This window comes from Spinacia oleracea, chromosome 5 (assembly GCF_020520425.1).
Source record: "Spinacia oleracea cultivar Varoflay chromosome 5, BTI_SOV_V1, whole genome shotgun sequence".
NCBI lineage: Eukaryota > Viridiplantae > Streptophyta > Magnoliopsida > Caryophyllales > Amaranthaceae > Spinacia > Spinacia oleracea.
In genome coordinates, this window is record NC_079491.1 from 5,444,778 (window position 1) to 5,516,359 (window position 71,582).

Genomic DNA, 71,582 nt, shown 5'->3' on the forward strand with positions numbered 1-71,582 from the left:
AGCAAACAGATGGATTATTGTAGATATATAAGTAACACTTAATTAGCTATAAATCATATATTACAAACTACAATTAACATTAAATACCAAAATTATTTGCAAATGGGAAAAAAAAAATACTTCTATTAGACAGCCAACAGACATACAGTACTATCATTATTGTTGTTATTATAATGTCAACAAGCACACGCTTGGGTTGAAAGGATTTTCCTAGTGTGGGCCCCCAAAGGCCCCAACCGTCAACGGAGAACATGGTAGGCCCAAATTTAGGCCCAAGGTGTATGAAAGGGGTTTATCACACACACACACCACTTTAGCCTAATTGAAGTAATTAGACTCTTTAACCACACTCATAATTATGCTTAACTATTTAGTAAGCAACACCACATGTCTTTGCATCTTTTGTTTGGACCACTTTTCTTTTATTTGATTCTCTAAATGACTCACCAATAGGTGTCTCCCATGCCTTTTTATTGAAAAAATGAGTGTGTGGCTCGGGCAATGACCCGGTTGCTATATTGAATAGTTACAATTTTAGGTTTTTCTTAAGTTTAATATTTGACCAAAATATATGTATTTCACAAAGTGAAAAACACCCATTAAGTTCCTCAACTACATAGATATACTACGTCATTTAACATGCCAAGTAATTTTTCAATCAGATCATCTTAAAATTTGTATAACTTGTTTTCTAGTGGAACTAAGTGATTCAAATTAATAAACACCAAATTAGATATATATGCAGCTATGTAGTACGTTTCAATAGTTGATGCTTATGAGACTTACGATATCATGTTTCTTCATGGTTGTCCAAATGCGTTAATTATTAATTTTTTATTATCAAAATAGTCCATAGAAAATAAAATGTTACATAAACTTTTTGTTGTTTTACACTTCACTTTAGCATTTATTTATAAATTAATGTAAAGAGATAAACAACAATTAGTGGTTGGTTGAGATGGTAATAAGAGTTATCATCTATGCTTAAGGTCTTCTGTTCGAACCTCATTGTAATGATATTTTATTGTCCATGACATAATATTTGGTGAGTGGATGGTGTGGCGTTAAAGGAAGAGTACTACGTGGAACATAGACATTTTCCAAAACGTTGTTTAATATATTAGTATAGATTTGACGAAATAGAAATTAAGTTAGTCGCTAATAAGTCAGAGCTAACTGATCTTTACGGATAATAGAAGTACCAATTTTTGTGGACCATGTCTAAAGAAGGTCGATAACTTCTTCCTAATAAATTCATAATAATTCTACTCACATTATGATACCAATTTTTGTGGACCATGTCTAAAGAAGGTCGATAACTTCTTCCTAATAAATTCATAATAATTCTACTCACATTATGATACCAATTTTTGTGGACCATGTCTAAAGAAGGTCAATAAATCACATTATGAATTTTTTTTTATTATTAAATTGGTATCATTGATACATATTTTGTTTGAATAATGTGATTTAAGTCACAATTCACTTTAAAGAAACGTAGGGTTACTATGAAAAAATGGTTACTATATCTAAGAATTAAATGTGGTATTTAATTTATTATGGTCACTATATGAACAACAAAAGTCCTTATACACGTAAAATAGATGCTAGAGAAAATGATTGATTTTGGGTCCATAGTAATATCATTGTGGACCAGGTTCACGCAATAATTATCCTAATAGAAGAGAAAAAATTGTTACAAGAAGTAAACGTCTGACATCTCTTAATTTTTATTTTAGGGAAGAAAGAAGGGATACTGAACAAGCATAGGTAGCCCAGCTAAGTAAGTTTTCACTTGAGTTACTCCCAAGCATTTTGGAGCTGATGGGACTCGATCGTGTGACCTCCAAGTCACAAGGTGAGTTCCCCACCAACTCCACCAGAGATATCTTATTTGTTGACAAAATACTTCGTATAATCGTATATATTATACTATTTTTTCGTTCCATATGAATCTTGATATTTATTGTCATGCTATATAATTTTAGGTGATCCATTTTTATATGCCTATTAATTACTTTTACTATAAAATTTACGAGTATATCATCTATGTTATTAAAGCAAAGTGAAGGAGAACGAGAGAGCTGCAAAACCTCAATACGTACTCCTCTCTCAACTACTCTCCTATTTAGAAAACAATGAAAAAGGCAAGGGAACTCTGACAATATTAATGATGATCTGGCATGTAGTGATCTTTCTGTCTGCCTGGTGGTGGTGTGAGATGCAATGCAATTTGTAATGGTATTAACAGTGTGGGTGAGTTGTTGCAAACCAGGTCTTCATATAATGTGAATGAGGAAAATTTGCAATACTACTTTAATTAAGTTAGGTTCTAGTACCACAAATTCATCGGAATTCATCTTCTAATCAAATGTTAAGGCTCCGTTTGGTAGGGTGTAAAACGTTTTCATTGTAAAATGATTTTTCATAGAAAACATTTTCAAGGGAAAACACAATTACAAACTAGTTTTCCTTTGTTTGGTAACTTAGAGGGAAATGGGAGAAGATGGTGAAGATTGAGGGGAAGAAAGGAGAGGAAGGTAATGAGGTAAGAAAGAAAAGTGGTTTCCCTCCCTTTCAAATGGAAAAGGGTTTTCCACCATTGAGGGAGTCATGGAAAATTGTTTTACATCCCTTACCCAACCAAACAACGTAAAATGAATGAAAAGGGGAAAATCATTTTCCATGAAAACGTTTTACGCCCTACCAAACGGAGCGTAAATGTAAATTAAATGTAACTGGATCAAGCGCAAGAGACATCAAATTAACAGGAAAACTAAAAGAAGATAGAGTTCCAAAAGGTGAAATAGGCTGATCGGCTGCTTGCAACTGCTAGTGGGCTCTTTTTTGGGTTGATGTAACCAAGCGTTATTTGCTGTTAATCTTATGCAAAGTAGTGTAGTATAGATTAGATTAATCAATGAGCCAACTTAATTAGTGGTTAGTCAATGTATGCTCCATATAGATATTTTATCAACTTAATTAGTGATACCCATAATTCAATATTCTAATTTCTACAAATGAGAAACTGATAAGAATGTCAAATATCTTCTCATAATAAACCATCAACCAGTGGCTCATTCGCATCGAAAAAAATCAACCACTCATCATCTATGTCTTCTTATAAATACAATTGACTCGGAATCTTCTCACACAATACACGATAACTCTATTATCATAAATTTTCGTAATGTAAGGTTATGTCTTAATTTTGTTTCCTTTTTAACTGAATACTCCTTAATAACAGCCTTGAAATAGAGAAAGTGAAATTGACGTAGATTCACTCATAACCTGCGTTTCATTCTATCGCTTCAAATAAAACATTATTAAATATAGAAAAAAAAATCTGTATAAGTCTTGTAGCATCCATTACATTACATGACTAAACATAAATGCTGACTATTCACATGTAATTTAATTTCTTTTTAGAAATTTGGTTTCATAGATGTTCACTCCCTATATGAAAAAGAAAAGAAGAAAAATAAAACTTTTGGCGGGAGAATTTAAATAATGAAAAAAAAAGAGAAAAAAAAAACAGATCAGGTGTATTTTAAAGGAACTTGAGTAAAAGTTCCCATATACATATTGATCACATATATACATCTAATGATGATTCGGATGCAGCATCATCCAGTGTCGAATTCGACATTGTTTCCGACTGACTTCCATTCTCACTGTCTGAAGAACTGGATGACTTATCTTCTACAGGTTGATTCAAGCACCAATACATTATGCTTGCTGTTAAAGTCAGGATCATCTTTTGGTTCACCTGATAAACATGATGCACGTATTGATTAATCATTAGTTAATCGAGGTTGATTAAGTAGAGTTATTCTAATGATTGTTTGATCCAAGCATATTTCATGAAACTTATTAATCATAATCATCATCCTATACTACATCTTTTGGTTGACCTGATAAACTCATAAACATGATGCACGTATTGATTAATCATAGTTAATTGAGGTTGATTAAGTAGACGTATTCTGATAATGAAATGTTTGATCCAAGAATATTTCAAGAAACTTGTTAATCATAATCATCACCCTATACTAATTAAGAAGCTGTATTCAACAAGACGGATCCACTAACATACAGGCTAGAACATGATGTTAGATTAGCTACCAAGATTCTACACTAATGGTCATTTTTTTTTGTGTTAAAAATACTGAAGCAACAAGGAAGATTGTTTGATCCAAGCATATTTCAAGAAACTTATTAATCATAAGTCATAACCATCATCCTATACTAATTAAGAAGCTGTATTCAACAAGATGGACCACTAACATACAGGATAGAACATGATGTTAGATTAGCTACCAAAATTTTACACTAGTGGTCATTAGTCTTTTGTGTTAAAAATACTGAAGCAACGAGGAAGACATCAATGAATGTCGCGTACCTCAGTGATGTCGTCAGGAAGCAAAAATATCGAACATCCAAGTTTCCTCGCGATACTGATTATATAGGAGGCATTCATCTTTTTCTCCTCGTCTGAAAATAAGTCCAATTTGAAATGTCAATTGGCTAAAAGACTTAAGCTGAACATGCACATACTTTTAGGATTTATTCTGGATGTATGTCATGCAATACAAGACATTTATCCGAATAATTTCTATTGCAAATATAAGATGGTATAAAAACTTAAAACTCTACTTGCAGAAAATGATATCAGGAGAAGTCATGGGAAATTATTTAATTAAGTTATAGAAGATATATACTTGGTAGATTTCAGCTGACTAGCTAATATGAGAAATATTTTCGAATTTTTCAAGTCATTATGACACAGATGCACAATTGCATTTTTTTAACATTGCAGGCTAGCCATTTTCCAATTTCTAGATAGAACTCAGAAGGAATCGTGATCAAGCTTCAAAGCCGCGTATGTCCTCTACAAACTATATGATGTATCTGTAAGACAACTTAAATGTGAAATTTTACAAAAGACAAGAAACCAGTTTGAAAATCGCCTGATTACTTAATACAGAGTAAACCACAGCAGATCCTCCTTAACTGAGTACCATATCCTAAATGTTGCTTTAGCAAGCTTATGATTTTTCTTTGTTGAATCTGTTTTTCTATGGATCTAGACAATTATTAGGTAAAATTCACAGTTCTACATATTCTGTATTTCACTGACAGATTTCTCAGACAGTCAGGAGATGAGTTACTGATATAAATTGGCCTCTATCAGGTAATATACTAATGAGATACTCAGAAAAGAGCTCTTGAATTCCACCTTATTGAACTTCTCTTGTTTTAAGATATAGCAATGCAATTATTCAAGTTAGTATCTTATGCAACCAGAAGAAAACAAGGTCAGACAAGATAGTAACCAATGAGTTTTGAGAATCTTTCACGCAACTAAACACAGTTCGCAACATGATAGGAAAACCAAGCTGTGATAAATTCTGGAAGTGCATACCACTTATTCCCTTCGTAACAAGGCTCCAATTTACTACTCTTGGCTGAACCGCACTGAGAAGCTCAAGGAAAAACATGCCATTTGATAAACTCTTATCCTGTAAAACATTTCATCAAGCTTTAGAAGCTACCAAGCTAACGGTGTGACTTTCATGCATAAAAAGACATTATTAAACTAAACACATAAAACTCATTTCAGCATCGTCTGTGAATTTGGACTAGTGCCTGATTGAAAAATTATACTTTGTGATAAAAGTACACAATAAAGACAAGATCAGCTGAGTGACAAATGGATCAACCTAAACATTATGAAGTTTGACTTGGGACTAGGGCAAGGCCCTCTTTAGCATTGTGGTGATAATGTTGATGGTAAGAGTAATAAGAATGTTCCATCAAAAAAATGAGGAATAAGAATGGATTTCTATACCTTAAAACTTTTCATATGTGACTGCCCTCCGGAGTTTTTCACTTGACTGTTGGCCCATTCTAGTATATCAGCATCAGTGATTTCCTTCCCATGAGAATGGAACCTTAAGTTCCTTACGAGTTGGATCATGTGGCATCGCATTAATTGCCACAAGTAAGCTGAAAAATATGAAATTCAGAATTATATTATAGTCCATTGTGTAAAGTATATTGCATTATTCAACTAATGAAAAATTACCACATACCTAAAATCAACTTTTTATTTCCTTGCACAATATCATTTCCAGCAATATTGACCAAAGAGAACTTCAATTGCTTCCCAAGTTTTATTGCATTATTACAATTCTCAACCTTTTTAAAAGGCATCTTGATGGGTGGCTTATTTGCAATCTTCCAATTGACAATCCTTGGTGAGACCTTGTCCAGTGTCTCTAAGAGTATCCATCTACAAGCAACAGGATTCAGAGTATGATATAAATTACAGATTCACATGTAATGGAGCAACTACATAATATGCATTTCGCTTAAAATAAGAAATTAAACAAGTTTTAGATGTTTTCTCCATCAGTGTTTTTTGTGTTATATATTATCCTATATGGAGTAATTGATTGTTAGATTGTACTCACCCATCCCTTAGATCTTCAAATACATTGTCTATGCATGTTGAATTGCCAAGACTATTTAACCAAAAGCGGAAAGCTCTTTCTTCCCGTGAGACTTGAGCATCATCTGCTGAAGTTTCAAGAAACGATATGTTTTTTGTTTGGGTAGACAGCCCATTCCTGTCACAGAAACAGTCGATAATTCACAAATATGTTCCTCTTGTTTCACCAGAAGGATAAAAAATATGAAAAGTAAACATACACTATTTTAGCAAAATGCAAGCAAATACTTCATATACAATATATCTGTAAATGTCAATATAATGCACATGACCACTGAATTTGAATCTTGTCCTTCTAAGTTTTAACTCTTATTGCAAGGCTCACTCATCACTCATCAGAATACCAACAAGGTAAATAGGTACTTGCATAAAAAAGACATGTAATGATGTATTAAAAAAAAAACATTTAAGAAAAAGGGTCATGATGCATTAGAAATTTAAAACTACAGAATGGTCCAGAATTATTAGTTTGAAAGTATCATTTCTCACCTGTGCTGAAATATGTGTGCAACAAAGGCAAGGTTGAGATTTGGTGAACCTTCCACTATGTCCTTAGCTGTCAAGTATCTTTTGCAGCCCATTTTATCAGCATGTTCAAGTACTAAATTTGCTTTCTGTAGAGGATCCTTTACTGTCAATGTCCTTGGATTACTGTGCTCTGGGGCAAGGACGTTTAAAAGATGAGCATAAGCTTCTCCATCCTACAGTAAGTTTTCACATTTTATCAGCAACTCTATAAACAAGTTACTAAGCCATCTCTTGGGGAAAAAATAAATCAGACACAAAATTGTCTCATCCAGTATATACAATAACAAAGTTCAATTGCAAGAAACACCACACCAAGAGTGTAACAAAAAATCCAAGGGTCTATCCGACTTATATTATATAGAGAAAAAAAAAATCCAACCATTGACCTTTATATCAGAGGAAAAGTTGGGGAAAGAATAAATCAGACACAAAATTGTCTCATCCAGTATATACAATAACAAAGTTCAATTGCAAGAAACACCACACCAAGAGTGTAACAAAAAATCCAAGGGTCTATCCGACTTATATTATATAGAGAAAAAAAATCCAACCATTTACCTTTATATCAGAGGAAAAGTTAGTGACAACTTTCTTGTATTCTGACTTTTTTAGTTGGAAGTTCATCCATCTCAACAAGATTTTCTCTGGTGGAAGACTCAGCAACTCTTCTGCGTCCTAAGAATTTGAGAAACTTAAATTAGATATTGAGACTAGAATTTAACATTCTGATGTAGAATCTGAGTATCAGGTATGGAAGAAACTCACCTCACTGCTGTCCACTAGCTCAACCAACTGAGGCGTTTTCTTTAAGTTGAGGTCTGCCAAAAGTTGTATCTACAAAAAAACAATGTATAATGAGGTCAATGTCTGATTGTAGGTGTAATGCCTGTATACTATGCATTAGCTATCAACTAAGAAGTATACTTCTTAGTTCAAGTGAAAAAGGAGCATTTTTTATCATGGTTATGAATATATATATCTCATGAACACTAGAAGACAACACTCGTATGATAGATTCCTACCTTGATGATTTGAGCAATTAATCCCACCACAAGATGACGCTGTAAACAAACCATTAATGATATCAGTATTTCTTGTCAAAACAATGCAACAATCAGTAAAATTAAGATACAGCCAACAACATAAGATTTATTATACATCATGAAAAAAACAAAAACAAGAAAAAAAGGATTCAGAATATTAGAAGGATTGGTAGACTAAATGTCATTTGTCTGTGTACCCTAAATTCTCAATCCTTTCATAAGCTCAACTTCTCAAGTATTACAAACTACGGTTGTATGCCTAAGTCAAGCAGGTGACAGTGTAGCATGCATCGGTGCATGTGAAACAAAGCAGCACTATTTTCGGATTCATATAGATAAAATTTGGATAGACCACAGTTGAAAACTTGAAATGTCTGTTTTATGAGATTCAGCTTCTTCTAAACTAGTTGCAACTTGCAAATATAGCAAGGGTTTTTCCAATCCATGACCATGATAGTGTCATCTTTTCTGCATTCTTTTCTTCAAATGGATATCAATGGCTATTGACTCATCTTGAATTTAGACCATTTGTAACAAGCAGAAAAACTCTTCTTATTATTGGTAAAATTAGCAAAGGCGAGAAGATGAAATATACAAGTGAAGAATACTCTCAAAGAGTGAATTCATCTTACCCTTCCTTCAATGAAATCTTGTGTACCAATATTAACCACTGTACACCCAATAGCCTTAGCTGAATTAAGGCATAGAGTGTGGTTTTCATTTCTTTCCCACGGATTGAGCAATCTCTTCATGTTAACAGCACGTTCATCAATCGTCCCAGGAACAGCAACATTGATAAGTTTACTGCATTTTTTAACAAAGCTAATTTGAAAAACTTGCCACAATATCAAAGGTAATGAATCCCAAATGAGAATTGTAGTACAAATGTTAAGAGGGTAAGAGTATTAACCATAAAAGAACACCATCCTTAACAATCTCAAACAAATCATTGGTTGAGGGATCAATAGGAAGGTATTGCTTCAAGAACTTGTCTTCTCCAAGATAATTGTTGATATGTGAGACATATGACGATTTCTCTGACTCGCTTATTGTATGAAGCAATGTTGTTGTAGCAGCCTTAAGAAAGGCTGATGAATTCTTAGCTGGACTTCCCATTTTTGAACTTGCATGTGCGTGCAGTTTCAAATACACCTGTATTCACCCACAAAGCTCTTCCTCTTTTAGACCACATTTTAGTTCTCCTTACTTTAGACTAGACATAATTATATCTAAGGGAAAGAAAAAGATTAAGACAACTTCACTGATTATAATACTCCCTCCTTTAATCTCAGCTCAATCAAGCTAACCACCACTCCCTCCTTCCGCAATCAATAACCACGTTGATATTGTAACTTAAGCTAATAATCCGACAACTAAATCCAGACCGAGGGAGTAACTAGCAGTACTGTATCCTAAACATTTCAATTTTCCAGTATCCAATTGATATCCAGATTGTTTTTACATCCTTCAAACTCAGCTCGTTCAAACTAATAAGTAATAACCACTCCCCCTTCCCCGATTAATAATACTTTGATAGCGTAACTTAAACTAATAATTCAACAACTAATTCAGCACCGAGTACTTTATCCTAAACATTTCAATTTACAACACAGAGGATCATCATCATCATTTTTCTAATTTTCTACTCCAAAACAAACATTTAGTTGGATAATCAACCAAATAACCATTTGAATCATGTGTTAAGCTCCTAAATCAGTGATCATAAAAATCAGACCGAATTTAATCTCCAAAATATTGAAACAGAAATTTAAAAAATGAGTGACTTACCCTAAGAAAGAGCTCAAAATCAACCTCATCACTCATCTCCTGATAATTACTCCGTAGAAACGAATCTCTCTCTTCTTCAGTCAAATTCTCTCCAACAACTTTAAGCTTCGACATCTTCGACGACAAATCGGCAAGAGTAAGAGGTCCACTCTCTCTCCTAAACGTATGGTACTGCATTCAACAACGACAAACAATCATAACAAATTAACACTTTATTATTCAATTTAAGATCTGAAAAAACTCAGATTAAGCGAGTTAAACCTGAGATTTCAATGTCCGAAGCTCGACTTGAGTGAACTGATTATGGAGCCATGGATCTGAACACAGAATTCCGATGTATCCACCTGTCATTGATGAATTAGTTGAAGGATTTTGATCGAATTTGTGGAGTTGTGTTCTTCGTTATCAGTGATCAGTGGAGAGGTTTCTCTCTCTTCACTGCAAAGTAAGGGAGGAATGAGAGGGAGAGGGGGGGAAGAAGGGAGTAGGCCGTAGAAGCAGAGCTGTCAGAGTTGTAGAGCAAAAGCAGTTTTTTTTTGTTGTTGAGAATTCAAACTATGACTGATTTGCCCTCCCCTCCCTCGTTTTACCGTTGGTAGGAGGAGGGTTGTGCTCGTTAATTCAAATTGTTTTGGACGTAAAGATTATGTACACTATTAAACAATGTATTTTCTAAACTTACGAGCCTTCTAAATTATTACGAAAATAGAGATGTTGCGAAATTCGTTGAATTATTTTACGTTATAATCTTCATTTTTCGTGGATGTCAACTAGCTTAGTTGGTAAAGTCTTGAGAGGTGGTACTCAAGACATGAAATCGAATCTCGTCTACATCATTTATTGATTTGTCCTTTGTGGCTCTCTCTACACTAAAAAATAATAATCTTCATTTTTCAAACACAACTATCATTTTATGTATTCCGCAGTAGCTTAGTGGTTACTCTATATTATCTTCAAACATAGTCTTTGTATGATTATATCATGTAGGTATCGTACAAAGATATACATAGGTGATTGTATTCCTTATATTCTACTGATAATACTCCGTAAAATTTTAGAAATGACTAATATTGAGATAGAGACTTGGCACTAGGGCACTAGGTCAAACTTTGTCATATGCGGAGTACTCCATATGACCATTAAAACGACGTATACCAATGTAAAGATGTTGAGAACTTTTATACTAATGCACAGCTAACCTTTATTTAATTATGATATGAAATACCCACTACGAGTAGAAAATAGATCCTATTTAGATTTAGGCAATATGAGCATGATGAAAGATGATGATTTCAAGTTTGATCCATTTAAATGATGGGGATTAAAGGTGACCACTCAGTCGACCCGAGTTACGACATCCTTTGACCTAGGACCGAGCCAGGTTGGTTGGCCTTGACCCGCCTTGGGATTGGTTATAGATTTATTGGGTTTGTTGGAAAGATCGGAAGAGGATTTGGGTGTTAATTTATTTTAAAAAATTGTGTAATTGAACAATTATGACCAGCTTCGTTGGTCAAATTTTTAGCTTGCGCATAATTCACGTAAAATTGAGCACATCGTGCTAGTTTAAGCGGGTCGTGGGTAACTCGGCCCAGTGGCCTATAAGGGGGGAGTGTTAAGGGTCATTTCACATACCCTGTTATACTCGTATCACCTTACTGCATTACTATATGATGGCGAAACACGTGAACATAATGAAACTTTATTATGTATGTATAAATGCATTTAAAAATTAAGCAAGCAGGGCATGTGAGAAGAAGCTTACTTTTATTTAGGGGTAGGGAAGGCTTAAGGGGGTAATCTTGTCATTTCAATAACTGAGGGCCCACTTGGAGCTAAAGAAATGTCTCTACTTTTTCAAAAGGTTTGAAAAACATGGATAACCCAACGGCTACTTTGTTTGAAAGGTTCACTATTCACTAGTCACTACTACTAGTCAATAGTAATAGCTATCACCTGCCTCTAAATTATTGAGTTTCAATTGAAGTTACAGATTTTGGACTGCTCGATGTTCCATGTTCGTTTAATAGAAAAACTATGCCACACTCGAAAGGTTGTTTATTCATATGCCAGTTTAAAAAAATATTGTAATAATTTTAAACTATAATGGTACTCCTATTATGTATGAGATCTCTATAAAGATATGTTATATTCACCTTACGTAAATTAAGTTTCGTGTCTCATAAGTTCAAATGAGTTGCAATTAGATCTGATTAGTTCACCTAAATTTCAAGTACTTCATGTAAGTTGACTCTCTCGAGTTTACTTTATTGCAATCAAGTCTGATAACTGATAAAGTCCAATAAATTTCAATTAGATATGACCAGGTCCAATAAGTTTCAATCAGGTCATATCATATCAATCACGTTTAATCACTTTCAATAAATTTAGATAAATTCAGTTCAGATAAGTTAAATAAATTTAATTCAAGTAAATTCAGATAAGTGCAATGCAGATAAGTTTTTTCCCCTAATATTGCAGAAGATTTCAATTGGCAATAAGAAAGCAAGAACAAATAGCTAACGTAACTAGCTGTGAGTCACTAACACTTTAAACAGGCCAGGCACACAAATGGATCAAAAAAGATGGGGAAAAGAGGATACATAAACAGGTAGGCCTTTGGGGAAGTGGGCCCGTCCATAGATAAAGGCAAGCAAACAAATATGGGCCTTATTAGAAGATTTGCAAGTACCACAAATCAAAATCCCAAATTAAGTCGGTAGGGTTAAGTTAATGAAATACTCCTTTAATTATCTATACCTTGGTCCTCATTTAGTTTAAACCATACAAACTCTCAAGTATGTTTGTTAATTATTATAGCCCCACTCTAATTTATATGAATCTTTGGTGTTGGTTGACACTTCATAGAATTGTGGCCCTCTCGTGAGGAGATGATCCTAATGTTTTTCCATTACTTAAGGACCCGTTCGGTATCGTTTTTTGTTTTCAGTTTTCAGTTTTTCAAAAAACTAAAAACCATAAAAGTAGCTTCCATTTTTTGTTGTCATTTTCAAAATCAACATGATTACTATAAGTATGACTATATTTTAGTTCATGGTTCAATCTAAATCTTATGACTTTCAAAACTAAAAAACCAAAAACTGAAAACTGACAGTGATACCGAACGAGCCCTTAAAATAACGAATATTGAATTGTCCTTGGTTTTTTTTTAATTGAATCGAAAAAGTTAAGCAAGATCGAGTAATTTCACACTATATCAACTAATAATAAACAAATTAACAACTACCTAGTTCAATTGTATAAAGAATTAGTTAATACCATAAGCATAAGCGTGCTAATTATAATTATTATACTAATAGTGTGTTCTCTAAAGATATTATGTAGGTATAAGTATTTGCTGTATTTAGCAATTTGCAACTTAAAATCCCAACAATAGAAATCATTAGTGTGGTTGTTAATATTAATAAGAAAATGAGGTGATCTATTCTTCAATTGTGGACCTCACTTAACCACATGCATTTCTGATCCTTGTAATTGAACACTTGAAAGCATCATCATTACTCACTGATTCTGCTTACATTATTCATAAACCTAATCTTTTATTCCTGGTTTATTTGCTTCTCATTCAACTTTGCTCACTTATTGGTAAAGATTGTACACCCTTACTTCTCAAATCTTCTACGGAATCGGGTGCACCATAGATGTACTGGATAGAATATATGGACCACCCGAGAAAATCCACTGTAATAACATCAATACCTAAATATGTATTCCGTATTCAAGATAGATGTGAGGCACATGCACGTGAAAAAGGAAAGAGGGGGTATTTAGTTATTAACACAAACACCAATGTTACCCTATTTTTGAACGATATGTAAGGTGATAACTATTCGTGTTCAGTTTGAGTTTGAGTTTGAGAAAAAACTCAAACACAACCAGTAACATTTACATTGAACTTGCGCCAAGTTTCGAGCTTTTTCTTGCTAGAAATTTTAAAGTGCATCAATTCTAAATTCAACGAGCACGTAATCATTTTGATTTTAAAATGTTTGCTAATAACTTGAACTTCTCAGTTCACAAGTAGTGTTTAAAAATATCATGTGCTGGAAAAGCACGAATCCGAAGTCCAAACTATCACCTTGATAGCAAATTAACAATCCATCATAAATTCATAATTCATAATTCATAATTGATAAATCAACTTTGGTGATTCAGTCACCATCAAAATAATCCAATTTGCGACAACTCTTTCAAGGTTGCTTAAGAAGTCGACTATGTCAAAGTCACGAAGAAAACGCTTTTATCAAAAAGATTTCAGTAGAAATGTTGATAGATTTATATATACAGTAATCCAAATACTCAACTTGAAGAAATCCGACAACAAGAACATAAAGAACCAGAATTGAAGATTGGAATAACAGAAAACTCCTCTATTTTTATCAGAAAACGATATTTCTCAAGGAAATACATGCCTCAGAACCTTAGAAGTACAAAACTTTAGTTCACAAAAAGGAATTCTATCATCAGACAAAGACGGTGACAGGGCGGACAACGCCACTGATAAAGAACATTACTTTTCTTCTTTAAGAGCATATAATTGCCATGAACAGATGTGAACAAGCAATCCAGCTTCCTACGTTTCTACGACTACATACACGTGTCAATACACCTACATATTTCATCCTACCTACCCTACCGATTTTTTCTATAAAGGTCGTGATATGTAAGATGTTTTTTTTAAGGTGAGAAGAAGGGATCCTAGTCACCCTACTGAACAAGCACCAATCACAGGTTACCAGCCCAGCTGCGCAGGTCTTTGCTATGACCTCAAAAGTCACAGGATGAGTTCCCCACCAACTCCACCAACTGACATGAGTGTTTGATTGCAATAAGCTATGTACAATTAATTTATTAAGTTTTGAATATCATGTACCTTAACTAGTAAAGATGGAACAAAAATTCACTTCAAACTGAAGAACCGTAGCTGCAGCAATTGAAGAAGGCTCAATATGCTATCTCTTCAAGTACTTGAAGTGTTTTTTGGTGCACCTGGTGCATGAATGGTTTCAAAGTGAGCCAAGATTCTTTCCACATCATTAAAGGGGATTGGAAAATTAAACATAACGAATAGCAAAAAGATATTAACATAAAGTCGGGCAGGAAATCCTAGGTTAACATGTGAGAGGGAAGGAAGGAAGCATAAAAAGAACAACATCTTTTAGCATCTTGACTCGAAATGAAGACAAAATGAAAACAAAAATGAAGGGAAAAGGCAAGTTTACCCATTCTAGGTGCTGTGCAGTGATGCCTGAGACATTTCCAGCATATATTCCTCCCAGTACCTGATAGAAAAGAGATAAAGGTGGGTTATAGTCCATCTATCATCTTTTTATGCCACAAATACTTCTTGTTAGCTCTTATTCATGGTTTAAGAGATACTAACACATATTTAACAGTTAATCACTCATACCTTCGTTACAGTGTCGAGAAACATCCCAGGACGAACTGGAGGCAGTTTTCCCCCAGTTGAGCTTTCCTGAAACAATTTTCACAAAATTGGCCGTCAACCAACTGACATGGCACATAACAAAGGAAACTGTCCCATAAGGCAATAACCAACTAACCATACTTACTCTTCCTACAACTCCACTAGGACTGCCGTCTTTTTCAGTGCTCGGATTATCTGTTCCTTCATCCTTGCCTTGCATTACATTTTTAATCATCTCCAGAACCGTTTTACCAGGTTTTAATGCAACCAGCTTGGTCAAATAATTAACCTGAATTTCACTTACATTCATGAGAAAGCTCTGATCATAGGAAGATGAGAAAACAGTGAAAAGGTACATGGAAAGCTGTGTAAGATGCCAGAAATCTGACAAACCTCTGCTTCAGGGAGAGTATTGAAACCACGGTCATTTCTTTCATCAAGTATTCCACCTCCCATCATGTTTCGGGCTTCTTCTCTGATTAAGACAAGCCTGGCAAGCAGCTTTCTGTCGGGAACAACAGGTCGAGTTTCCATTGTCTGTCAAAGTTAGTAACATAAGTATTACGGGTCTGGTGATAAGGTAAACCAAACATAAAAACTCTCGTCAGAAAATCACTAATGATCTTGCATGAAAGGACTGAAAGTTGCAAATATCTAATTTGTATGAACATCAATACACCAAGGGAGTTATATATAATCAAATATTTTTATTTTTCGTTGGGGGGTTGAGGGGTGGTGGATATGCATCAAAAAAATTTATTTTCCATTCAAGCACAATCATGTCTCATTTCTCATCATGGCAGTGCATAGGAAACTAGGGAAGGTAGACAGGAAGCAGTTGAATGTCACAGATTCTACAGGACAGACAATCTCTTGTATGGTTGTATTCATGTTTAAATCTTGTATATTTGTTTGTTTTACTGATCCAAGTCATCAATATATGGCATTCCAAGCTCATTTGTATAATCCATTGACATCCATAACAAGTATTTCGTAGCTATTAAGCTGACAACGGCCTTTTTGCTTTCCTACCAAAACAATAATAGTTAACATGTGCGAAGGAGAAACGGATGATTTAAGACATATATATGACACTCTAACCTAGATAAAAGAACAAGAGAGAAAAGCTCAATAACATAAGATATACTTTGTATAAACTATAAAGGAGTATTATAATGCATATCGCTTTAGTGCCCTGTTAGACAAAGAACTTCCACTGATTTACTTACTCCGGTTAGAGTAGCGTGGTAGAACTGTGGTAACAAACAAGATACAGGAAAAGCCATTTCTCACAGCCTAATGCATCGTAGACAAAGTGCCAACAACACACAGATTTAACCTTTTTAACAAGAAAAAGGGATTGTATTAACAGCACAGTAAAAATAAAAATAAAAAGGAGTACAAGCAAAAGAGGACAGTCTTTCCTCTAAAACAGGAAAAGTACATTACAAAGTAACCCAGTTCCTTTGGACCTCTCCAACCGAGAAATCCTTGAAAGCCCCCGTCCCCGCTGCCTTATCCCATAATGACAGCAAATAAGTGAGTTTGCCCCAAAACAAATCAAGAGACAAAGAAAGAACACGCGAATAGACCTAGGAGTTTCACTCCAACCACACATGCCACAAAATTGCCATGAAAGCATTGATCCATAACAACTTCTCCTAACGCTTACCAAATCCCCTAAAATAAATCTGTAGCTAATCCAAAATCACTAAAAGAAAAACCCAGGATTCCTTATGCAAGTGAAACAACCAACCTCCGCCCAGTGTAAAAAAACATGTGAGCAACGCACAGGTTATCACGTATGAAGGAAGACATGTCTAGCTGTGAAGGGTCAAGGTTCAAAAGTTTGGTTTACTACAAGGATATAGTTGCCGGCTCTTTCACTTGTGTAACTGTATGTCAATTTATAAGCACAACAGTGAGATACCAGCACGAAGCCACTAGTTAAGAGCCAATTCAAATCGCCAGTCAGTTTTCTGAATTTGGTTTTGAGATTCAAAACTGAGAAAGACGTCTACTGAACCATACATGTACTACTTTTATGAAAACAGAAAACTATGAACTACTTTTACTGGTTTCCAAAAGCTTGTTTGTAATTCCTTAAAAATAAATACATATGACAATGAGCAAGCCCGATATTAATGAGATGCTGATGTCTCCAGCATGAATAAACACGGGACTTCGCCACATCTGTAGATCATAGCCAAATCTCTCAAGAAAACAAAAAGAGGTATGGCCTATGAAGAGTGATTTACCTCCAATAAGTCATCAGCCTGATTTGCTATATCGAGAAGATTAGCACCAGGAAGGTGAGCTTTCGCTCCGTTTTCACCCTTAAATTCTCCACCTCCAGCAGCCACTCGACGTAGCAACTCATGTCTGCTCTCCTTCTGTGGAGTTCTACAAAGCAGTCCAATCACTTGTACCTAGATATCAAGCAAGGTTTGTAATATCCAGCAAGGTTTGTAACGAAATGCATGTACATGAAGATAACCACCGTGAAGTAGTGTTGAGAGCACAGGCTAAGAAATCATTCTCACATGTGGTGGGCATTTCTTCGTGAGATGGGATAATACCGTCTCCTTGATGACCTCCAAAAGCGACTTGCGCTGACAAGCAACATATGATATTTTAGCAAATCTGCAAATATATATATTCAATGCCCTACATATTACTGGTTTTTCCTCTTAGGGAAGAGAAGAGGTAATACACCATGCTTTCTTAATGCATCATATTTCTTATTTACCTACTTCTAACATTTTCAGGTTTTCCTACACTGAAAATGAACCTGCACAATCTCTTCTTGATATTACATATGAACTCTTAGAATAACAGTATCCATGATCTGTTAACTATTTGGTTGGACTAGTATATTGGCGATGGTGGATCAACTTGAAAAGCTGTAACGACAATAAAACCGACATGAAGGGAAACACATCTTAACCATTACCTTGTCATCCTGGTCCTTATCAGCTGTTTGAATCATGTAATCCAGAGCCATCATGAACCCAGACTCCATCTCATCAACCCTCTTCCCAATAACTCCTTGTGCAGCCAATTGCACGGCAACTTCCTCAGATGCTTCATCCATGTACATATCCTCTAGCTGTACCCATATCAAATGCACAATAAGCAAGGTAATATTCACATTACTGATTACTTACACACCATAGATACGCGTTACTCAGACTTGTATAGTTTGATCAGTTGATGCACTCTTTAGATTCTTAATCCTGATAATCGTAATCGTGAAAATACTAGAATCCGATATGGCATCGTAATTTAGGAAGTAACAAAGCTTTACTATCTGTTGGTGATCACACTCCTCACACTACAGCTAACCTTCTATTGACTTGTTTACATCATGCAGCAAGCAGTGAAGCACGCATCAATACCCTTACAACATCAGCTACACCTGCTCAAGTCTTCTAGAAGAATCCAGCCTAACTGCTTCCCTTAATTCTAGGGTTCAGTTAGCATTCTGTTAGACTTGTATTAAAGCTGTTAGATTGTATCCATTCTGATGTGTCAGAATGCTGCCTTCTCATTGGTTAGAACACGTATTACTACTGCTGTATATAAATGAATCATGCTGTAATAATCATTCATTCAATAAGAAACACAATTTTATTTCATCAAACTCTCTCTCTCTTTATCTCTTTCTTCTTTCTGTTTCTCAATTCAGTGATTGTCTGTAGACAATCATAGTTTAAGAATCACCTAAAAGGCTGATTCTAACATGGTATCAGAGCAAGTGATCTATTGATCCTGCTACATTTGTTCGTTTGATAATCAATCTGAATTTTACAGTTGATTTTGTTTCCAGAAAATTTAAAATTCAACTACAATGCCTGCAGATCAGCAAGATCATTCACTAAATCCTAATTCTGCTTACTATCTAAGCAACAGTGATTTGAATGCCACAAAATTAGTGAGCATTGAATTTGAAGGACAATTTTTCAATGACTGGAAACGATCTATGATGATTGCTCTTTCAGCAAGGAATAAGCTGTGCTTCATAGATGGCACTCTCAATCAGCCTGCAGCAAATTCTCCAAACTACAAATTGTGGTGCAGATGCAATGACTTGGTGATTTCCTGGATGCTAGCCTCACTTGAGCCCAAAATAGCAAGGAGTGTTTTGTACTTGAAGACTGCAAGAGCAATTTGGCTAGAACTGGCTGATAGATATTGTAGAGAATCTGGTCCACAATTATTTTCTGTTCAACAGCAGTTGAGTGAGTTGACTCAAGGAGAAGATGAAGGAATTGCTAGCTTCTTTACGAAGATCAAGCTGTTTTGGGACCAACTTGATGCACTTGAACCTCTACCTACATGTGTTTGTACTGGTTGTAGTTGTACATTGACACAACAGCTTCTCAAAACTCAACAGAATCAGAGACTCATTCAATTTCTGATGAAGTTAAATCAAAAGTATGAACATCCAAAGAGCACTATCCTAATGATGAATCCTTTGCCTACAATATCAAAAGCCTATGGCCTTTTACTCCAAGAAGAACAACAGAAAGAGCTGCATGATATCAAGCATCAATCACATTCAGAATCAACTGCTTTCAATGCCAGAAGGTTTGATCACAAACCTTATAAACCTCAGTACATACCTCAATCTAGTCAATACAATTCTGGTACTGGATATCAAGCTGCAGGAAATATAAATCAGTACAGAAATACAACAAGGAACAATTTGTTCTGTGATCACTGCAAGATGAAGAATCACACCATTGATAAGTGCTGGAAGCTACATGGATATCCTAAAGATTTCAAAGGAAAAGGGAAAAGAGTAGCAGCAGCAGCTTCATTGGATGAATTTCCTACCAAAGATACACAAGCTGAGAAAGAACAAGGAGTGGTTCATGCTACTTTCACTGAGGAACAATACAGTCACCTGATGCAGTATTTGAACAACAATCAGGTTGCTAACCAAGCTGAGAATTCTAGCTCTCACTCACTTGGATTAGCAACAACCTCTCACAAAGGTACTTTTTGCTTGACTGCTAATTTTAAAAGAACATGGATTCTAGATAGTGGTGCCAGTGATCATATGTGTTCTGACTTGTTATTATTTGATTCATTTGAAACTGTGAAAGATAATCAACATACCATAACCATTCCTGATGGAACTGAATTGCCAGTTAAACACAAAGGCATTATTCATCTAGGTGCAGGCATTACACTCAGAGATGTGTTACATGTTCCAGAGTTCCATTTTAATCTGATCTCTGTGTCCAAATTGTGTTATGATGCTGGCTGTTCTGTTTCTTTTACAAATAATGATTGTTTTCTTCAGGACCTTTCCAAGAGCAAGCTTATTCTGCTTGGTAGGTCAAATAAAGGACTGTACAGATTAAATGATGAATTGTTAGCTTCACACAAGATCTTGCTTCACAATAACTATGCACTTACAACTGCTGGATCAGCTGCTGTTCAAGAAGCCAAGTTATGGCACCTTAGATTGGGCCACATGTCATTTGGGAAAATAAAAAGTTTAAATGGAGTTGATGTTCCAGGCTGCCTAGCAGAATCATTTTGTCAGATTTGTCCATTAGCAAAGCAAACTAGGTTTCCCTTCACAACCAGTTGTATTAAGACCACTAAGGCATTTGAATTGCTACACATTGATGTATGGGGACCTTACTTTACTCTTGATTCTTCTAGGTGTAATCAGTTTTTAACAATTGTTGATGATTATACCAGAATGACCTGGACTCACCTTATGAGAAATAAAACTGACTCATTGAAGATTATGGATCAATTTCTAAATTATGTTGAAACTCAGTTTACTTTACAAGTCAAACATATCAGATCAGATAATGCTCCTGATTTAATTGAAGGAGGAATGAAGGATTTATTTCTTTCTAAAGGGATTTTACATCAGAAAAGTTGCAGCTATACACCTCAACAAAATGGTGTTGTTGAGAGAAAACACAAACATCTTCTTGAAACAGCTAGAGCTTTGTCATTTCAATCTCAACTTCCTGACAAATACTGGAGTGAGTGCATTCTCACTGCAACATATCTAATCAATAGAATGCCTTTGAAAAGCATCAATTTCTGCACACCCTTTGAGAAGCTCTTTAACAACAAACCTGATTTGTCTCATCTAAGGGTATTTGGCTGTCTCTGTTACATCACAACACCCAAGATCAACAGGAATAAATTCAATCCTAGAGCAGATCCTTGTGTTTTTATAGGATATCCATCAGATCAAAAAGCATACAAAATCCAAATCCTTAATCTGGCCACAAATAAGATTGTCACATCTAGAGACATTGTTTTTCATGAGAAACATTTCCCATTCCACTTTTCTCCAACACCAACCACCACCTATAAGAATCAATTCTTCCTACCAGTGGCTACAGAATTCACTGACTTGTCCACCCTTCCTGTTTTTTATTCAAATCCACCTTTTCAATCTTCTGATTCTACAACCACTCCTGACACAATATCTCCCCCTCTATCACCTACTTCTTCCCATTCCTCTCATCCAAATTCTATACATTCTACTTCTCCATCTCCTACTCCTAATCTCATATCTTCTACTGGTTTTCCTTTTCCCCCATCAAATCAATCCATGGAATTTCCAATTCTCCCTCCTAGAAAATCCACTAGACAAACTAAACCACCATCTCATCTCAAGGATTATGCTTGTCCTCAAACCACCAGACACTGGTGTAATATTGTGGCTTATGACAGCTTGCCTGCTAAGCACAAAGTGTTCATTGCTGCACATATGAATCTTGTTGAACCTACTTCTTACTCAGAAGCTGCTGCAGATACAAATTGGGTTACAGCCATGGAAAAGGAGATTACTGCCCTTAATAACAATCACACTTGGGATTTTGTTCTTCTTCCCAAAGGCAAGAAAGCCATAGGCTGCAAATGGGTTTACAGAATCAAGAAAAATGCTGATGGTTCACTTGAAAGATATAAGGCAAGGTTGGTTGCAAAGGGTTTCACTCAAAAGTTTGGGATTGATTATCATGAAACATTTTCTCCTGTGGTTAAAATGTCTACAATCAGATGCTTAATATCTCTTGCTGCCAGTAAGCATTGGAAATTATTCCAGCTAGACATCAATAATGCATTCCTACATGGCAACCTTGAAGAAGAAGTTTATATGAAGGTCCCTGAAGGTGTTAGTGCTCCTGTTGGTCATGTATGCAAGCTCACCAAATCACTTTATGGTCTTAAACAGGCATCCAGACAATGGTTTGCCAGACTTTTGAATGAACTTACCACTCAAGGTTTCAAACAGTCAAAAAATGACTATTCTCTCTTCATCAAGCATGATTCTACAGACATCATAGTGGTGGCAGTTTATGTTGATGATATTATCATCACAGGTTCTAATGAGGACATCATTACTGAGTTAAAAAGACATCTACACCAGACTTTTAGCATCAAGGATTTAGGGCTTCTCAATTACTTTCTTGGTATTGAGGTTTGTCACACACCAGATGGCTATATTCTCACTCAAAGGAAGTATACTAAGGAGTTGTTACAAGATTGTAAGCTTGACATTACCAAACCAGCAGTCACCCCATTTCCCTTGAATCTTAAGCTTTCCACTGATGGTGATCTTTATGACAATCCAGAACTCTATAGATGTCTTGTTGGCAAACTTAATTTCCTCACTCACACTAGACCAGATTTGGCTTTTGCTGTTCAGTCATTAAGCCAATTCATGCATTCACCCAGGATTCCACATGTTGATGCTCTCTCTCACACTTTGAGATATGTTAATCATACAGCTGGTCAAGGTATTCTTTTAAGAGCTACTGACAAGCTTACTTTACAGGCTTTTTCAGACTCTGATTGGGCTGCTTGTCCCACAACAAGAAGGTCTGTTACTGGCTATATTCTCTTACTAGGGAATTCTCCTATTAGCTGGAAATCAAAGAAACAATCCACCATTTCCAAAAGTTCATCTGAGGCTGAATATCGAGCTATGTCCCAAGCTGCTGGTGAAGTTTCTTGGATTGTTAGGCTTTTGGAAGAGTTAGGTGTTACTGACCTCCAACCTGTTCAGCTTAATTGTGACAATCAATCTGCTTTGCACATTGCCAAGAACCCCATCTTTCATGAACGCACCAAACATATCGAAGTTGATTGCCACTTTACAAGAGATAAGGTTCTTGAAGGTCTCCTACAACTAAGTTATCTCCCAACACAGCATCAGTTAGCTGATATCTTTACTAAGGTCCTACCTAGTCCTCAACACAGAACACTTTCATCCAAACTTGGCATGATACATGTCTCTCCCATCCCAAGTTTGAGGGGGGGTGTTGGTGATCACACTCCTCACACTACAGCTAACCTTCTATTGACTTGTTTACATCATGCAGCAAGCAATGCAGCACGCATCAATACCCTTACAACATCAGCTACACCTGCTCAAGTCTTCTAGAAGAATCCAGCCTAACTGCTTCCCTTAATTCTAGGATTCAGTTAGCATTCTGTTAGACTTGTATTAAAGCTGTTAGATTGTATCCATTCTGATGTGTCAGAATGCTGCCTTCTTATTGGTTAGAACACGTATTACTACTGCTGTATATAAATGAATCATGCTGTAATAATCATTCATTCAATAAGAAACACAATTTTATTTCATCAAACTCTCTCTCTCTTTATCTCTTTCTTCTTTCTGTTTCTCAATTCAGTGATTGTCTGTAGACAATCATAGTTTAAGAATCACCTAAAAGGCTGATTCTAACACTATCAGTGAAGGATTTTTAGGGTTCGAACAATAGCGTTTCTTGCAATATGACAATCACCTAGGTTGAGCTGAAATAAAGGCAATGCTTATCAAATCTTGACCAATAATACCAAGTTCCAAAACCTAAAACGCAAACAACAATCCAAACATCTCTTAGGTTATTTTTTATTTTACCAAAATCATACACCAACTAAGTAGGACGGCTACCAGTTTGAAGCAACAGTCGACGAAACAACCGTTATCACAAATTCACAACGCAAGCGGTAAGATACTGATTCCTCAATTGCATAGTTCTCTATCCCAATTTCCATCGCAACCAGCGTTACCTAATTCTTTAATCACGAACCCCGAACCGATAAGGCGAATTATAACATAAAAATGGTACAATTTTGGTCTAATTCAGCAAATTAGGTAGCGAATTGTGAACTCGTAGCCAATCTCATACGAGTGAATTAGGTAACAGTGAACGCAACCATCAACGAAACAACCATTATCACAAACTCAGCTACAATGACTCATTTCAGGGTTTAGGGTTTAAGCAGCAGAAAATATGAACTTATCCCATCACATCAAATAATACAGAACACTCATACAACTTTTCTCACTCATTCAACTACCAAATTCAAAACTCCAACCAACAAACAGGCTTTAAAAAAGCATCACATACACAAGAATTCACTCATTTGTCAGCAAACCCAACAAAAAAATTAGAACAAAAAGGAACAGATAGGAAAACAAATTATCTAACGGCTCGTTTAGTGGCGGTAATGGAAATATAAATACATGTAATTTCGCAAACAGCGAAAGCAAAAGAGTACTCACAAGGGTGATCATTTCTTGAAGAACGGAAGTAACTTGCTCCCCACCTTTGAGAATTGCTTCATACTGAGAACTGTCTGGTTTCTCGTTAAATTGTTCCTGTGTTGTTTTGGATTCTGGGTACCCACCACCTACTTCATAGCTGCTACACAAAATCAAATTAGCTCTTTTCTTGCTATATTTTCTGGATTGTGGGATAAATTGGGATGAAGGGGGTGAGAATTGGAAGAGTTTCGAAGGTGAGGAGAGAGAATTTGTGAGTAAAAATGGCGGGTTTAGTGGAGAAGAAGACGAAGCCATTGTTGAAACTGCTGGGTTTTTGGCTTAATCTGAGGAGAGAGAAAGTAAAAGGAAATGGATAATGGGAGCGGTTTTATTGTCTGAAAAATGGAGATTCAAAATAAAACGCCGTCTGTGGGACTCGAACCCACGACCACATGGTTAAAAGCCATGCGCTCTACCATCTGAGCTAAGACGGCAACGTTGTACTTTTTGGAGAACTTGGTTTTCGAAGACAATATAGGAAGTGCTGCTCTTTGCAGCTTTGCCTCTAAGGCAAGCTCAAGTGGAAGCCCGATGAGATGGAGAAGGCCCAAGCACCTTTAAGAAAGAGGGATAGAGAAGATCATAGAGTTATTCCGAAACTCTCGAACCTCGATGAGTAACTCGGGTTTGAATTCAGCTAAAAGTTGTATGGAATAGCAAACAAGAAGTAATAAGACTCGGGGTTTGAATTCAGCTAAAAGTTGTACATGGTAGCAAACAAGAAGGAATAAGATTCGGATTTGAATTCAGCTAAAAGTTGTACGGAGTAACAAACAAGAAGAGACTCGGGTTTGAATTCAGCTAAAAAATGTACGGTGTAGCTAAAACTTGAGTTTGGAAAAATTACGTTTTCAATTGACCATTGCAGTGCAAAAGGCGTGTGCAACTAAGTCAAGCATGCACAATTTATGTCACGTCAACGACAAGTGTGCATGATTATTTTGCGTATTGCTTGAGTTATACGCACCAAGATTTTATTTTACCAAGATGATACACGTATATATCTAGATTTTTCATAACGATATATGTACATTTTTGGGGGGTTAACAATCAACATATGTACATATCATGACTATATTTTATCATTTAATGAATCTCAAATTCATATCATAAATTTTCAAAATACTGAAGTAAAAAATGAAACAAGAAGCACATTTCAATTGACGTTTGATTTGGAAAAAAGGGCATATGACGAGTCATGAATGCACGATTTATACCATATCACGTCAATGATAAATTTGCATGACATTGTCTCGTAATCTATATGCATAATACTTACAATTTTTTTTTTTTTCTATAGGATACGTGTATCAAGTTTTTTTTTGTAGATGATACATCATACATGTACCAACATTATAATCCATGGTTCTGATTATTTTTTTCTATAGGATACATGTATCAAGTATCTCGAGTTCTGAAAAGTTCAATAAATGTTAAGGTAAGATCATTTGTGATTTTTTATTCATGTATTTTCAATAAAAGGTAACGACTCACAATTATCACAATAATATTAAATCTACCATAAGAGCATATTGAACTGCCAAATAAAAAAAAAATTATGTTTCGTCCTTTGTATTTTAAACTTATGAATTATGACCGAGTCTCGTCTATAACTCTATATCACCCGTTTTTTAAAAGAAGTATGGAGTACTCAACAGAAGAGGGGAAAATTTAGTACAAAACCTGTATGGACTGAAATTTATGGCCCAGAAGGGGAACAAGCCCATCCAAAATAGCCGTTTGCAAAGGTGGGGCCCATCCTGCGAGAAAGAACCCAAAGGGGTAGGTCACCTACAATAAATCACAGTCAGTGATTTTAAAATCTACTCCACTCTACCGAGGGTAAACCCAGTAAATTCAACAAAAGGCCAAGGATAAAAAAATAAAATCATAAAATACCTGCATAAATTTCTAAGCAAAAAACAGACGTTTCCTCTTCTCCGCTTCTATATATACCCCACACAGTTAGCCCTCACATCCCTCGTTTATCCATTTCTGCTCACCACTTTTTCCTCTCTCTCCATTTTCGTCTTCCTCTTCTCCTTCGAGTCCTCTTTCTCTCTCCTAGGGTTAGGGTTTCTGCGCATTTTTTTCATTCTCTTCCAAAATTTCGGAGATGGCGACAGAGGTTAAGAACGGAGCTGAGAAGAACGGTGCTGCTGCAACAACTGTTGCTTTCTCGGCGTTCAAGCTACAACTTCAGGTTCTAGCTCCTAAGGCTGCTGATGCTGTTCAGTTCTACAAGTCTGCCTTCGGCGCTGAGGAAGTCAGCCGTGACATGCACCCTAAGAGGAAGGCTGAGCAGGATTCTCCTCTCGTTCTTTCTGTTGATCTCAAGGTTGGAGGCTTCGTCTTCTCGGTCGCTGACCTTACTGGTGACTCTGAGTAAGATCTCTTTTCTCTCTGCTCTGTTTCCTCTCTTCATTTCGTTTTCTGACATATATTTGCGGTTTTCTGGTGATTTGTGGCGTAGTTTGCTTGTTGCATATTATTTGGTTGTTGATGGAGTAATATTTTAATTTTAACTATTATTTTCTCCGTTAAGGCGAGTTATTATGCAGATAATTTATTTTCTGCGTTTCATCTTTGTTTTAAGGTTGCTTGAGGTTTATGCATGATTATTCTGGGTGATTCGCTTTTTCGTAGATTAATATTCTCAGCTGAGCATGTTAATTGTTTATTTTGCAATTATTCTCAGACTTATTTCTCAATAATTTGCTCATTTCAACGTGTAAATCAAAGAATCAACAAAGTTATGTGACTATTTGTTGTTGCTGCTTTATTTCATTTGTGTCTATATTTTTTGTTTAATATCATTATCACTCCGTCAGTGTAGAAATCGCTTTTTAGAAAGTGACGTTTCAGCTTTGTTTTACTTTTGATTTCTCAGTAATGATTTTAACTTCTCTTTTACTCCGTATCTCTTTACCAAATTTTTATCACTAATACTTTAAAATGAAACTTCTAATATTTCAGATCTGCAGATTTTCAGAATGGAAATACATTTTAAAATAGTTTTACTTACTTTTTTTTACTCGTTTTTATTTTGTCTGATCTCGTTCTCTGTCTTATTCGTACAATTTGTTGTTTCCAAATTGTAATAAAATTTTATTTAAAAAATGTAGGGTGAAAAATGAAGGAGCTGCTGGCGTTGTGTTCTGCTTGGAGACCGATAACCTGGATGGTGCCCTTGCTGCTGCAGTCTCTGCTGGGGCCGTGGCCGAAGGTGAAGTGACAGAGGACGAAGTTGCCGGGCGCGTGGGCAAGCTCAAGGATCCCTTTGGCTACACTTGGGTCATCTCTTCCCCTGCTGCTAAGAAGCCTGCTGACGTCGCTGCCTAAATCACCGTCTGATCTTGATAACTTCTGACATTAGGTCTATTGAATTCTGGAAGTACTTGTTATTAGTCGCAGTAGTTAATTAGCAGTAAGTAAGAAGAAGAAAAAAAGCAGTAGATGAATGAACAGTTTTAACGGTGGTGGGTGTTCATAGCTTAATGCTTACGACTCTCTGGTTGTCCTAAAATTCATTTTGAATTTTGAATGACTTTTTGATGGAGAAAATACTTTTGTATCAACCGGCAGTTGGCGGTCTCTCTTTGGCCGTGATTTTAATGGAGTAGTAATGTTTACCGGTTACTTTTTGTTTGTCTCCGTTAATTTTCCGTTATGATTCTGTTAGCATTCACCTATCTTGAATTCTGTTTGTGCCTTTTTGTTAACTGTGTGATTAGTTTTGGAATCAAAGCTTTGGTAGTGGAAAGTTTTACGGGGAAGTGTAATTAAATGAAAATATTTAATTGAAATTAAATTAAATAATTAAGGATGATTCGAATTCTGTTTTTGTCCTGTTTAATCGAATCGTCGTTGAGCGTGACAAGTCAGATATTAAAACTTTATGGGGAAGAAGCAGAAAAAACAGGGATGGGAAGAAGGTGTACGACAACAAATGAATGTGTGAAACATGTCACTTGTTTAATCAATTTGATTGGCTGTTTTTTTAGTTTGATACAGTGGTCCCCATTCTGGGGTGTACAGTGTTTTGTGATGGGTCGTCGTCCTTGCTCTTCTGCAAGTCCCCGGCCTCACCCGCACTCTAGTTGTACGGTACAACCTCTTTTCTTTACAACTTGTACAACTTGTACCCCATTCAATTCGCCTTCATTTTGTACAAAGGTTATTTTATTTATCACCCTTCCTATCCTCATCCTCCCATAATCTCATTGCAATCTTTCATCTGAAAAAAGAATCATCCAATTTATGATTGTTTTTGGAAATAAAAAAAACCCAAGTTTCCGAGTTGGGATTGGAATGTAACTTCATGGTTTTACTTTTCTTTGTGTTTGCTCGTAGGAAATTATTTCCTACAAATTTGTACACGAGTTACTAAAGTGAGGCTATAAGAAGAGAGATAAAAAAAATAGCATGTGAAAAAATGTAACCATTTAAGGTAGAGAGCAATATCAAAAGGACATTAAAAAAGAATACTCCGTTACAATAAAAAAGAATAGGACGGAATATGTACTTTTTTTTAAAAAAAAAAATAACAAAAGGAGTTGGGATAATAATAACAAACTTAATAGGTTTAAATTTATTTGAAGTTGACCACTTTTTTTTGGTTAGTGAAAACATTTTTTTATACTTCTATATATATACTTCTTATATACTTCCGGCTCGTTTGGTATGAAATGTGGATAGGGATAGGGAAAGTATGATGGGGAGTTCATTAATTTTATCCCTATTCCTTTTTTGACATGGTAGAGGATAAGGATAGAGATTAAATAATAAATTTACTATACTACCCTTTTTAAAATGGTAGGCTAAAATCATATCAACCTCTTTTCTTTACCTATTACCTTTTTTTTTTTTTTTTTGAAAGGACCTACTACCCCTTTTAATGAAGGGTAAATTGTCTTTTAACATTAAAAGGAGAAATCCTTCATTCCATACCTCCTCCTATGCTGGAACGTAATGATAGAGATAAAAGCCCTATTAGTCCCTATCCCTATGACCCTATCCCATTGGCGGTGCTAGTAAGGGTTCAGTGGGTTCAACTACATAACTGTTCTCTTGTTTTTTAAAACCCACCAGATTTTTATTTTAGCTAGTAAGGGTTCAGTGGGTTCAACTGAACCCTTACTAGCTAAAATAAAAATTTGGTGGGTTTTAAAAAACAAGAGAACAGTTATGTAGTTTTGAACGCGGTAAATGACACAAGGAAAGTGGTGCTGCAATGGTTTTAGCTTTACCAATCAAACCAAAGGTCTAGGGGTCGATCCTTCCTTCCGGATTTTCCTCCCTTTTTTTGGATTATTTTATCAATAAACTCTACCTATTAATTTCCTTGGTTTATAATCACTTTTTGCAAATTTATTTCAACTGAAAATTTGAAATATTGAATCAAAATTGTTTGAACAATAGATGAATTCGTGAATAGAATAATTAAGTTACTCTCTTAGATAACTTAGATTTAGTTTAGATTATAATTTTATTTGTTGCTTTATAATTTAGGAAGTTAGGTTTGTACTTTAAATATTTTATTGTAATTGCTAGATTGAAATCTATGATTTTGAATAGATTGATTTCATTGATATAAAATGAAGGGGATAGAACATTTTTGGAAAACCATATTTCAAAGTCATAAAATCATCCACTTGTTCATCCCCAACCCAAATTCAAGGTCACTTGAACCACCCATAAATGAACTCGTAACACCTCAAAGTGAATTTCTAATACAACTACTCCGTATACAAGAAAATGAACCTTCGACACCTCAAAGTGAACCTCCAATTCATAATCAATTTTTAGTGTAGAGGAGCACACTTATAACTTTAATCTTTTTCAATATAAACCACGCTAAGAATCCCAATCTTAAATTATAATTCGGGATGATCAGGATTATGCCGTAAAGAGAGGGTATATATCAAAAAATTGTTGTGATCCACGCACTCATAATTTTCAACAAAGGGATATTGGAGGTATGCGTCGCTTTAATGTTGCTTGGTATGATATGTATGTTTGGCTTGAATATAACATTCAAAATGAAGCAGCATTTTGTTTTCCATTATGATTTTATTATATGCGTCTGAGGATTCCGAACTCTTAAAGAGAAAATCCTGGCACCGCCACTGCCCTATCCCTATCTCTATCCCCAAATAAATTAGAATTTCTTGTAAACAAACAAGGGATAAGAGTATATAGGGATAAAATATCCTTATCCCCACCCATTATCCCTCATACCAAACGAGCCGTTCGTATATAAGGTTCTCTCAAAAAATACACCTAATTTATCACTTTAAAGAACCGAGCAGAGTTCTTCACTTCTTTCTATGTGGATAGTAAGAAATACTTCCTCCGTCTTTTAATACTCGCAACGTTTGGACTTTTGTCACTATTCATATAATCTACTTTGACTATTCTTAGTGCTTTTTATATAAGATAAAACATAGTCATGTGGGATCTTGTTAGATTCGTCTCAATGTGTATTTTCAAAATATCAACTTTTTATAATTTTTGCATAAAGAGAATTTAAGATATAAATGATCAAAGTTATGCATTGGCATGCGTGAAACTAACAAACGTTGCGAGTATTAAAAGACGAGGAAGTATGAAGGTTGTCATAAATTCACCTAATTCACATTTTACAATCCTTGCCCAGTTTCACTTTTGAAATCTTCTTTAAAATGAGGCCCACACAAATCCAACCATTCCTTATATCTCTATTTTTTGTTGTGAAATTTTAATTGTTTTTTTATTATCCGATTTTGAGTAATAAAGGAAGATATGAATTTTGTTCTCCGTATCTTAATGTACAATAAAAATAGTTATGTCATTTTTACTACGGTTACTATTCTATCATGTCATTTAGTTTTAGCATAACTTTTTTTTAATGACACATAGTGACAGTTGTACCAAACTTTAGTGAATGATAAAATCAATAGAAGTATGCAACTCCTAGTTTAAAATAGAGAGTGCATTACATTGGTTCAATGGTTTATCCTTGTCTAATATTACTCCATCAAATCCTTTTTGTTTATCCTATTTGACGTTTTGATCCGTCTAAAAAGTTTATCACATTGTTAAAAATGGTCATGAGATCACAATTAACATTGCTCACATAAAATACATTTAGTCCCATCAATTTTGTCTTTTTTAATTTCACTCAATCTAATTCTTAGCAAAATACTTTTGATAAATAAGACAACAATAAAAAAAAATGGAGGAGTATGTTGTTTTATATGCTAATTTTATGGACTTTAAACTTTGGAAGGTACATAATTACATATGCAATAATGCAACGTTGCAGACCTAGCAAAGGTTGTTTATAATATCCTCTACCAAGTGTAGCAAGTCTAGCTACTTACATTGATTGACTACAAAAGGTTCTAATATATAATTTATAAAAACAATTGCAAAACAGAAAATTGGTGTCTTCCTGATTATAAAATGCATTAATTAATAATTCTTTGATAATCTTATAAATGTCCCAAGTAGTTTGTCAAGTTGTGCTTAGAAAACTACGGAGTACTATTTATGGATAAGTTGGGATTAAAAATTGGTAAAAATATTTTTGATTGATGGTCGTGGCATCTGCATTGTCGTCCAACATGAGGTTAATCCATTTGGTCGTCTCTAAGCACTACAATTCAAATATTCTATTACAGATTGGTAGATTATTAGTCTATTCTACTGCTTCGATTTTGAAATCCATGAATGTTAAAAAAAAAAAAAATTATGAAAGCCATATTAACATAAATGTGTCCCAAACCTCACATGTTATGCCTTTTATGAATTTAAAAGCTAAAGGGTGCAAATGATGTCCATTAACTAGGTATAGATTATTGCATGTACCTTTCCTTGATTATTGCAACATTATGATACTCCATTTATTTCGCAACAAGTGCAACAATTGTCTTTTAACGGAGTTTAATACTGTAACGCCCCGACTTCTAAACACCATTAATTAGATTAATTATCTTTAATTAGCAGCGGAAACCCTAATTTAGTCGGAGCGTCACATGCCTATTTCCCTCGTGGGAAATACAAGGCGGCATAACCTTTTACATTTACTGACTACTGTTGAGTAACAGTAACTATACTTCACTTCGATTAATTCTTTAAAAAAAAAATTCATTGAAATCTAAGTAAACCTTAATAAATATTTCTAACATGTTTAACGTTAATTTAAAAATCTAACTCAAATCGTGAAATCAAACTTAGAGTTTAATTAATACATCCCTTTATTACTAATGACATAGTTATTTTTACTAAACATCAATCGTGAATTTGATGGTTGCATCCTCACTCTAAGGCATCCCATGATCTTCTTCGTACCTAAAACAAAAGCAACATCGTGAGCCGAGGCCCAGTAACATACTACCCTAACAACGTAAATTCATTTCAATTCATTTTATTTACTTTGCAATCAGGGAGAATAGAATATAGTAAATCACTTTCATAAAATCATTATAATAAAGCATCATTTATAACTTGAAACTTTAATAGTTCCCATTATCTTTCATAAAACCTTCATTTTACTTGGTAACTGACAAGTTAGCCTTGCGGGACGTCTCCCACCTTGCGATAGTCCTCAAGGAGCACTCTCCCTTGTTGGACATACGCCCGTACCTAAATAGTTTCTCTTTTAGCTTGCGGTAACCCTCAAGGAGCACTCTCCCTTGTTGGGTGTCCCGCGGTACGGCGGTACGTGCACGACCTAAAAATAGTAACCCCACTAACTGCCAGAACCTGTTACACTTTTATTTATCATGTTTCGTATCTTATTAATAACTCGTAAACATCATCTTATAAAATCATTCATAAACATATTTAAATATCATCATTCATAAAACACACTTCATAAATACATTTCATATCCCACAATCCAATATAAACACATCATTATAAACATATTTCATAATCATATAAACATATTTTATAAGGGGATTGTGGGTGTTAGCAATAGATGTTACCTCCCGTAGTTTATACTTCCTGTTCGATGGATCGTTCTTCCTGAACTCCGAGTCCAATTTCTTTCAAAATATTAAATAATTGAATTAGTTACTAATATGGTAATAATTTAACTTAGAAATTTCGAATTATTATAAATAACGAATTTTCAAAAGAAAAGTTAGAAATATATAAATTCATAGTTTTAATGAAAACATAATTAAACACCAATTTTAGTGATAAATATAATTTCATAAATCGGTTTTCAGGAATATATTACTTGAATTTCATAAATTAACGAAAACATTATTTAAATCAGATTTCATAAAATCAATATTATTTTAAGTAACCATTTTATTTCATAAAACACTAAGATTTAGTAAATGGACCAAGGTGTCAAAACTTACATTGGGAAAATTGGGCTAAGTGATTTGGGCTTGGCTTGAGAAATAAATATAACAAAGTTCCTAAATGGAACTTGTTTTCTTTTTCTGGGAAGGGAAACACGGGAGCAGGGGAGGGGAGGGCTCGAAGGAGGAGCAGGGGAGGAAGAAGGGAGACAGGGGTGGCGGTTGGGCGGCGCACTGCGGAACCACGGCTGAGAGGCGACAGCGGTGGTGGTGGTTTCGCGGCGGCGGAGCTGCAAGGAAAAGGAAAGGGGTGTTCGAACGAAACAGAGAAAAAACACGGGAGGGGTGTTTCTTGGTCGAACCCGGGGCGGAGCAGCAGCCTATCGCCGGGGATTGTGAGGCGGAGGTGGTTATAAAAGGTGGTGCGGTGGCCTGGGGGGTGCGGCAGTGACGAAGAAAGAGGGAGGCAGAGGTGTGCAAAACAGAGAGGAAACAGGGAAATTGGTGGTGGTGACTTGGGGCGGTTCTGGGCGGTCGACGCGGTGGCTGGTGGTTCGTGGGTTGGTGATTGGTGACGGACGGAGTGGTGGTTGAAGGTGGTGGGTAGTGGTTCGAACAGGAAGGGAGCAAAGGAACAAAATTTCAGATTTTGTTAATTTGATTTTTGCATTGAAATAATTCTGAAATTGATTCAATTTGTAATTAGGTGGATTTCTAGAAGAATAAAAGTTCTTGGGCTCCAAGGAAATGAATGTAGACTGAAATAAGGGAAGAGAGGAAGGAAAGAATGGCTTCCTTCTTCCATGTACGTGGAAGGCAAGGGAGGAAGAAACAAATTGAAAATTTTGTCCTTTAGGGGCATTTTAGTAATTTCAAGTAGTTAGGCCAAATTTCTGAATTTTAATTGCTATTTTAGGAAATTACTAAATATATAAATGTTTAATTAAAACAAAGTCTCGTAAAATATATCGTTAACGAAAAATAAATAAATTTTCGTTTATAAATTTGTCATTTAAAATAAATCGTAAAAACGTTTAAAATAACGAAATTTTTAAATTATTTCTAATAATTGAAACGAAATTACGTTAATAAAATATTATTAATTTTTAATAAACGAGTTTAAAAGTTTCGGGGTATTACAAATACACTTATTTGTTTTGAATCGTATTTGGTATAAATAATAGAGGTTTCACCTTATGTCAGTAATAGGTTACTCCCTCTGTATTTATTTAAGGGATACACTTGTCTTTCCCGGCCGTATTTATTTAAGAGATACACTTGACATTTTTAGTAACTTATCAACCCCACTATCTAATTAAATAATCTATCTACACCATACCCCCACCCCCACCCCCTAAAATGACATGGTCCCCACTTGTTTTACTTATTAACATATCTACCCAACCTCACTTGTTTTATTACTTTATTTCATTTAATTCTTCTTCTTAATACTCGTACCCGACCAAGTGTATCTCTTAAATAAATACGGAAGGAGTATGAATTCAATCCCTACTAGACTACCATCTAATGTTCTTGGGGAACAAGGAGAAGAATTTCGTGTGCTTCTCTCTTATATCATGTGTATGACTTGTGTACCTGGTTTAACTGCGAGAAGTTCAAGTGTGCTATTTTCACCTGAAAATCTTCCAAACTTATTTGAACTATACAAACTTATTACACCTAATTTGACTTGGTTGTAAGAGAGTAAAGTTTATTATTGAAACTTATTGGATCTAAAAAAATTTAAAAAAACTAAAGAGAATATATTTTGATTGGCCATTTGATGTGCATTTTGTAAGTATTGATATATGTTGCTTACAAATTTTATTAGAAACTAGTTATTGAGTTCGTTCAATGAACAAGTAGTTATACATATAAGGATATGTTGGGCCCCGATTACCCACCTTGTCGGGCCACACACCACCACGACTCCACATTAGTATGATATTGTCCACTTTGGGCCAAGCCCGCACGGATTTGTTTTTGGGCTCATACTAATAGGAGAAGATACTTATATGTTAGACAATCTTTGTCTCCTCTTCCGATGTGGGACTTGTGTTGATATCCCGACAATCCTCCCCTCAAACCAAGGACCAAATCGCGAGGGCACACATAAGGGGCTTCTCCTCACACCGCAAGTGCAGCCCGCTACATTGGATCTTGATCCTGAACTAGGGGTGTAAGTGGATTGAGAAAAGTCCAAAGTCCAGTCCAGTCCAGTCCAATCCAAACTTGTCGGACTGGATCGGACTTGAAATTTTTTGGATCGGACTCGGACTCAAATTACCAAATCCAATTATTTTTGGACTGGACTTGGACTCAACCTTTTGGAGTCCAAAAATCCAATTAAGTCCAAAGTTTTAAGATTTTATTTATAGATAAACATTTGTAATTTAAAAACTATTGTGAAATATGTGATTTTTGGGCCTTTATTTACTACGTGCAACAAAAAACAACAAAATATTACACTCCATATAAAACTCATAACCCAAAAATATTATGTCAACCTCTTTCTCTTCCGCTTTCTCTCGTCGGCTGTGATGGTTGATTATTGAGTTTTAATATATTTAAAGTTATGTTTTTTTAAGAACTGAAACCTTTTTTTGGCTAAATGTTTAATGTGTATAACATATTGTTATTTACAATTATATATATTGCTTAATGGCTATTTATGTTTCCTTTACAAAGGAGTGACTTATAGTATAGGTGTTAAATCATTTAATACCCACTATTTGATACTCGTGTACGGAGTATTTTATTTTATGTGTTAGAAAAGTTACCCGATAACAGAATTATTTGCATTTATTTTCGAACCGTTTAAGTTATTTTTTTTAAAAAATAAAACTAAAATAATGTTTTTTTCAAAAAATAAATTAGATCGGACCGGATTGGACTGGATTTGGACTCAATAAATTTTTTATGGATCGGATTAGATCGGACTCGAAAAAAGTTTGGATCGGACTCGGACTCAATTATCCAAGTCCAAAAAATTTTGGATTGGATTTGGACTTGGCAAAGTCCACTCCAGTCCATCCAATTTACACCCCTATCCTGAACCTTGGGCTATGGTACCAGTTGTTGGGTCCGATCACCCACCTTGTCAGGCCGTACACCAGCACAACTCCACATTTGTATGAAATTGTCCGCTTTGGGCCAAGTCCGCACGAATTTATTTTTGGGCTCCTTCCCAAAATGCCTCATACTAATAGGAGAAAATGAACACTTATATGCTAGACAATCTTTGCCTCCTCTTCCGATGTGGGACTTGGGTTGATATCCCAACAAGATTGCTTAACCATCTTTTAAAGTTCTAATTTTATCGAGGAATTGTTATTTCAGAGGGAATACATGATTTAAATAAATGAGAATTTGAAGGTTGAAATATTATGTAAATTTAATGGTAAATTCATATTGGGTGTTAAACAGGGAGATGAGGTGAAAAAGTTGAATGAATATAGGTATTATATAGTGAATTGACGTTGAATGACAAAGATGAAGGGGAAGAGATGTTAAAATTGTAAAGATAACAAACAACACAAGGGAAAATTGAAATAACCAACTTGATCGATGAAAAAAAAAAGGATGCCATGTGACATAAAAATAATCATAGTTAATTGATTATGCCTTTTAAATACTAGGTATAGATCACTACTTTTGCAATCTTTCGTATTCCCTTTTGTTCGGAGTAACCATTACGAACAAAAGGGAATACGAAAGATCGCTAAAGTAAACCATTATTCTACTGAATCCAAATCCATATTTAAGACTCTCGAAAGCTAAGCCCTTAATTCCATAAACCCATGCCAGAAATGTAGAATTGCTGATTTCATCACAACTAAATATGAAGCCCAATCCATTCTCACATTTTCCCTTCAACTGCTGACCTGGATCTCCTTTTTCTCCCCATTTCCAAACCTCCATTTTTTTGATTTTAAAATACAACGCCATTAAAACTCCAATCAAATTAAACAAACACTCAAATTCGTTCCCATCTTTTTCAAATTCAAGCCGATCCTCAATTTGATTGATCACAATGCGCAAAAATCACGGATTAATTACATGATTAAGATCTGATTAGTTCCAAAATTGGAGTAATTTATTCGAATTTTCCAGTAAACTAGCAGAAAAAATGAGTGGAGCAAGGTTGTGTGGATTGTTAGGGGAGCTAGGGTTTGAAGGTCACGAGAAGCTAGACCCAGATAGCTTTGAATGGCCATTTCAATACGACGATGCTCGACCTATTCTCGATTGGCTTTGCTCCAATCTTCGCCCTTCTAATGTTCTCTCTCCTTCCGAAGTTTCTCAGTTACGTTTTTCTCCCCTTTTCTCTTACTTCAATTTATACTATTGTGAGTGGAATTTAGTTTTTTTGTCTCATTTTTAGTGTAATTTGTACTTGAATTGTGATGGAAATTGATTTAATTTTGATTTTGTGCTAATTTGGAACTGAAAATGCAATAATGTGTTGCGAATTTTTGAGGGTTTTGATTGCAATTGGCGGAGAATGTGGTTTGTTTATAGTTTAGGTGAATGTTATATGTTAGAGTTTTGGATTGATTTTGAAAAATTTAGGGCTTAGATAGTTAGATGGATAGTTCTAGATTAGTGATTTACTGTTAGCTAGGTTCAGTCTTTCCCATCCTAGTAATCAGCCCATTCTTTGGGGGCAAACCCAAGAGTCTACATTTAGTTGAACGTAGCCCGCAGAAGTCAAGAGATTGGTTAACAATGAGCATTCCGGCATCTCGTGTCTTTCAAGTGAAGGAGTGAAAGGTTACCTCCACTGTTGTTCTTCAGTTCTGCAGAATTGAGTGTTTTCAATTATGGTCATGGTATGAATTTTGAATTGCACAATGCGGAGTGCTGGCTTGAAGCGGTTATAATATGAGGTAATGGTAACGAGTTTGTGAGTAATTTCATTGTGGATTATAAATCAATATCTGAGCTCAAGGGTCTCTGTAACAAAAATGCATCCTTATTTATTAGTCAGGGAAAATGCCAGAATTTATGTTAGAACTCTTAGGAGTATTCAAGAAATCCTTTTGAAAGTTTACCCTTAAAAAAGTTGGTTTATTTACCCTGTGCTAGTGGGTTCGAATTCGTGCTTTGGGATTTCCTACTGAGAGCTTCTAACCATGATATTACAGCTTGTTAGCGAATGTCCGACGTGGAGGCTTATACTTAAGAATAAATTATGAGAAAATCAACTAAAGCAAAACATGCCTAGTTTCTATTTAAACTTTTTTTGGGAAAAATGAGGGTATCTGTTGTTCCCTCACTCATTTGGAGTGGAATGGATGGTTGCTATTTTGATTGAAAATAAAATAGTGGTTCTATCTAGTATTTCCTGTAATTTACCGCTGTAATTTATAAAGTGATAATGGAAATACAAATTTCTCTGACTTTCATAGTCTGAGCTTTTTTCAGGATGATGTTCTTGGTGCTGATAGGCATTTGTTTATCTTACACTTAGTCACTTACTAATGCAAAAACACCTTAAATATTTTATTTTCCAGGTATGAGCAATTTTTACAAGAAGGAAAGTTCTTGGAGGTATGATCATAATGCTTTCTCCCTTTTACGACTATTTTCCTAGCTGTAGTTAGCGAGCAAGTTCATCATCCGGTGATACCTTGCTCAGATTTGGCCATTTTCTTCTTTTGATCATAATGTTTGAGCACAACTAATGGATACACATGTGCTGTTCTGAGCTGAGATTCAAATAATAATTTATAGGTTGAAAATTTGAGTATCCTTACCTGGAATTTCACTTTTGGTGTGCTAAATTCAACTTCAGGTGTTGGAATCTTAATTACATGTTCCATATATTGTTTTGCAGGGGGAGGATTTGGATTTTGCTTATGATAGTATTTCTGCCTTTTCCGCAAGAAGAGACAATCAGGAGGCTGTTTTTGGCGCTGAAGAAGGGCTTAAGGAAATTAGGTAATGTAGTTTCATCTCAAATGCGTTTGCTTTTATACATTATATAAATTACTGATGATATATTACTGAACTTAGAAAAAGTTGAATGTATTGATGACTTGCTCATATCTTGACTTATGCTAATCTGACATACAATTGTATTATTGTAGTCGTTAAGTGGTGATGCTATCAGCTTTTAGTTCGCATTAAGATTCGTTCCTACATAATGGAGTTGCTTTTAGTGTGAAAGGACAGTATATGTGTCAATCTATAAATGTCTGGAGTGAGGGGTATTAAACTGTTTTACATTTATATTTGTTGACCCAACTAATGCAGGATGTATTGCTGTACGGCTTTATTGTAATAGAAATCACCCTAAAGTTAAAATTGCAGGCAAGTTCTTTTCTATTCCACGGGGCACTATTTAATAGGTTATGTTTGGGGAATTTAAAATTGCATGACTCCAATTGTTTTTCTTTTGAACTAGGATATGTGTTTAACACACAATTGCAATTGCCAGTAGCTTGCTGTAAAATGTCTCATTTAGTTTGTCTAATGAAATTAACTTGCATTTATATTGATTTTTTTCTAAGATTTACAAGTTCCCATGATTTTTTAAAGTTCACTGTCAAATGCTCAGTATTCACTTTAAAGAGATGTGACAGTTTTAGGTCCAATCATCTGATTATTACTAATGCTGCTATGTAAAAAGTTTTTCAGTAAATACAATAATATAGCTTGATGGATCAACTTCTCTGCTGTCATACTTGCATAAATGCGGTTAACGTTTTATTTTCTGTATTTAAAATAGAAAGAAGAGAATATTTGTTATCCTTACGAATCCTTAACTGATTACTGCAAGTATAGGGATGAAACATTGGCATACAAAACTGAAGCTCTAGAGCTGCAGAGACAGCTTAGCCAGCTGCAGTCTCAATATGATATACTTACTGGCCAGGCTTCATCTTTGATCCAAGGGAAAAGGGCAAGAGTTGTAGCGACATCTTCTGTCACAGGACAGCTTAGTGCAATGGAAGATAGCCTTTCCTCAAGAAATTTGGAGGTAGACCCATTGTTCTGGTTTTAGTTTCTGAACAGATTAGTTGCTTGATGTAGCAAAAAAATCTAGGTTTCATGTTGCTTTCTATACTTTTTGTGCAATTCCAACTTCCGAAGGCATAGTGGCATTAAGTTTTGTGATCAAACATATCTGCACTTGTTTATGTTGTTTCATTGTTTATTAGATGAATGCAGTTCTTGGAAGGATTGTTTCAACTGCACAGGAGTTGGCACATTATCATTCTGGAGATGGTATATTTCTGTCGAGTCTTTATGATTTGTTTGATTCTCAAGTTAATTTTAATCCTCCTTAAGATGTTAATGGGAAAGGCATTGATTTTGGATCATTCACATTATGTATATTTTTTCACATGAGGTACTATCTTTGACCTCCTCAACTCAGTCCAATAGTATTCCCAGAGTCAGTCACTTAACAATTGAACTTCAATCGCACAATGGTATATGCGCTAGCATTCACGGCCAGTTTTTGGCTCTCAGTAGTAGTGAATTTGGATGGATAATCTATTACGTAGATCAGATTTCATTCCCTGAAGTTATATCATCTGTGCAATTTACCAACCAAACTTTACTGGGAATTTGGGATATGAGTTTCATTTGTGATAAGAGAAACTATAGGGTCCTGAAGAGGAAAGTTCTTTTATTGCTTGTCTTGAAGGTGACTGGAAGTGGTGAAGGAAAGATTCATAAAGTTCACAACCTTCATTTGGTGACTGAATGTACTCTATTAGAACAACTAAATGTTTTTTTACAAGAAGACGGAGGATTTAGAGCCAAGGAGTATAAGGAAAAACTATGATAAAACTTCTATATTGCGTCAATGAAAATTTCCCTTGACCTTCTTACAGTTCTTTTGATTCGATTGCTAACTATTGCTAATTAGCAAACTTATTGGTGTTCATGGTATTGTTCTTTTAGTACAAGTAGCATATGTAGATATAGATATTAGTCTTTTGGTTGATGATCAGCTTAGTTTATTAAAAGAAAAAGTGCAAAAGGTTTCTGATCGCCCTAGGAATATTTAAAGTATGAAGAGTAATTTAATACAGGGTGAATCTAGGAAGTGTAAGTTACATACTTCCTCCATTCTTATTTACATGACACAATTGGGTTTTGGACACTATTCACACAAGCTCCCTTGACTTCTTTTTGTGATTTATACTTAAGAAATACATAGTCGTGTGGGATTTTGTTAGATTCGTCTCAATAAATATTTTTAAAATATCTTTTTATAATTTTTTCTTATCCATAATTAAAGATATTAATGTTTGAAATTGTACATTGACAAACATGACTAAATAATAGTGTCATGTAAATAAGAACAAAGGAAGTATGTCATAAATGAATTGATTTTATATCTAAATGCACATTTCACATTACATGGTTGATTGTAAATATGATGTGGAATTGCGGATGGTTGTGAAAGTTTTTTTTAATTTTGAGTTTTGTGCGTGCAGATGAAGGCATATATTTGGCTTACTCAGATTTTCATCAGTACCTTAACAGTGATTCGGCTTGTTCGAAGGAACTAAGTCAGTGGTTTTCCAAGCATCTGGACTCGGTATGCATTGCATGTAAATACATATATATTTATTGAAGCTGTTTATTTCATTTACATGTTACATCATCACTGTCATGCCTTTTTCATGCCTTATTGATTAGTGTAATGTTGTTGGATTATTGTTATAAGGTTCCATTTCGTCTAGTTGCTCAGGATGGAAAAGCTAAATGCTCTTGGGTGAGCTTGGATGACATCTCAAATGTTTTAGTTAGAGGTAACCATTTCATGTACTCCGCAATTATTTTCTTTTGTTCCTTTTCCTTCCTCGTGAATAATTTTAATTTTTAAGCATTTATGTGAGATATTTCAAATGTTTATACGTTTATGGTTCCTTGTCTCCTTGATAGCATGTAACTGAACTTTGACGGTTTGATTGTTTGAATACTATGACCATTGCTTCATGTTACACGAGTGGCTTTATGCCGATTTTAACTTCAAGCTCCTCGCTTAATTTTAACTCGAGGCTTTAGTTGTTTTTTATCTTAATTTTCTTTTGCTGATTTCAAAGGAATTTCTGTGCATTCTATTTGAGATTTAAGTCCCAAATGTGACTTTGTGGTATTGGTTTTGTGATATACTAAGAGCACATTGGGCTATTTATTAGAAGTTTTTTGGTGGTATATTTGTATGTTCCCCAAAGCTTTTAGAGAACCACTGGCGGGCCTCCATTTGAGGCTCAAAAACCTTCCATAATACTTGTAATTGTTTTATTCCATTGAGTACCCCAGTAAAGTACTATTTTATTTGAGACTCCAATGTCAATTGGTGAGAGTCTGTACGAATCACCTTTAATTTATTATCGGAGGACCAGATTCAATACTCCGTAGTTGCTACCTTTTTCAAGAATGAAAATCTTTCGAGAAAAGTTAACAAAATTGACAACTATTGTCGTTTTTGCTACCTCGTCCAATGGGGGGGCTCATTTTCACAATCTTCTCTCTCCTCTGGAGCCCCTACTGGCTCTTTTAAAGGTTAGCACATTGCCAATTTTGCATTGACTTTTTGTTTGTTAAGGTTAATAACTGACGCTTGGTTTCTTTTGTGATATTTAATGCAAAGTGGTTACTTTGTCAATTTTATGATTTTGTTTCTCTTTCATTATTTTCTAACTTGTTGCTAATCTTGCTATGTTAATTGGGATGATTGTTTTGGAAAGTATTATTGTTTTGAGTATTGATTATGAATATGCTCCCTTCAGTAATATTTATCAATTGGATTAGCATTTACAGTAGGTGGTGGAAAATGTGTAAAGTAAGGGAACAGGATTCTAGTCGAATGGAAAAGAAATTGTCGTGTATCTTTGTTTTTGGCAATGTATCTGTTGGTTCACTGATTTGTTGTATGGTGAAACCTGAAAGTTAAAGTAGCTTGTCTGCTATGTTGTTCTGTGCTTTGTCAGTCGGTGCTCACCAAATGGATTGATTTTACATGTTGTTTTTTGTCCCAGATATAGAAAATTGTCATCATCAACGTGTCTCTGAGCTGCAAAGACTTCGCTCCATGTAAGTGTTTTTCTAATAATTAATCTATAAGTATTATTTTGGTGATATTAGTGTTTTGGATCGGGTATGCTACCCAGTTTTAATGACCCGTTTTTTATTTATTTTCTATGGCATTAATTTCACTACAAAATATGCTAAGATTTCATTGAGATAGTTCAGTGACCGGTTCTTCTAAGTATTGTTTTTCTACAGTAGAGATGTTCCACAACTAATTTAAGCAAATTAAGCCCCTTGTTGAGATAGTTTGTCTTTGCCAGGGGAAAAATGGACTGTACAAAGTTCTCCCACATTTTAGAAGTACTATGATAATCGAATTGCTATGAATTTTTCTTGTCTTGTTGTGGACGAGCTTTAAATGTTATTTCTTTGTGGATCATTTCTCCCACAAGCTCTAACCCTGTCAATCTATGGCAGATTTGGGACAAGTGAGAAGCAGTGGGTAGAGGCTCAAGTAGAGAATGCTAAGCAGCAAGCCATTCTTATGGCACTTAAATCCCAAGTTGCTTCTGATGAAGCTCACATTCATATGGATCTCCATTCTCTCAGGTAAGAGTTTCTAATTTGTTTTGCTTTCACTTTTCTTTATGACAAACATACTGTATATCTAAGGAGTTTTGTTTAATACTTATTTGTTGGAATATGTATTTTACTTTCTTTGGGTGGGGAGGGGAGAAGAGCTTAACCTTTATCTTGCAAGGAGAATCCTTGTGTTTTGAATTTATCAAAATATCTGATAATTTTTTTATTCCTTTTTGTGAAAAGGGTTGCTTTAACTTAAAGTTGGATTATTCATATACCTCCCTTTCCCGCAAAGCCAGATTAGAAAGAGCTGCCTTTCGCCATTTCTTGACTATTCTGCACATGGAGATGGACAATCTATCTCCGAATGGTATCTTACTATCCCAAACCGAAATTCACAATTGTATGCTAGAGTCTAAAAAAGTAAAAAGAATTTCCTTAACCCTAACTAATAAGGTTTCTATTTTGGTTTGTCCCAAAAGAGCTTATTGAAACTACTTTAATATTGTTAATAAGTAGTTGGGCTTTATTCCCTTTGACAAATAACAACTTCAACTAGCAATTAGTGTACCAGGTGAAGCTGATAACGCTTATATTGTGGTCATAAATGTATTCTGCGACATTTCCATAAGTTGTCTTTTTAAGGGTTGGGTTGAGAAAATGCGATTTAGAATGTGGATTTCAACCTTGACACTGTAGAACGGAGAGCAGAGAGTGCGTTTCTGGAAGCTTAACCTTTTCAACTTCTAGATTGCATATAAGCGAATTTTTAATAGCTAGTCTACTTATCTACTTCTGTTACATGCAATTACTTTTCTTAGGGTATGCTCTCTTCAACTTATTTTGTCTTCTATGAACCAAAAATGTATATTGTTGGTGAAAAAATGTGCCTTTCATTGAAATCGCCTCACCTAGACAAAAAGGCGCTTGATCCCTGTAATTTATCGGAACTTATTTTGTCTTAACTTGTGACTTTGTGTTTATGTCTAAATTGATTTTATCTGACCTTATTTTGTCCAAAATATTTAAAAAATAGCTGAGGAGAACATTCTCTTGCGTAGAAGGTTCTGTTGGCTGCTTGCCTATTTAGGATATATGGTCATACTTTGGAGTTTAGACTTCTATGTTTTTGTGACTTTTGTCTATGAAAGTTAGCTGCACAAGAGCATTTAAAGTTCTTGTTTCCCCATCAAAAAAAAAAGTTCTTGTTTCCTACCCCTTTGGGACAAATATCCCTGCTGTAGTATTCTTCTCTTTATGCTCCCATAGATGTCACAGAGTGATTAAAGAAAGCAGGTCTAAATTTGTGTATCTTTTTTATAATGAGAAAAAATTAATCCAATGTATACCCGGCACAAACACTTTGTTGACAATGCATTGTATTTTGGTGTCTCTTGCCTTTTCCAGTTGTGGTGTAGCTATATTTATGGTGCTTGCTTGATAATAATTGTGCTCATCGAGAACTTCCATTGGACAGGAGAAAACATGCAGAATTGGTGGGAGAACTTTCAAATCTTCATCACAAAGAAGACAAGTTTTTATCTGAGGTTTGTGTCCTCTCTGTAGGCATACTTTTCTTTTTGTCGGTCTAATTGTGGTGTAAATCCTTAGCTATTGTGCGATGTAACATTTCTCAGAAAAACTGATACTTTTTCTTGAAAGCAGCTGAAAAATTTGCAACTTTTTTTTACAAACATAAGGTCTAAGATAGAAGTATATCTATACTTTCTGTACCTGGAAATAGGATTAACTGATTAAGCTAAAATCTGAAGCAGCTCTGAGTCATTATAATTATGGAAATAGAGGCTGTTGTCTTAATAATAAGTTGGAATTACTTTGAAGTATAACCTTTTTTCAACCTTTATAGTTGAAATGGCCCAGGAGAATTTAGTCTCGAAGGAAAACTTAAGTATTATCTCTTCATCCCACTTTATAGTATATATTAAAATTGCTAATCTTTTACCTTATAGTCCATACTGCAATATACTGCTGTATCCAGCTTACTCATTCATTGTGGGTGCTTTTACAAGCTTCCTTCACTTTAGTATACAGTACACAATATTGGTCCGACAATCTGTACTGAACATCTTTTCTGTTCTCCTCCTTCCGTTTCTACCTAATCTGTGAAGACTATTCCGGATCTTTGTTGGGAATTGGCTCAGCTTCAAGACACATATATTTTGCAAGGTACTCAAAGTTCTGGAAATTTTCTTTTCATGCTCAACTAATGGCTGAGCTTAGCTCACTCTTTCCCTTGATTTTGTTTATAGTAGTTCCTTGTTACTTGAGTTAATTAAATGCACATTTCCTTCTCTGTTGTATAGGTGATTATGATTTGAAAATCATGCGCCAGGAGTTCTATATTAATCGGCAGAAGGCGGTAAGTTGGAATATTATGTAGCGGTAATCGTCTATTTTTTTATTCAAAATACCTTGTTGCCTATTGTTTTGATACAGAGGATTTTTATAATAAGAGGACACTGAATAATTCCAATTTTTAAAGCTGCACCATCGATGGGGATTGAAATACTGCCTTAGTGGATCCATAGCAAACTCCCACATCTGTTAACTTCCCGAATGCAAAGAACCAATGATGAGCCAATTCACTAAAATATGGGCACTAAGTCAGTATGTGATAAAGTTCTTATCCAGTGCACAAGGCTCCCGCTACTTAGAGCAAGGTCTGGTCTTACCCTTGTTTTCATAAAGAGGTTGTTTTCGGGAATCAAACCCGTGACCTAGCGGATAACAAGTAGACACATAAGTCATAACCATCGCGCCAAGTCAGTATGTGTTGTGAAGAAAAAAGGCAGCATCCTTTTCTAGTCACTTAGAGCGTGTAAATTGTTTACTTATAATGAAAAACAATCAAGGGAAACTTCTTTTAATGCCTTGTGGGTTGCTATCCTCCTCGGTCAGTTTTTACTTAAAATTGGGAACATAATCTGCTTTTATGCATGATACTTTGACGCTCCAGTTTGTCTTCCAAGAGATTGTCATGTGTTGAACTGCCATATTGCATTGCACACAGAAGGGTGGAGACGTGGAGTCCAATCTAATGTGAGCCATGTATGGTCCTAGAATATGAAATATGTGGACTCCCTTCCCGTGGTTATTCTTAAGTTATGGAGAAGATTGAGGGCTTTATTTATTTGTTTTGAAACAGATTGTGGTTTTTTCTCTTCCTTAAACGGGTTGATATATTCTAGAGACCCTTTTGATTGGTCCTTGGATTATCTTAGAACTTTGTTAAAGCATCGTTACCCCTTTTGTATCCCTCTTTGTAGCTGCTACATTTGACATCTTTTCCTGGTTTCCACAAATGATTAAATGAGGAATTGTGTGGAAAAAAAGTGATTTGTGTGAGTGACCACAATAACTTGCTCACTTCCTTTTTAGGTTCTACGGAACTTCTGTACTCATTCCTGTTGGAGAATTATGTTTAATATAATTTCTTCAATATTCTGTTGTTCTGTAAGGATTTGCTCAAAAGCTTTAAATTTGACTTGGTTATTAACTTGGTATTTTCTGCTTTTATCACTTGCAGTTCATTAATCATTTGATCAACCAGCTTGCAAGGCATCAGTTTTTGAAGATAGCATGCCAGTTGGAAAAGAAAACAATGCTCGCAGCATATTCATTGCTTAAGATTATCGAGTCAGAACTTCAGTCATACCTCTTGGCAACAAAAGGACGAGTGGTATGTTCATTGAAAAATTTCCTTAATTACGTATTATTGCAGTTGTTGCTTAAGTTACTGGAGGAATAAGTTTATTTTGAGTTCCTTATTTATGTGGATGATGACCAATCAAAAACTCTACTTAATTTATTCTCCAGCACTCCAGTTGTACTTGGCATGGATTTCGCCACTTTAACAAACAGGTCCTATTGAAATCTTGTTTGAAAACTTAATTTGTATGTTCTAGGGAAAGGAATGTACTATGAGTATGACATTATCATTAGGAGAAAGAAGTAACTTATATATGTGATACTTCATAATTACTTGTTTCTTTGTTAAAAAGATGAGGCTTGGTTTTCCCTTGATTGTTTGTGCCATTGAAGTTTTGCTGGGTGTTTGGTGGATGCCATTCCACACCTCATGATCATTGTCGACTTCACTGCATCAAATAGTAGGCTAGCAAATAGAGCCCAAAACTTCTACGTGTCCTTGTAATTGATTATGAGAAAATTAATTTAGTTTGCTAATTAAGTTAAGTGGTGATAAAGATTGGGTGATTTTTACCATATATTGTATCTGTAACTCAACAACTTTACTACCCTGTTCCGTTATTGGGATTTTGTTACATTCCTGGATTCATTTTATTGTGATATTGTTCTGTTGGCAGGGTCGTTGCCAAGCCCTGACTCAAGCTGCGTCCGACGTACAAGAACAAGGGGCGGTAGATGACAGAGACAATTTCTTGCATGGTGTTAGAGATCTTTTAAGCATATATTCAAGTAATTTCTTGCTCTAGTAAAAGCTTTTGTGTTCTACTGAAACATATCTTTACTAGTATCAACTGCTTGGGGGTATTCGTCTATAATGTTTTTTTTTTTAACGTTTACTCTCTTCAGATACCCAGGCTAGTGTCTCAACTTATGTATCAGCTCCAGGCATTGTTCAGCAGATATCAAGCCTTCAGTCTGACTTGATGACTCTTCAATCCGACCTAGAAAATTTGCTTATCGAGGACCGAAATAGATGCATCAATGAGCTGTGAGTAAATTCTGCTATCATTTTGCAAAGATCTGGTTAATCCGGAGAGATATGCAGGGTTAATCTTTAGTTTTGTTCTAAGGGGGCTTCCATCTCATTATTTCAGGTGCACTCTAATTCAGAATTTACAACAGCTGCTATTTGCCTCCTCAACAACAGCACTTCCTGTACTGACACCACGGGTATCTCATCAATCCATTATGACGTGCTAAGCTGAATATGAACCTGCTATTGTGATTTATGATTTAGAGTCTCATTTGCTCATTCTTCACTTGGCCTTTTCTTATGGCAGTTCTTAGTCATCTTGATATTGCATCTTGCTGTTCTCCAATCAATAGTTGTGCGGCAACTTTATTTTTGTTGCAATCGTATTTTTTTAATGTGCTTTTGTATGCGCTGTCCTAGTGAATCTTGTAATGGTGCTTGCTTGACTGAATATAGTGAGTAAACTCTGTGTGGGTTGTGGCTTTGTGCTAAAAGTCCTTATGATGCAGCCATGCTATTTGATGTGCACCTGTTATTGTGCACCAGACCCACTTTTGCCTAAGTTACCCTTTTGTTGTTTAGGTCGGGATTTTAGTGCTTTTACCCTTAACAAAAGGGTCAAGTAAAACTCATAAATAGGTATCTCTAACATGAGCCCTCTAAATTGTCACTTAAATGCATAAAAGATTAACTTAGACATGGGTGCATGCAAGACAAGCTGAACAAAATAATGTATTATGTATTAGAGAGTCCTTCGTTAGGGGATAGTTTAATCTCACTGTGCTTCTTTTCATCTTTTGACAGAAATTGACAAAGGAGCTTGATGAAATGGAAAAGATCAATGCGAGACTCTCCACTGCTATTGAGGATGTTAATTTTGAACATTACAAGAAGAATGAGGTAATTAACTTTTGGTGTTGTGATGATCTATTTTTCTTGATCTTGTCATATGTAGGCCATGTTTAATATTTTGAGAGGGAATCTTTTCTAAAGTCTAAAGGCTTCTGGAACTACAGATGTTTCTTGTGTACACATCATGATGCTGGTGTGATAGGAACATGGGCTACACTGGTTTAAACTGTAATTCACATAATAACACAAAAGTTTGACACATTGTAGTGGTTTGCATATATTATGCCATCTTAGGCTCTGTTCTGTTCACCTTATTCCACTTCTTTTAAGGAAAAATAAGTTCAGATAAGGTAATTTCAGGAAAAATAAGTTGCGATAAGTTCTAATAAGTTCAGATAAGATGAATTCAGAAAAGAAAAGAAAAAGCGGAAATCAGATGAATAGAATGCAGCCATAGTCACTGAGTAATTTGTTCTCAAACATTGGATTTAGATGATACTAATGCATGCTCCATCACACCAACAAAGCAATGGGGCAGAAAAATAGGACGGGTCTAGATTCATCATTCTTGACTTTGAGATCATTTGTTTTCTTTTCTAGTGTGAAGAATCTCAACTGCAGGGTTCTTGTTTTTGCTATTTATCCTTTTGCAGATGAAGAATCTGTTGTTTTCAGTAAAAGTATCTGTTAATAGTATATTATATGGATGACTTACCAGCTCTTTTTCCCCTGTAGATTGTCAAACATCATGCATCAGAAGTCGAGTTCCAAAGGCGTGTTTTTGTTGATTTCTTCTGTAATCCTGAACGTCTGAGGAGTCGAGTAAGAGAGTTGACTGCTCGAGTCCGAGCTTTACAAGCTTCATGATGTTGCTTGATCCTTGTGTGCATGTATGTAGGATTAGGGTATTTTGGTATATGTTGTGTGTATATGAAGATTTGGCTGCTAAGGTATTCGAGTTGTTTTCAAGTTTCACGATCAGTGTTGTAAAATTCGATCCAGTTAGTAAATATAGATCAATTACAGTGGAAGTATTCATCTCTTGCAATCGCCATCCAGTTTAACTATTCAATTGTTTGAGGTGATCCTCATCTATTGTACTGTAAGATAATGTTCTGCAGGAAAATATTCAATCAATACCCAGATCACTATTTTGTCGCGTAAATGGATGAATTTCATTGTACAAGAGATTAATTCGGATGAAACAAGTGTATTAGCATTCGTTTGTGTTTTGTTTCAGGCTGATTCCTGAAAAGTACTTCTGAAATGAGACCTACTTTGATATCTTTCTCTGCCTTTTGGCTATATTTTGGTTTCTGGTGTGAATGAGCTATAAAGGCAATGCATATTGCAAATGAGGGCGGGGGATTCGAACATAAAACCTATCATATACAGATCCTCGGTCTTAACCACTAGGTTAAGACCTCATTAGTTCGGTCGTTTGACTATGATCAAGTGAGACCTCAGAAACACCAATGCATTTAACAACATTTGAGTTAGTTTCCTTAATGGCCACTTGAAGACTAAACAAAGACAAACATACTTATCGCAACCCTTCCTGATCAGGATAAGCTCTCGAGAGAAAGGTTTCCTAATGTTTTACGCTTCATTTTCTCAAGAAAAACACAAGTTCTTATTTACTTGGGGTGTACGATAAATATTGTACACCAAAGTTAAAGGTGATGTAAAATGCTTAAAAGTTACCCTTATATATGTAAAAGTTATTTACTTTTTAGTAATAAAAATTTCCATTTTAATAAAAAATATTTCTTTAAAATGACTAATAATGTATAAAATTAATCATTTAACACTTTAAAATGTTTATTTATTAACTTTTTTTTTAATAATATAAAAGTTAGAGAAAACTGAGTTAAAGTTAGAGAACACTGGGTAAAAGTTATGTTGGTGCACAATAAATTTATTGTACACCTCGTACATACAAGACCTTTTGCAAGAAAAAAACTATCTAAACCTCACTTTTCAAGGGTTGGCATGGGCATAACCGCATTACAATGAGTCAATCGTGCAATTTTTTTTGAAAGCTAGGTGTTCACTTTGTTTGCTTTAACAAGGCTCAACTTTGGGAAAATTATAACAAAGCTTTTACTTTAATGGACTCTTAACTATAAGGGTGCACTCCTTTAAATGAAAAGAAAAGAAAAAGAAAAGGTTTAAATTTCAAAAAATATAAAAGAGGGGCCTTTAAATTTAGCATTTGCCTTAGCTTTGTTACACTTAAAGTATTCAAGTCTCTTTCTAATTGATATTTCTCAACTTTGCACTTCAATTTCCAATAACTAGCTTCATTTAAGTTTAATTGGACTTTGCATGGTCACATTTCATCACGTTAGATCTTCCCCTTTCTCTAAGAGAAAATGACACATCTTTATCAAACTAGCTAGTACGAGTAGGATGGTACGAGTAAGGTGAGACGTGTGCATCGTTTTTAATCTTGACAAACTCTAATGGTACTAGAGTACTACGTTACTACTACCTACGTGGTAATAACCATTGTACACTCGGACCTATCAATTATGGATACTTATGGACTCAGTCGCAAGCTTCAGTGGGCCTGACTGACACTTTGGCAAGTCGTGTAAGGTAGTTTGAAATCATCAATACCCATTAGTTGGTCACATAAGTCTCGGGAAACGGTTTTAAAGACATTTCAAAGACGAATGACAGTGCATGTGTATGTACACGATCACGTGTATAACACACGTGTTGTCAAGGGACACCGAGGCATCGAGCGAGTGTATAAACACGTCTCACACAACACACTTGTGCTTAAATGACATACGCCACTTAAACACCATGAGACCCTCCTTACAAGGGGACACCTAATGCATAAACTTTATGGTGGAGTATTATCCATTGAATAAGTGTTAGGTATGAACCCTTTCTTTACACCAAGAAAAGGCAATAAAAATAATTTTCTTGGTGGCTTTAGTTAGAATTCACATCATCTTCCATTTTGATGAGGAAGAAGAAATGCAAAAATGACAAAAAGCTAAAGAGAAAAGTCACCAATATCTCAAGTTGCAAATGTTGGTGATGAAAGCTACATTTGTAAAGACCCCTAAATTAGCTAAGCAATTTAATGTACCATAATACATCTCGTGACATTTCTTGGAAATTAAAGCATCAAACTTTAAGAGGACCTTCTTTCCGAAAAGCTCCAAATTCTACCATTCAGAAAGTAAAACTAGCCATAAATTTACATTAGGTCAATAGGTCATTAGCCATAATTCATAACAACCCATTAAATTTCTTCAATAACTTTTTTTTCTTTTCATTTCACAATAGCCTGATTGAAAGCAAAATATTACAACAGCCTCGTTTGTACACTTAATTCCTCATTAGCTCAATACCTAATTCTCATGGTAATATTTCGCCGAAAGTAATTCAGTTATTCAAGGAGTTTCTTAGTGTTCACAAGACGAGTTTCAACTCCGCCTCTTATGAAGAAATCAATATCCATAAGTTATCTTCGTACGATAACGCCTACTAGGTGGTGTAAACAAGTCCATCACGAGGGAATCATACTACTTTTACGGTTTTCTGCATTAAGTTTTTTGTTTGTTCAGTTATTTGTGTAACGGTCTCTAAAGATATAACGTAAGATAGTGGTTTAGTTTGTACTCCGTGCTATGTAACTTCCGTGCTATGTAACTTCACTTGATGCAAATTTATCCTATGACAACAAAATAAAATAAAATTTCTCTTCCAATTCCATAAATTTAAATTAGCCTAATTGAAAGGAAAATATTACAACCCATTCCATAAATTTGAATTAATTTGCCTAACTCATACAAACCCATTAAATAAATATCAATTTCTTCAACAACTTTTTTTCTTTTTACAAATAGCCTAATTGGAAGAAAAATATTACTCCCATCTATAATTATGGGGAAATATTCGAAATAATATCGCCTCTCTTACACAATTAATTCCTCATTAGCTCAATACCAACATACTTAATTCTCATGATAATATTTCGCCGAAATACTAAAATTTCTCTTCCAATTCCATAGGCTTGTAACACTACTACAAGTCTACAACTACTACTATATCGATAAATAAACCATAATTATATCTAATGCGAAAGATTAAGCACAAGCGGGAAGCAAACAACTTGAAAATAGCCCGAATCCTTTCTTCTGCAAAACAAAACAAAAAAAATTAGGAGGGGATAAAAAGCAAATTATAAAAATAAAAAAAAACTTTCCCCTTTAGTCTTTTGTAAAGGATAATTTATGCAAGAAAAAAAAACTACTAGTTGTATGATATAAGGCTTGAATTATTATTTTTTGGAAAATAAAAAAGGCGAGATAAAGTAAGAAGACGATAAAATAAAGCGAAAATGTAGAAAAAAAAAAAAAAAAAAAAAACTTTTTCCCTTAGTCTTTTGTAAAGGATAATTTATGCAAGAAAAAAAACTACGGAGTACTACTTGTATGAAATAAGGCTTGAATTACGAAGTATTATTTTTCGGAAAATAAAAAGGCGAAGAAAAAGTAAGAGACGATAAAATAAAGCAAAAATGGATATAAAAAAAAGAAAAGAAAAGGAGAATACCCTTTTGGGTTTGACATGGAGGTATTCAGGAGGAATTTTGTACAAATCTTCATCAACAGCCTTAGATTTTGGCTTTGGCTTTGGCTTTGGTGGAGAGATAATTGGACTTGGTGGCTCCTTTATGTCATATGAATATCCACCCCATTCTTCTTTTTCCATTTTTTGTTGCTGTTTTTTTACACCTTTGACATTTGTGTATCCTGATCCTCCTTTTCTCTGTTTTTTAGCACTAATAATTGTCAATTTGTCATCATAATCAACAATTAAACATAATAATTAAGGAAAATTATTTTAAAATTATTATTCAACAAAAATCATCATGATGAAAAGCACTAGCTTGTTGTACCTTTTTTATCTATAGCTTTTGAAACATGGTGCATGCCATGCCTAAGTACATGCTTAATTATTTACTATTTTCTTGTAATATGAACATGATTTGTTGTTAATAAGGTGACTAGTAAAAAAATCTAAAACTCAACACGCGTTCATTCGGGCAGTACAAATTACAGACATGGAAAGGGTTCAAACTTGTGACTTATCGTACACAAACTCTTAGTTTAACAACAACTAGCCCAAGACATCATTGGTTTGCCATTCAGGTTATTAAGTAGCGGTTTTAATGAATCGGCTTAAACGTTACAATAACACCAATTAGATGATGATCTATGTATAAGACTATAAGGTAGTGTATCTCAATTAGGAAAAAAATTAATATGTTTTCGAATTCTAAAATTCCATCCATTTTTTTCAATTTGAGTCATTTTCAATTAATTGTGACATGGACTACATGAACGGTATCTAACAATCAACACTTAGCTAGAATTACACTAGAATATGTATGTCAACTTATACTACCAATAAAACCTTAGTGCTAAATGATTTGGGGTCTACTCACATAAATCGCCATAAGTAACCGTCATAAGCATTAGTCCCAAATCCATATGTCAACTTATACTAAAACTAACAAATTTTTGTTGGAAATTGCCTTATTTTAACAATTGATAATTCCATTTATCAACTTATTTGTCCAACTTTTAAGTTCCTATTTTATTTAGAAAATAAAAAAGAATGTTTTTTGGTTTGTGCTTTTAGCAAAAAATAGTGGCATGCAGATAGTGGGGCTAACAACACTTACAGTGGAAGCATTTTCAGTAAAGACTTTATAAAAAGAACATTTTTGAATCAAAGTATATTCAATAAAACCATCAATTTTTACATTAATCAATAAATCATCTTAAAAAATAAAAATAAGTACTACAAAAACACTCAATATTATTTTTTTGGTAAACACTCAATATTATTGAAATTAGTAAAATTGCAATCTAGATCCATGATTATGTTTCAAATCGATGCAAATAAAAAGGACATTTGTTACCAAAACATAGAAACAAGTAAGCATAACCACATAACATCTCAGTTTCAACATAACATCTCAGTTTCAAAATAGTATGCGGGACTATTAATTTCGTAGTTTGGAACTATGATTAATGAATCGAATACCTAATGAAACATTTCAGATAACAGTATGTGAGACTATTAATTTCCGGGTTATCCAATAAAATATTTCAGAATAGTATGTGAGACTATTAATTTACCAGGTTGGAACTACGATTAATGAATTAAAAAAAACGTACCCTGCGACGAGGAACAACGATGACAGTAGGAGTAAGAACATCATTCTGGTACAAATCACCAGCAACATACAAATCTCTGTCTTCAACATCAGCAGCAGAATCTGGGTAACCTGTTGCTGCAAACCTTGCAAAACCAGCTTGTCTTGCACCCTCGAAACACTGTGTATATCCCATGTTTTCATCGTCATAATCCCAGCTTCCAAATGCAGGTACATGGTAATTCCACCTGTAATCCTGTTGCATTAACATCAAATTCAATCACCCTTCTTCCCCAAATTGAAATTAGAAAGAAAATTAATTGATTTAAACAGAGAGGAAACTTACATCCATTTTTTGTTGTTTTTGGTTGTTTGTGTTTGTGGGTGTGTTTTGATTGAGCGGAAGTGAGATAGTGGGGTGCTTATAAAGAGAGATTGAAGGGTAGGAGAGAGAAAGAAGAAGGGGTTAATTAAAGAAAGAGAGGGAGATGACAGATGGGGGGACAAACTGGTAAGGAAAGTAATAAGCTGAAAGAGACAATATATAAAGAAAAGGAAGATAAAAGCCTATATTTTGGAGATTAGCTTTTTAATTACTCCTTAACTTCTTTTTTATTATTATTATTATTAGTAAGGCTATTTGGCTATGACATTAAATATTATAATAATTCAGTTTAAGTTCAGTTCAGGTCCATTCAGTTATATCAGTTTAGCTCAAGTTCATTAAGTCGGTCCAGTTAAAGACCATAGTAGGTTCACTTCAATCCAAAAGAACGCCGCTTTTGTTAAGTTTAGCCAGTGTGTAATCAAACTTTATTAAAAGAGTATTCTCTTTGCAGGATGAAACCTGAATTTATCTAAACTTATTGAAACTGATTAAATTTGATTAAGTTTGATTGACTGATACGACCTAATCAAACCTAAGAGTAAACTTAAGATAGTCAAACTATAACACCTGATAAAAACTTACTCAGATAATAGCTGATTGCAACTTATCTAAACTTATTAAACATTAAACTTATTTAAGGTGAAAAGAATGCAATAGGAGAGTTAATTTATTTATTTTTTAAATGTCAATTTTAAGGGATGTGCATGCCCAACGATATACTCCGTAGTAGTTATCTGAACTTATTGAAACTGATTAAACCTAATCAGGCCTGATTGACATGGTAGGACCTAATCAAACCTGAGAGTAAACTTGAGATAGTCAAATTAAAATACTTGGTTAGAACTTATTACTCTAATACTTTGATAGGAGCTGATTGCAACTTATCTAAACTTATTAAACTTGAAACTTATTTAAGGTGAACATAACGCACCCTAAAGACTCAATAGGAGAGTGAATTCATTTTAAAACATGTCAATTTAAAGGGATGTGCATGTTCAACGATAGTAGTTAAACTAGACTGGATAAACTTGCAAGAGGTGTCTATCTTATAATATGTCATCATATTTACCATATTAACAAAAACGAAAAAAGATTAGGTTTTTAGTAAATTGTCTCCATTTTTTAACGGCAATAATTTAAGAAACTTTGCTTTCAAAATTGGTGTAAAATTGAAACAGGGGAAAACAGAGAGCATAAACAGAGTGAGGCAGGTGTGTGGGTAGTGTTGGAGCGACTCTACTATTAGTATATTCCAATAGCTTTTTTATTAAGGGGACCTCTTTTAGGACTACTTTTTCTAATTTCCTTTTTGTATTTGGTTTCTATTGAAATTTTTGAGGACCCGTTTTCGAAGTAAGAATCTAATCTACCAGAAATTTACCCATTTTATTAATAGTTGAAAACGAAAGATTAACATTTTAATCAATATTGAATTGTCAACTTCATTTTTGGAAATTTGAAACACTATTAATATTTGTCATTAGGTTCTTATTGGCTTAGCAAACTATTCATATAAAGTTAGAAAGTCTTGTACTCATCGATCTATTAGTATGGTTCATCAATGTACCAGGATTCTAAGCGGGTTGCAATTGGCTTGCTAAATTTGACGTAGATATTGAGCAATGACTGATATTTGAGACGCCTCTATTAGATCTTAGGGTCGTTTTATTGGAGGAATTGAGTTGAATGACCATAGTAAAAAAAGGTTCCAGCCTTAACGGCTTGAAGACTTCGTTTGTTGTTGGTTTTGATTTTGTGTGGTTTCGTTTTTCGTTATACTCTTTCTTGCTTTAGCTTCGTCTCTTACTTTTAGGCCTTGTTCTCTTCAACTTATAGGACCTTATTTTCAGGTCCTATAAGTTTAGATAAGTTTAGATAAGTTCCAATAAGTTCAGATAAGTTAAGGCCTTATAAGTTGAATAGAACACACCCTAATTAGGGGTTATGCCTCTCTTTATGACCAAAAGGGAAAAAAATACTCCCTCCGTATTTTTTTAAGAGATACACTTGGTCGGACACGGGTATTAAGAAGAATAATTGAATGAAATAAAATAATAAAGCAAGTGGGGTTGGATAGATATTTTAATAATTAAATATGTGGGGACCATGTCATTTTGGTGGGTGGAGGGTGGGGTGGGTTTATGAAAATATTTGTTTAATAGGATGGTGGGTGATAGGGTATATTAGATGTATTATTTAATTAGATGGTGGGGTTGATAAGTTACTAAAAATGACAAGTGTATCTCTTAAATAAATACGGCCGGAAAAGGCAAGTGTATCTCTTAAAAAAATACGGAGGGAGTATCTATTAATACCTCGTATGAAAACGGACATGATAGGGAGATAATTTAAGGAAAAAAATTAGACCGTGTACAATTTCAACGAGGTTTAATATATTTGGAAATTCACTAGATAATTCCTCCATTTTATTAGTTAAAATCTACATCACATTTTCTTCTTCCACAACACAATATGGATTTCTCGGACAATAAGAGCAAGAATGACGGTTTACACATCGTAATTTTTTTTTAACATTAGATACCCATTGTAATCTTATTGTTCAAATCAATGGTTATATTTGGATATAAGATTAACCCTAAAATTAACTAAACATTCTTAGTCTTTTTTTTTTTTGACATTGGATACGCATTGTAATCTTATTGTTCAAATCGATGGTTATATTTGGATATAAGATGAACCCTAAAATTAACTAAACATTCTTAATTGAAGGTCATATTGTACACAGTACGGCAAATGAAAAAGCATAAATGAGTTGGAAATTCCAAAACAAAAGGACAGGTTCTTTATAAACTGACCAAATGACCGCTGTAAATCTCCAAATCTATCCCTAATTCCCTACTGATATAGAAATTGGATTTGGCACAATTGTAGAATTTTAACTTTACAACTATAAAGTTTTAATTGTGGGCCTTTCAAGAGAATGTTTGTTTTTCAATATGGGAGGCATTTTATAATTTTGATTATTTACATTCTAGATGGTAAATTTTTTAAAATAAATAATCGCCAAGGTTTTGATTAAAATCTTGGTTTGTTTCATAACCTATTTTGCTCAATTATTGTGCTAAGAAAAATTTAAATTAAAGGGAATTGATTGATGAGGCGTATAGGCATTATTAGTACAAAAAAAAAAATACTCCGTGGTATTTTAGTGATTTATTCGTACTAAAACAATCATTTAGAAATCCTAAGAATTAAATAGTTACACAAAATAAATTAAAATTCCAATGCCAAAAAAAAAAAAAAAATTATTTGGAACGGGGCTCAGGTATTTTGAAACTAAACTATATTTTCATCGTATACCTTGTTCATATCTTTTTTATCCGTTAGTCATTGAGTCAATTGTTATTTCATTAGAAGGACTTAAAATTGTCCGCCGTGGTTTCTTTCCTTATCTTAAAAAAATAAAAAATAAAAGTTATAGACAAATAAATAAGTTTAGATAAATTAAACAAAAATAAGTTTTTCAGTTTCATTCAGTTACATACTCCCTCCGTATTTTTTTAAGAGATACACTTGGCCGAACACGAGTATTAAGAAAAATAATTGAATGAAATAAAATAATAAAGCAAGTGGGGTTGGATAGATATTTTAATAATTAAATATGTGGGGACCATGTCATTTTGGTGGGTGGAGGATGGGGTGAGTTTATGAAAAGATTTGTTTAATAGGATGGTGGGTGATAGGGTATAATAGATTTAAAGCCCGTGCGATGCACGGGTTAAATTCATTTTTTTATGAGATTTTTTTTTTCACCTTTAAATTATAGTTAGAATATTGATTTTTTTTTTTTTTATAATCAATTAGTATGACAGTTTTAACGGGTCTTTGTTTATCTATTAAAAAATTTCAAAATTTATCTCTTATTATCTTTTATCAAGTCTTTAATTATCTCTTTTTATTTTTCTTGAAACACGTACTTTTATTTTTCAATCGTTTCTGCTTGAATTAATGGCTCGAATCAACGAAATATTTCTGAAACTTAATCAAAATTTATCTCTTATTATCTTTTATCAAGTCTTTAATTATCTCTTTTTATTTTTCTTGAAACACGTACTTTTATTTTTCAATCGTTTCTGCTTGAATTAATGGCTCGAATCAACGAAATATTTCTGAAACATAAACGTACGGAGTAATCAAATCATAATAACTATGGGTGAAAGGAAAAACAAATATAATATAGCACTTATTTATAAAAGAGGAGCATAGTTTTATAATACTCTCGTATATTTATAACCAGAAAAAATATAGGTTTAATGCAAGTAGAATTTTATTATGATATGAATTAATCCAAATATCATAGGTTTAAAGAAAATAAAACTCTATTATAAACCGAAAAAGATTTCTTTATCTAAAATTCTATAACGTGGTATTCATTGCTAATACTCTTCAAACTACGATAGTGATCATTACTTTAAAATAGCTAGTCTTGTGAATTACTTTGTTTTTCTTTACTTTCTTTTTTCCTATTTTTGGTACGGAGTAAGGTTTTTTGGACTTTATTTCAATTTCAAGTAGTACATTAAGTTTAGTTTAATTCAACCAAATAAAATGTGGGCTTGCAACCCCGATTGTGTTAACGTTTATCGTTGTATATTCTATGTTAGGTTTAATTTTGACATCTAAATTGTAGTTCCTTGTGCTGTATAAGAAGCATAAATTATGCCCGAGATAACACTTAATTTATTTTATTAATCACTATTTAGCTCTAAATTAAACTGTGTTGATTAGGTATGATTTGGAATACAAAGATATATATATATCAATATCCAGTAGGTATACGAAGTAGTATTAACTGAACACACATAAACCGATAGAACAAAAACAATTATGCTTGTACAAAATTAACATAAACAATGAATGCGGTACACCGTGAGTCCGTGACCATCGGGTGTCCCGTATTTCTGGAACGAAATAAAGAATAAATGTACGGAGTAATTGACGACAAATAAACAATAAAAATCAAAGTAAAATTATGACAACGAAATAAAAAAATTTGGAATTCAACTGTAAAGAAAAGGATGAAGAGTGATCATCAACCTCATCCTCACCCAACGCCATGCAACATCATATTCTTGCGATGGAATGAAGCACATACAATGAAGCCTTCGTACAATTTGGTGAGGGTTGAGATTTTTAATATGTATATATATACACAAAGATAAAAAAAAGTTTGTGAAATTTATCTTTATCGTATTAAGTAGTCAATCATGGTAAGACTCCCATATTATTTATTAATCTATCTTTATCGTATTAAGTAATCAATCATGGCAAGACTCTCATATTATTTATTTAATTAGTTAATAATTTAATAATATGTGATGACGTGGCAATCCTATGTGGACGCTCTCATTACTCTTGAAAAAACTCCCCTTTATATATATATATATATTAGATTAGATGTATTATTTAATTAGATGGTAGGGTTGATAAGTTACTAAAAATGGCAAGTGTATCTCTTAAATAAATACGGCCGGAAATACGGAGGATGTACAATTCAATTAAGTTGATTTTCCCTCCCTATTTCAGATGATCCTGAGATCGATTCTTATCCCCGCCCTTATAGTTCATTCGCACCAAAAAATATTAAGTTGATTTTCCCGTAAAACCAAAAAAAAAAATTAAGTTGATTTTTGTTTAGTCAAATAAATTTAAGAAAAATAGGGATTAACCTACTTCATACGGAATAGTAAATCTTATCTTTTTGTTTATAAAAATAGAAAAAGGAAATGAAGGTGTGGATGGAGAAAGGTAGTTAAAGAAAGAAGTATATAGGGCCTCAAAAAACCTGCACACGAGTACCCATGCATGTGACCAAACATGGTGCTTCGTGCTCCTCTTCCTTTCCTCTGAATCCCTTTGAAATTTATGTATTTATTTAAATTAAATTAAATTAAATTAAATCAAGTCTTTGTTGACAGTCTGAGTCTTTGGCGGAAGAAAGAGATGGAGCAATGTTACCAGATGTTGTTGTTGTTGTTTTTTAACTCGTATTTGTAGCTTAGGTATTCGTGTCATTCTACTGCTACTAATTTTTTTTTACTTCTTCCTAGTAAGCTACTTTCCTCTTCTTAAAGAAACCAACCTTGTGGACCAAGCTAAGCTTTTCAACCGTTTTGAGATGACCAACGAGAAAATTAAAAAAGCTAGGCCGCTAGGGGTGGTGCAGGGGGGTAACAACGACTTTTGTATTGGTTTTTTTTATTTTTTTTAGTAAGGTGAAGGACCCTACTCCACCGATACGTCGCACATGTAATTTCAGTCAGTTTTGCAGGTCAGACTCATTGGAACTTGGAAGTGAGGGGAATTATAGTCTCTGTTGGGAGTTGATCCCATAACCTTGAGGTCATGAGGCCAAACCTTTACCACCAGGCCAAGCCTTGCTTGGTTTTGGGGAATTGGGGGGGTTTAGTTTGAGTCAAGTCTTTTACATTTTCTTTTGGTTAACTTCGTACGAAAATGTGTATAATGTAGATTTTATCACATCGGGGTAGAACGGTCGACAATGGCGGAGCCACGGGCCTCTTTGAGGGGTCCTTGGCCCCACTTGAATTATTATTTTTCTTTTTTTTATAGTTAAATTTTCAATTTTTTTTTAAAAAATACATAATTTTAGTAAAAGTTTCATCAATTTTTAAATAGTAACCCCACTATCTCGAATTTCTGGATATGCTACTGACGGTCGTGCACAACAAATAATGGTTTTGTAACTTCCATCACAAAATTAATTGACGATGGGAGGAATAGCCCCTCAAACTTATTTTCCTTTTAAAAATATTCTACATAATAATGATAGAATTAGGTTTATACATCGTACTAGTAAATATTCTTGTGGGAAGAGTAACGTATAATTAGCTTGATTAAGGAATTGAGGTTGGTTTAAGTAGTGAGTTTTCTCTTCTTTATCTAGTAAAGTCTAGGGTTCGATTCATATCCCATGCATTTATTTGGGATTTAAGGGGAGAGGGGAGTGTAAAGCTTGTAATGGGCCTAGGGGACTTGTGCTAGAGTAGCCCAGAGGATTTCAAGTCCTGGTCTCGTCTAAATGTTGTTGGTTTGGTCTGATCAAATTTAATAACATCTGATACATTAAGTAATTAGCAATGACAAGTTAAAGAGAACGTGGCTTAAATGTTTTCGATTCAAGTTAAGTCCACTTCACTATCAACGTGACTATTAGACTGATCCGGAGACCCCGAACAGAAGGAACAAGTATACAATTAATTGGTACAATTCGAATTCATTACAAAACTTAAAAATGGGAGAGTGAGCCACTGAGCCATATGTAGATATTTGGTACGAGTAAAATCTAGACGACCCATTTAGTGGAAAAAACAGAGGAAATGGGTGAAAAAGAATGAATTAATTAAGAAAAACAGAAATGCAGAAAAGGGTACATATTTACAGTTTGCAGTTTACAGGTGCTGCTAATACTATAGAAATTCAGCCTTTTTCCAGGTGAGAAACTAAACCCAAGTGGGATGCGCACCATTTTTACTTTTATTTTTTATAATAACATTAAATATTTATTTCATTTTTTCAGAAAAAATAAAATAATTAAATAAACTTACTGCTTTTACAAAAAAAAAATTGGGGGGGGTGAAAAGGGGATGGGACTTGTAAAATTGTTACTCGAGGCTTTTTTTGTTTTCTCTAAAATTTAGTAAAAATTGTCATGGACTTTAGCTACATAGCCAACATAGCTAGCTGTTGAGGTTTATTAATTAATACTGGAATTGTAAGAGATTGGTGTTTTGTCTTTGCCAAAAAAGTTAAGCATTGACCTTAAGCAAATTTCATACATTTTGATCTTTTCTCAATTGGTTGTATTCAAAAGTTGTTTGTTTTGATTCGTGTCTTAACTTCCTCTCTAGTGTTACGACAACTTATACTCTGTATCGTACAAGTACAAACCGGTTGTGTCTAATAAGGTACTCCATGCAATTTAACGGGTTGAAATCAAACAATGTCTTGGCCTAGTAGAAAGAATTTGAGGGAGGTTTCTGTTTACCATTCCCACCACTCTCAAAGTGTATAGCACTATAGCCTGCTAATCCGGACGGGATGACCCATGCGGGATTTCGACTTGGTAGGACACTTCATCTTACCTTTAAAAAAAATAAAAATTTAAAACGTTGGAAAACCTCAACACTAAGCCGATATATTTAGTTAAATGTGTTGTATTTGTGTTTGTCTCAAGTGGGTAATCTCAACACTAAAACGACCTATTAATTGTATTTTGTCGTATATGTCCATGTTCATCTTCGTATCAAAGGGGTAACAATAACTTGATTTGTTTAGTTAAACATGTCGTGTCGATCAGGTTGACTCTTTTAAATGAAGGGTTGGAAAAATGGAAACCTCCAAACTCAAGACTAACCCGCTTTTTACGTATACGGACACTACAAGAATTTGTATAATTAATTACAACCCAATAACGACCGGTCACGTTGCAAAAGCCTTTTGCGACGGGGCTAACAACCAAATAAAGACAGGAACAATCGAGCAAATGCATTTTACGACGGGCTAACGACGAGATCTCCATCAATAATGACCCCCTTTTATAACGGGTTCACGACAAGAAATCTCATCACTATTGGACTTTAGAGACGGAAATTTCCGTCATTAATGGTACATGTTTTTGTAGTGGCATTCATCATGCTAATAAAATTATTCTCGCTCTAAAGGTTAATTTATAATTAATTAATCAAATACCGTTATTTTTTAAAGCAAGTTAAGTCATGTTATATTCGTGTTCAGATTTTCAGCACTAATCCGACATATTCAATTAAACAGATTGTAAATCCTTACCAGGCACTAATCCGTTTTTTTTGTATCGTCCTTTTTTTTTTTTTTTGACAGGGTCCATGTCGTATTATCGATTTACCTTGTTGTATCAACAATTGTCAGCCCAAGACAAGTGAAATTAATGCCGTGCGAGTACAAATTTACAAAACACATGCAAACAATCTTGGATCGAGAAACAAAAACAACCAAACAAGCGGCCAATAAATAGCTTAAGCCATACGGTGTAACCAACGGTAGAATGCAAGAATACAAATCAAGAACCTACGCAACCCGGTGGAATTGATGAGAAACTCATGAGTCACAAGATTAAGCTCTATCAATTGCGTTATGTTAAAACGTGGTTTAAATATTGATCTGAATTGCTTTTCTTTCTGGACTGACTAATCTGAAATAAGTATCATTACAATAAGGTAGACCTGTCAAAAATCGACCCGACCCGAAAATATTAGGTCCTGAACAAGATTTTGTGACTTATAACCCGATTTTATCCGAACCCGAGCAACCCGAAAAGTAATGGGTCAAAACCCGACCGATTCCGTTTTGGACCCGACCGATTAAAAACCATTGTATTTATAGTAATAAATGAGATTATGAGAAAATTTAAGCATAATAAACACGTTGTTTTTACTATTGTTGTGTGTAATATGATTTTAATTTGAATTATACGTCATTTTATGGTTGAATTTGACTAAATATAAATATGTGTAGGAAAATATGTTAATCTGTGCCCATATTTTGTATATTTATCATCTAAATTAATGACAATATGATGCCCATTTTAAAATCTCTCAACCCGTTGGGTCAACCCGAACCCGAAAGTTCTGGGTCTTGAACAAGCATTTGTAAACTCGAACCCGAAAGTGACCTACCCGATTCAACCCGAACCCGAAAATAATTTTTTTACAACCCGACCCGGCCGATCCGTTTGACAGGTCTACAATATGGTCTTTCTTCTTATCTAAAGAAAAAGTATGCAACCAACCAGCAAATAATAGTACACAAGAAAACACTCTAACTTTAGTAGACACAAATCAATAGAGTTGGTGTAGAACTCACCTTCTCATTAGAGGTTACAAACTAAAGCCTCATGAATTGGCTACGTTATGCTTGAAAGTGGCTCAAACATTGATCTGCATAGCTACTCTATTTACAGACTGACTAAACTAAAATACGGAGTATTCAGTATGACCTTTTCTTCTTATCTAAAACAGAAAGTATACAAGCAACCAACTAGGAATAGTACACAAACACAAGACAACACTCTAACTTTAATAGACATAACAACACAAGTTATGATATGAGAAGAAAGAAAAGGTCTAACAATAATAACATTCATAACAATATGTCATGGCAAAATGGAGATTTAATGTCGACTAGTGTCTAGTGTATACGTAGGCGTCGGTCCAACACTACATAATTAGCACTTGAGTATGCAATTACTATCAATGGATCATCATTCATCAATAGACGATTGAGCCCCCCAAATTAGAAACAACCATGTCAGTATACACCTACTTATTTCTCCTATTTATGCACATCTTACATTATCATTCTTATCTCTTTTTTTCTTTCTCCGAGTAGGTTTTACGCACTCAATCGTTATACAAGTGTTTCTAAACTCAACAAGTTAGTGACATTATACTCGAGATCAAATTACAAGAATTTGTATTTTTAGCGACAGCCTAATTACGACAAGTCAAAAATTCCGTCACAAAAGCCTTTTGCGACGGGGCTAACAACCAAACAAAGACGGAAACAACTGTCGCAAATGTCTTTTACGACGAGTTAACGACGAGATTTTCCATTAACGGCGACCCCCTTTTATGACGGGTTCGCGACAAGAAATCCCGTCATTAATCAACGGTTATTGGCCTTTAGCGACGGGATTCCCCGTCGTTAATGGTACAATTTTTCATGGTGTCATAATTTAGATATTTTTATAGTTGAAATTATTCCGGGATAACTTCATGGTGTTGGGGATAATTTTTGTTATTAAGGCGGATTATCCTTTATGATTTAAAATTATCCTTCTTTGTTAAGGATCACAAAGAAGTGTGTTGACCTTTCATTAGAATGAGAAGTGTAAATTCTAAAACATGGTGGAAGAATGCACTAACGACTTGTTTTTAGACCATAAATTAATTATATTTTGTATGAAATAAATTTATTTGTATGTGAAAATCTCTGAAAAAAACACTTATTTTTCTGAACTTAACTGAAATTTTATTTTCGTTTACGCGTGTGTGAATAAAAGCATTATTTATAAAGTAGGCTAGGACATTTTGTCACATAAATTGATAAATGGTCAAGGTAATAATAACAATAATAAGCAACAATAAAAGTGCATTTTTAGGTTTTATCACAATAGTTTTTTTTTTTGGTGCGAATGAGCCACAAGGGCATGGATGAAAATCGATCCCAGGATCACCTGGAATCGGGATGGAAGCTCTAACCAACTGAGCTATCCATCACTCTCGGTTTTATCACAATAGTAAATATAGATTTGTGAATGAAAAATACGACAATAATTAGACAACATCATAAAATAAAAAAGATTAAAAAGCCATTAGGCATTAGGCAATGAAGTCGCAAGCAGCACGCTAGAGATAAAAAAAGCTAGTCTTACCCTTTTTCTAATTTTTGCCCTACTTTTTTTTATTGTAATAAAAAGGAATTATTACCTTTAAGCTAAAAATAATTACTCAAAGGTCTACGCCATGAGACTACTCCAGCTTTTGCATGCAGTGGAGACTACTTGATGAAATGTTGAGTGAAATGGAAGCTACTCATCCTCTCTTCCAAAAAGCCAAGAAAGGTAATTTTTAATAAGCTACTACTTATAGCATGTAATTGGTGCATATGATTTTTGTCTCTTTTAATTTCTTGATTATGTTAAATTATGTTATTTAATTACTTTTATTCAAAATATTGTGGCTTTAAGTAAAGTTTTCCCAAATTTTCATGATTTTTTTTACTAAAGTTTTAATTTTCACATGTTTTTTTTATGAAATTTTATTATAAAACTTTTCTTATAAGCACGTAGAGGAATACGGAGTACTTTGTTGCATGTTACAGGCATATGGTAAATGTATTTAGAGTTTTCATATCCAGCATATATCAGGGAAGCTAACAATTACAACATATTGGGTAGCAAAGTAGCAAAGTAGCAAATATCTGCCATTTTATTGTAGATTCTACGTATATCATTTCTTGTAATAGTCCAGAGTTAGAGTCGATAGTTACCAGTGACTGATTGGGAGTTACCCTCGTGCGTAGGATCTCCTAATTATTATTTTTCTTATCTCTCTAAAAAAAATGAGTCTAATCAGTCTACCAGACTACCACCAGACTCGGGGCAACTATATTTGTAACTACTACGTAATTGAGTAATTGGCTCTGGAGTTGGACATAGGCGGACCGACACCCGAGTCATTTGATCCCGGCACAAAACTAGTACAACATGGTATGAGATGCACATCAATGGGTCATGGCAGGCTCGTACATGTACATCATTTTCAATATTGACCCAACATGACGGGTCGAACCACTTATTATTACTCCCTCCGTATTTATTTAAGAGATACACTTGGTCGGACACGGGCTTAAGAAAAAGAATTGAATGAAATAAAGTAATAAAACAAGTGGGGTTGAGTATATATGTTAATAAGAAAAATATGTGGGGACCATGTCATTTTAGGAAGTAAGGGGCGTGGGTGGGGTGTAGATATATTATTTAATTAGATGGGGGTTGATAAGTTACTAAAAATGGTAAGTGTATCTCTTAAATAAATACAGCCTGAAAAAACAAGTCTATATCTTAAATAAATACAGAGGGAGTAATCATTAACAAAAAATCTAAAAAATTGTTAAATGGTGTGTTGGCACAACATAACCTTAGTACCTTACACATGACAACTGATTGGGTTGGATCGAGCGGGGCTTCATTTATGGACACGCGGCAACATGAATTTTCCTTCGTTTATTCTAGTGGCTCGTAAAGAAGGCATAAGGTTGGGCCAAAGCACGCATGGTATAGAAAAAGCATGGCCCAACACAAACATTAATCATGGTCCGTGAATTGTGCATGGGCTGTACTTTTTTTGAAATAGCACGACAAGGCCCATGACTTAGATGAATACATATTTAGATGGATTTAATAATTAGAAGCTCATGACTTTATTTTTACGTACAATATTACAAAGATAATCAAGAACGGTTTGTGAATTGTGATGAACCGACGGTCCATTACCTCCGGACCGAGTACTCCGTATTTTTCTTGCCTTGGAAGTTGAAACGAGGGAAGAGGCTGATGATGTAAGATAAAAATCCCTGATAACAAGGTGTGTTAAATATTTCGAACAAATTCCTGACTTCACACGTCATGGGCACATGAGATTGAATTGACGTCCAATTTGTATTCCTTCGTTTCAGAAATATCGCACTACTTAAATTTTTTACATTATTTATATTACAATTTTGGCGATCTTTAATTTGTGATTCATACAATAAGAAAATTGTAGTCATGTGAGATTCGTATTGATACATATTTTCTAAATATTAATTTTTTATAATTTTTATTTACACACGATTTCAAATGTAAAGAGTCAAAGTATTCCTCTGTGATTTATCAGGAGTCACATATGACCGGACACGGGTATTAAAAAAGAATAGTAGAAGGAGGAAAAGTTAATCATGGTGTGATATTTATGAAACAAAATATTTTAGTACGGAGTAACATATTTTAAAAAATGTAAACATTAAGACTAATTCAACAATATATACACAATAATATTTGATTTTTGCATACGGAGTATTACTTTGTAGTAAGAAATTTTGGTCAAAATAATATTTGAAATAGTGCAAAAGTCAAACAGTTACCGATATTTAATAACGAAGAGAGTACTACTCACTCCGTTTCTTTTTGTTTGTTATGTATTCCTTTTAAGGTGTTTCACAATGTTTGTAAAGTGGGAGAATATTTCCTTTTATAAACTTATTATACTATCATTTTTTGTGCAATATTTTAATTTTAATTAGTCCAATTTTTCCAACTTATTAAATTTCTTTACAATTTCCTAAATATGTTAAGTTATCAATATTTGTGCTTTTCCATTATTGGTTTATTTTATAAATAAAACAATTTTATTGGTTATTGCAATGATTAGTGGATTGAGGTTTTACTTGGGTTTAATTTTTTAATAAAAAGAAAAAAATATTTTACGGTTTTTTCATGAAATACCCCTGAGGTTTGCAATAATGCACCAAATACCCTTGCGCGTTTCAAAATTCATTGAATACCCCTATTTTTTCCGTATTGTTCACCAAATACCCCTATTATGACTTTCCGTTAGTCCTCCGTTAAGTCATGTTTATAATTCACCAAATACACCTATTTATAAACTTTTTGCATAGTATACACCTATTTACAAAGTTTTTTGCACCAAATACCCAAACAGCTTATGAAGGAAATAATGCCCTTGGTCCAAGTATGCATTCTATGTTAAGTCTAATAAATGCGGTTCAGTATTAATTAACAAGTTAATAATCCAGTGAGATCAAGTGAGCTGAATGCCTAGCTAGAGGCCGCTTCAGTTCAAGTGGTATTAATGATATTAATCCACAGCTTACTCTTGACTGAACCCGTAGGGTCACACAAATAGTACGTAAACGGATCAAGTATTTAATGGCATTAAATACTCCATCTATGAATATTCGGAACCGACGGATCTTGGTTTCAGTGGGAGCTAAGATCGTCACAGGCAAGAAATGAATACTCCGGAAACGATGATATTGCCGGAAACGGAAATATGGATCGTAT

At 34.4% G+C, this 71,582-nt stretch overlaps 5 protein-coding genes, 1 long non-coding RNA gene and 1 other non-coding gene across 8 annotated transcripts; 2 read left to right on the forward strand and 5 right to left on the reverse strand.

The window, feature by feature from the left end:
* Positions 1-3,323: 3,323 nt before the first annotated feature.
* LOC110797306 (fimbrin-2) lies at positions 3,324-10,472 on the reverse strand. Its single transcript, XM_022002410.2, has 14 exons — positions 10,135-10,472; positions 9,874-10,044; positions 8,996-9,237; positions 8,718-8,889; positions 8,065-8,103; positions 7,808-7,876; positions 7,601-7,717; positions 7,004-7,215; positions 6,477-6,632; positions 6,096-6,295; positions 5,852-6,009; positions 5,426-5,522; positions 4,403-4,494; positions 3,324-3,769 (listed from the first exon to the last, which is right to left on the reverse strand). The coding sequence occupies exons 1-14, from the start codon at positions 10,222-10,224 to the stop codon at positions 3,590-3,592; spliced, it is 1,995 nt and encodes a 664-aa protein (XP_021858102.1). The 5' UTR covers positions 10,225-10,472; the 3' UTR covers positions 3,324-3,589.
* A 3,777-nt stretch (positions 10,473-14,249) lies between these two features.
* Positions 14,250-25,240, reverse strand: LOC110797307 (protein PEP-RELATED DEVELOPMENT ARRESTED 1, chloroplastic). 2 transcript variants are annotated; one of them, XM_022002411.2, is made up of 9 exons: positions 24,885-25,240; positions 18,276-18,431; positions 17,866-17,934; positions 17,581-17,751; positions 15,716-15,859; positions 15,459-15,611; positions 15,305-15,370; positions 15,117-15,176; positions 14,250-14,883 (listed from the first exon to the last, which is right to left on the reverse strand). In XM_022002411.2, exons 1-9 carry the CDS (start codon positions 25,179-25,181, stop codon positions 14,839-14,841), a joined length of 1,161 nt encoding a protein of 386 aa, XP_021858103.2. In that variant the 5' UTR covers positions 25,182-25,240; the 3' UTR covers positions 14,250-14,838. The 2 variants fall into 2 exon arrangements, with proteins under 2 accessions (XP_021858103.2, XP_021858104.2); XM_022002412.2 differs by having other exon boundaries at positions 15,468-15,611; positions 24,885-25,239.
* A 47-nt stretch (positions 25,241-25,287) lies between these two features.
* Positions 25,288-25,360, reverse strand: TRNAK-UUU (transfer RNA lysine (anticodon UUU)). Its single transcript has one exon. It is a non-coding gene; the product is annotated as a tRNA-Lys (tRNA).
* A 1,539-nt stretch (positions 25,361-26,899) lies between these two features.
* LOC110797308 (uncharacterized protein At5g48480) lies at positions 26,900-28,565 on the forward strand. Its single transcript, XM_022002413.2, has 2 exons — positions 26,900-27,311; positions 28,052-28,565. The coding sequence occupies exons 1-2, from the start codon at positions 27,043-27,045 to the stop codon at positions 28,266-28,268; spliced, it is 486 nt and encodes a 161-aa protein (XP_021858105.1). The 5' UTR covers positions 26,900-27,042; the 3' UTR covers positions 28,269-28,565.
* A 3,810-nt stretch (positions 28,566-32,375) lies between these two features.
* LOC130461098 (uncharacterized) lies at positions 32,376-34,887 on the reverse strand. The gene is made up of 3 exons (XR_008921422.1): positions 34,283-34,887; positions 33,899-33,958; positions 32,376-33,260 (listed from the first exon to the last, which is right to left on the reverse strand). It is a non-coding gene; the product is annotated as an uncharacterized lncRNA (long non-coding RNA).
* Positions 34,888-38,028: 3,141 nt separating this feature from the next.
* On the forward strand, positions 38,029-51,497 carry LOC110797309 (AUGMIN subunit 3). The gene is made up of 18 exons (XM_022002414.2): positions 38,029-38,530; positions 39,742-39,778; positions 40,065-40,168; positions 41,015-41,210; positions 41,392-41,458; positions 42,682-42,785; positions 42,915-42,999; positions 44,233-44,287; positions 44,702-44,833; positions 46,284-46,353; positions 46,936-46,993; positions 47,131-47,186; positions 48,354-48,506; positions 49,153-49,264; positions 49,382-49,523; positions 49,630-49,705; positions 50,313-50,408; positions 51,096-51,497. The coding sequence occupies exons 1-18, from the start codon at positions 38,355-38,357 to the stop codon at positions 51,225-51,227; spliced, it is 1,851 nt and encodes a 616-aa protein (XP_021858106.2). The 5' UTR covers positions 38,029-38,354; the 3' UTR covers positions 51,228-51,497.
* Positions 51,498-54,114: 2,617 nt separating this feature from the next.
* Positions 54,115-57,058, reverse strand: LOC110797310 (uncharacterized). The gene is made up of 4 exons (XM_022002415.2): positions 56,897-57,058; positions 56,573-56,806; positions 54,939-55,154; positions 54,115-54,520 (listed from the first exon to the last, which is right to left on the reverse strand). Exons 1-4 carry the CDS (start codon positions 56,900-56,902, stop codon positions 54,470-54,472), a joined length of 507 nt encoding a protein of 168 aa, XP_021858107.2. The 5' UTR covers positions 56,903-57,058; the 3' UTR covers positions 54,115-54,469.
* Between the last annotated feature and the right edge of the window lie 14,524 nt (positions 57,059-71,582).

What these genes read in the sequence shown, in the direction of transcription:
- LOC110797306 (XM_022002410.2), bottom strand. Translation starts at nt 10,224, where the DNA reads ATGACAGGTGGATACATCGGAATTCTGTGTTCAGATCCATGGCTCCAT. An exon ending in AAGATTTCATTGAAGGAAGG is followed by an intron (nt 8,104 to 8,717) that starts GTAAGATGAATT and finishes GTTTGTTTACAG; the next exon opens with CGTCATCTTGTGGTGGGATT. An exon ending in TTTGAAGATCTAAGGGATGG is followed by an intron (nt 6,296 to 6,476) that starts GTGAGTACAATC and finishes TGTTGCTTGTAG; the next exon opens with ATGGATACTCTTAGAGACAC.
- LOC110797307 (XM_022002411.2), bottom strand. Translation starts at nt 25,181, where the DNA reads ATGGCTTCGTCTTCTTCTCCACTAAACCCGCCATTTTTACTCACAAAT. An exon ending in TTCAAGAAATGATCACCCTT is followed by an intron (nt 18,432 to 24,884) that starts GTGAGTACTCTT and finishes ATATGGGTACAG; the next exon opens with CTAGAGGATATGTACATGGA. An exon ending in ATACTCTCCCTGAAGCAGAG is followed by an intron (nt 15,612 to 15,715) that starts GTTTGTCAGATT and finishes AGTGAAATTCAG; the next exon opens with GTTAATTATTTGACCAAGCT.
- LOC110797308 (XM_022002413.2), top strand. Translation starts at nt 27,043, where the DNA reads ATGGCGACAGAGGTTAAGAACGGAGCTGAGAAGAACGGTGCTGCTGCA. An exon ending in GACCTTACTGGTGACTCTGA is followed by an intron (nt 27,312 to 28,051) that starts GTAAGATCTCTT and finishes TAAAAAATGTAG; the next exon opens with GGTGAAAAATGAAGGAGCTG.
- LOC110797309 (XM_022002414.2), top strand. Translation starts at nt 38,355, where the DNA reads ATGAGTGGAGCAAGGTTGTGTGGATTGTTAGGGGAGCTAGGGTTTGAA. An exon ending in GAAGGGCTTAAGGAAATTAG is followed by an intron (nt 40,169 to 41,014) that starts GTAATGTAGTTT and finishes CTGCAAGTATAG; the next exon opens with GGATGAAACATTGGCATACA. An exon ending in TTCCTGTACTGACACCACGG is followed by an intron (nt 49,706 to 50,312) that starts GTATCTCATCAA and finishes ATCTTTTGACAG; the next exon opens with AAATTGACAAAGGAGCTTGA.
- LOC110797310 (XM_022002415.2), bottom strand. An exon ending in TCGTTGTTCCTCGTCGCAGG is followed by an intron (nt 55,155 to 56,572) that starts GTACGTTTTTTT and finishes GCTAAAAAACAG; the next exon opens with AGAAAAGGAGGATCAGGATA. An exon ending in TCCATGTCAAACCCAAAAGG is followed by an intron (nt 54,521 to 54,938) that starts GTATTCTCCTTT and finishes TTTGTTTTGCAG; the next exon opens with AAGAAAGGATTCGGGCTATT.